The 70,799-nt window shown below is 48.1% G+C and overlaps 2 protein-coding genes and 1 long non-coding RNA gene across 5 annotated transcripts; 1 reads left to right on the forward strand and 2 right to left on the reverse strand.

Moving 5' to 3' along the window:
* Positions 1–10,917: 10,917 nt before the first annotated feature.
* Positions 10,918–34,935, reverse strand: Zscan20 (zinc finger and SCAN domain containing 20). Of its 3 annotated transcripts, none has more exons than XM_059254996.1 (8): positions 34,734–34,935; positions 28,476–28,978; positions 18,069–18,234; positions 17,576–17,652; positions 17,255–17,327; positions 14,289–14,969; positions 12,842–13,270; positions 10,918–12,168 (listed from the first exon to the last, which is right to left on the reverse strand). In XM_059254996.1, the coding sequence occupies exons 2-8, from the start codon at positions 28,872–28,874 to the stop codon at positions 11,093–11,095; spliced, it is 2,901 nt and encodes a 966-aa protein (XP_059110979.1). In that variant the 5' UTR covers positions 28,875–28,978; positions 34,734–34,935; the 3' UTR covers positions 10,918–11,092. The 3 variants fall into 3 exon arrangements, with proteins under 3 accessions (XP_059110979.1, XP_059110978.1, XP_059110977.1); XM_059254995.1 differs by having other exon boundaries at positions 12,842–13,267; positions 17,243–17,327; positions 34,734–34,934; XM_059254994.1 differs by having other exon boundaries at positions 17,243–17,327; positions 34,734–34,932.
* Positions 34,936–35,088: 153 nt separating this feature from the next.
* On the forward strand, positions 35,089–37,881 carry LOC131904071 (uncharacterized). The gene is made up of 3 exons (XR_009377669.1): positions 35,089–35,379; positions 36,167–36,231; positions 37,673–37,881. It is a non-coding gene; the product is annotated as an uncharacterized LOC131904071 (long non-coding RNA).
* Positions 37,882–39,805: 1,924 nt separating this feature from the next.
* On the reverse strand, positions 39,806–42,801 carry LOC131905176 (toll-like receptor 12). Its single transcript, XM_059256134.1, has one exon. The coding sequence runs from the start codon at positions 42,745–42,747 to the stop codon at positions 40,015–40,017; it is 2,733 nt and encodes a 910-aa protein (XP_059112117.1). The 5' UTR covers positions 42,748–42,801; the 3' UTR covers positions 39,806–40,014.
* Positions 42,802–70,799: the final 27,998 nt, after the last annotated feature.

A 70,799-nucleotide genomic window follows, 5' to 3' on the forward strand; every position in this document is an offset into this window, starting at 1 on the left:
TAACTATATGGAGACAAGGAAGATGAAGCTGTGTAGAAAACAGATATGTATGTTGGGCAGAAATATATAGAGAAGAGAATGAATAAATGAATGAATGAATGAATGAATGAATGAGGGAATGAGGGAATGAGAGAATAAATGAATATGAGAAATGTAGATGAGAAATGCAAGTTATGAATGAAGAAATGTAGCAGGGTAGAGAGAAGAAATGTGCAGAGACGAGAGATATGGAGCTATATAAAAGAGATGTAACTGTATATAGAAATATACGGCTGTACAGGAGAGATGGAGGTATGTAAAGGGAGACATATAGCTGTATGAATAGAATTTAGCTATGTGGAGACAGAGGTTGTCAGAGAGGGATTTTTAGGATGAAGTAAAAGAGAAAGTTACCACACGAAAGCATGTGTGTTTCCTTATTTTTCCCCTCAGATAGAAAAGTCTAGCCCTCAGATAGGTAAGAATTTTTCCTTAGCCCTCGCCACATTCATGGATTTTTTTCTACCCTGGTGCTGACTGGAGGCTGGCCCTCCAGTTAGCAACAATTGTATGAAGAGAAAATGAGGTGAACGCAAGCACTCATCACTCCCCGCCTCCTGACTGCATATGCCACAGGCTCCCGTTTCTGTGACATCCCTGACATGAGATGGCTGTACCTTCAAACTGTGAGCCAAAAGAAACCCTCGGGGTTGGCTTCAGCTGTCAACTTGACGTGCCTGGGAAGAGGGAACCTCAACTGAGGAAATGCCTCCATTGGAATGACTTGTGGGCACGTCTGTGGGGACATTTTCTTTGCTGCTAATTAACGTAGAAAGGCCCGGGCTACTGCGGATGGTGCTGCTCCTGGACAGGGGGGCCTGGGCTGGATAAGAAAGGCAACTGAGTCAGTGGGAGAGAGCTAGGGAGCAGCATTCCTTCATGGTGGCCTCTGCCTCAGTTCCTGCCCTGACTTCCCTCAGTGATGGACTGGGAAGTGTAAGTGTAAGCCAAATAAACCCTCTCCTCCCTTGTTGGTTTTGGCCTGTGTTTTATCACAGCAACAGAGAAACACGCTAATACAAACCCTCCCTCCCCTAACTTGTATGCTAGGGTATTTTATCACAGCAACAGGAAAAACATACCAGGTAAAATGAAGTGAGGATGGTTACTGAGGACGGAGACATCAAAAAGGCCAGGTTTGTGACAGACAATGGTCATCTGAGGAAGTAGCTCCAGGCAGAAACAGCAGTCCAGGACATTAGGAGGTCAATAAAATCAGCCACGTAAGGATGGGCTGGGAGATGGCTATACCGGGCACCAAGCACTTTTCTCTCACAGAACTCATCTGCAGGTGCATCTCTATGAACATCTAGGAGATGAACAGGAGGGGACTTATCGGGGACTATGGGGGTCCAGCCCCTCCACAGTCCCCTCCCAGGGTCCGGGAAGAATCTACAACCAGCTGATAATTAATCTTTGATGAGAAGAAATGAATCTATGTACACGAAACTCCTTAGTCCATATACTTTATTATTCTGTGTCAGTTACAAGCTTATATTCTGCTCTCATATTTAGCTCATTTTTAACCTGATTTCTCTCTACACTTGTCTGCGGTCCCCTCTAGTTTCTATCTTAATTCCTTCATCTAGTTCTGCCCTTTCTAGGTTCTCATCCATCTTGTTCCTTCCCATATCATCTTTTCTCTTATCTCCTTCTCTCTCCTCATCTCATTCTTCCTCAACTTGTTCTTCCCCAGCTAGTACTTCCCCATCTGGCTCTTCCTCATCTTCCATCTCGTTCCTCTAGTACTCTCTCCTCTAGCCCTTCAATCTAGTTCTTCCCCATCTCAGTTTGTTCCTCTCAAGTTCTTACCCGTCTAGTTCTTCCATTCTCTTTTCTCTTCTCTCACTCCCCGCGCCCTGGAAGTCCTGGTACATAAAGCCAGGCTTCCAGGGTCAAACAGAGGGGTGATAAGAATCACACAGGGAGCCAATAACTGTTAATTATCATTTGCAACCCCAAAGGGAAGTGACCAATGGGGAAATGAATTAACTAAAGGCTGAATTCAGGTAATATCTAAGAAGAGGGCTCTTATGTGCTCAACTATAATCTTAAACGAGATTGGAAGAAAATGTTAAGAATCTATACGTTGCTAGGTCAATGGGAGAAAATAAAACTGTCTTCTTTTTTCCTGTGGCTCCTATCTGACCAAGCTATCTGCCATTTTTCTGCAGGGTGGGGGAAAGTGTGCTCAGTCGCTAGGCAACCTGTGTACAGCTAGATGCCTCAGGTGATAGTTGAAGGGAGATCTGGAACTGGAGGTAAGGTTTGGGAAAGGAGGAAGTAAGGCTTAATTGGCACATCCGCCAGGCCTTCTCAAACAGGTAGCCTGGATGGTTAAGTCTGTTCTTAGAGAATACAGAGGTATCTCTGATAAAGTACTCTCCTCCATCTGGGGATGGACCTGGTCGGATGCTGCTAATGATGATAATTACAGGGAGGCTTGAACTGGGGTTCTGGCTGAGCATAGCTGTCAGCACAGAAAGTTATCTAAATATTCCTAGAAGTGGTTAGGTAAGGAGTTAGCGGTCTATAAAGTTAGTAAGGCTGTAAGAAAGGAGGGTCTGAGCTGAATTGTGTAAAGCTATTACTAACGTCCACCTGACCTAGGTGGTGTCTCCTTGTGGAATTTACCTTAAATCAGGAGACTTGCCTGTGGGCTGTTATTACTGCTAGTCCTTGAAAGTGGCCAAGGGAGATATCTGATTCCAGAGAAAGCCTTTCCTGAGGCTGTTCTCCAAATACCTGGAATGTGTATGCCCAGAGAGTGATCAGCCCACACTGTTAGCCCTTCTTAGGGAAAAGTCAATTGGGAAAGCTATGAAGGCACACATGATTTTCATAACAGAATACAGCTGATATGTAACAAGCCAAGTAACACCAAAAACTCCTTGGGATTTGGCTTCCTCTGGAGGAATTCCAATTCCTCCAGGTAGTGACTTTGCCATAACCAGCTGATTTCTTATGATATATTCCTGTGGCCTGCAGCAGGGACTGTGGAGCAGGCCCTGCAGAAGCACACCAGCACTGGGCAAGGGAAAGAGGACTCGTGAATACCAGGGTTGGTCCAAAGACTAATGAAAACAGCTATCACTAGCAAAACCTCTGTATCCTATCAGGAGTGTGTTATGATGACTACTCCAAACAAGAGTCAGACCATTAGTTCAGGTTTTCTTAAGGTAGTAAAGAGAGGGGAAATTGTGAAAAATGTAAAAGAAGGTACTGTCTATTCTATCAAAGGGCTAAATAAGACAAAATTCCATTTTCAGAAAATATGAAGAAGCCACTTGGCAGAAATTCAAATTCCTCCACAGCCAGTCCTTGAAGTCACACTCAAGTTGCATTTCTCCCTGTGGGCTCTAGATCAGCAAATGGTGTGAGACTGTGAAGCTGAGCTCCACTCACTCAGAGGGTGTCCCGGAAACCCTTTGAGATAGGCATAGACCCCAGCAAGACCTGGCTGGATATGTTCAATTGATCCCGCAAGGCTACACACCCTTCCTAAAAAAAGCCCAAGTTTTGGCCCTGCCAAACAAAATACTTTGGCTTGTGTGGCCATCTTCTTGAGATCCCTGATTCTTATCTTTTTGAAGATCTAGTATTATTTTTTAATCTTGTGTCTGTGTGTGGTTTTGTGCACCGAGTACAGGGGCCTGGAGCATCCAGAGGCATCAGATCCCCTGGAGCTGGAGTTATTGACAGTTGTGAGCTGCCTGGTGTGGTGCTCAGGTCATGTGGAATAGTAAGTAGTATGACCCTTAACCAGAATCATCTCTCCAGCTGCCAGGTCTAGTTCTTACCATTGAAAACAGTTTAATCACCCAGAATCCCACCAATAGCAGCATGGACGACAGCCTCCCAAGAGCTCTCCCTTTAGTGGAGAAGGGGTGCGTAGGAGGAGTGCATGGTCAGTTTCAGGTGAAGGTCTAATGACCCTCCGCAAAGGCCCTCCTATCAGGGAAGGCCAACAGGCCAGAACTGGTTGGGGTCTCCTGTGGGTAACTGTGCTGATTTTGTCATCTTGACACAAGCTGAGTCACCTAAGAGGAAGCCTCAACTGAAGAACTGCCTCCATCAGATTGTCCCGTGAGCATGTCTGTGGGGCACTACCATCCCTAGGCAGGTGGACCTGGGTCATATAAAAAAAGTAAGCTGTGGGAACCATGAAGAGTAAGCTAGGAAGCACATCTGAAAACCTGCAGAGAATAGGAGATGGAGCTGCCCCCTCCCCACCCCAAAAAGGGCCTGAAGATCTGGGCTCCGTCTCCCTGAAGGCAGCACTGTGCCCTGACTGTCTGTCCCCTTCTATCTTTACCATTTTTGTGTGTCAAAGACGACATTAGATGAATCTGTCAGGTTGGAGACTCCAGCTCCCCCCTGCACGATCTGGAAAGCCCCACCCCTGCTTCCAAACCTCGCCTGCTCAGAGAGTCTCCAAACAAAGGAAAGGTACCAAAAAGCCCAGTTCCACATTCTTGGCAGCTACATGGCTTCCTCCCCTGAAGTTGCCGGCTTAAGCACTCAGCTTTGACCATACTTGGGCACAAACCCAGCTTGTGGTGGACACATCATCACCCCTGGCCTACAACCTATAAAATTTCCCTGCTTTAGTTGGAGGGGGAAGGGGTGCAACTTCTCTAGCCTTGATCTTTGGGTCCAGAGAATCCACCCAAGACTTTCTCTCAAGAAACCTGTTGTTACACTTCTTCAATTTGGCTTATCTGGCTTACTGCATCAGCAAAGAAAGTTATGGGGGCGGGAGGGGGGGGACAGAAATACCTATTAGAATCCAAATCTAGCTTCTCCCCCCTCCTCCTTTGGTCATTGTTTAATTTACTCACCAGGCCATCCCCCTAAAATTAGTTTTCCTAGCATAGGAAAGAAAGAGAATAGTCAAATATGAGAAAGCAAAACAAAGCCAGAATAATAAAATAAAATAAAGCCAGGTAACTTAACACAAACCGAAGGGCCTGTTTGTTTTAGAGTTAAGGTCTTCAGTCCCAGAGTCTCTTGCAGGCTAAGATTCAACCAATTCTAATTTCAGTAACCACAACAGAACCAAAAATCAATCACAAATGTCTACTTTTCTAAAGAAACTAGCCTATCAGAAATCCCTGCAGATTGCACCTGCTCTGTGTCCCCAGAAAGCACAGACAGGTTTGGCAGGGCTCCTGCCTGTCTGATCTCACTTCTTTCATCTACTTCTTGGAAACTTCGGGAACGGGGCTTCTCAAATGTGGTCAGCCGCCATCCACCCACAGAGATGCCCTCTCCTGCTCTGGTCCCATGGGTTTGTAGAAAGCTTCTCACCACTGCCTCCAGGGGGCGCCATTGAGGCACCACCTGCAGGTCTCACCTGCCTCTTGAGACTGCAGAAACTTCCTATGGTCTGTTAGTTCCCCAAGGCCCTGAGGCCAAACCCAGGTTCTGTATGGGAAGAGAAGCCCCCTTCTTTCCTGAGTCACCAAATGCCACTAAAGTAGGGCTTCCTGAGCCCTGGGAACTCTTGAGACTTTTGTGGCAGCAATGGCTGTCAGTGGCAGCCACAGTCCCTCTTCCACTGGGGCTCAGGTGAGTGCCTGATGCTGCCCTCAGAGACGTGGTGCTTTGTTTTTCAAACCTCCCCTCCTGTGACCCTCACCTTCTAGGTGGCATGATGATGGGGTAGCTTCCCGCAACACAAACGTAAAAAAAAAAAAAAAAAAAAATGTGACTTGGAGTAAGCATTGCAGGGCGGCAAATGTGCGAGAATCTACATGAAGAGAATTGCTAAGGACGTCCTAAGGAGACAGCCAATGGTCACGTGAATCCCCAGGCCACATGTTCAGTCAGTGCCTTTGGAAAATAAATGAGTGAAAAGGATTCTGCTCCCCACTGACCTGAGGCTCCTGTCTTAACTAAGTGACTGTTAAAATGAAGGCACCATTAGCACTGAGAGGGGGAACATGGCCGCTCCCTGAGAACTGGGCAGTCTAACACCCTCTGCTTCCTCCTCCACACAGACAAGAACAGGGACTCGGTGGGAGGTGGGGCAGAGGCCAAGCAGGAACTCTACACTGGCTGAGAATTAGTGACTGGGGGGTGGGGGTGGGAGGAGGGGGGAGGGGTGGAGGGGGTGGGGGTGGGTTAGTGCGAAGGACACACTAGTGGTCGTGCAGATGTTGGGAGTGGCAAGAGAGCCAGCAAAGAGGCCAAAGCCAAATCGCCACTCCTTCCCAGTCGCAGGCCCAGCTCTCCTTCAAATCCTGCCCTACCCTACCCTGTAGGCTGCATGGACCCCTTGGAGCAGACTGAGGCAGGGCATAAGAATGGTGTTTGCTCCAAACTGGAGGTAAGGGGCATCCAAAGCAGAGAAGAGATCAAACCGAGGTAGAAACGACATTTTATGTAATTCATTTTAACTTTGGGAACTGCCTAACCCAGCAGCTGGGGAACCCAACCCAATCTGAAACACTTGGGGAGAAATCATTCATGTCCGAGGAACTGAGTCTAAAGCCAGGCTGGGTGTGTGAAGCTGCTGTGTGTGGGCTGCTGCATGTGCATGTATATGATGAGTGCATAGTCGAAAGGCTTGAAGATGGTGCAGGTGGACAGGGCTTTGCAGGCCCAGGAGTCACATGAGCAGGGCTGGATGGCAGACAGCTGACTCCTAAGAGGCCTGGAAAGGAGACCGCCAAATCTTCAGCACCCACACAGTAGAAGCGGAAGGGAAACCGGGAGTCGTCTGGGATAGCAGACTTTGACAGCACCCTGGAGCACCGAGGACACCTGCCATAACCCATTTCCACTCCAACCACCACTGCAGCCATTGCTTCAAAAACTCTGGCTCCTGGGCCAGGGAAATGACTCCGCAGGCAAAGGCACTTGCCACCAAGCCCGATGACCCAAGTTTGATCCTTAAAATCCATATGGTGGAGGGAGAGAACAGACTCTTGTGGATGTTTCTGTCTCTCGCTCCCTTACACACACACACCCAATCCCAATAAAGGTAAATTGTGTTTAGACTTGCTCCCTGACTGCAGAGTCAGTATATACCAGCTCGCTCTCTCTCTGCAGCCTCTAACAGAGCTAGCCCCACTGGGGCAGGACCCTCATCTGCTTCCCTTTGCTTTGGAAAGGAGTCAGAAAAGGCAGTCGTGACTGAGTTCAGTGCTGGAATAGACCTCAGGGAAAATGCTTCAGGCTTCAAAGCAGCCCCACACACATTTCCCTTCCCTTCCCTTTGGGTCTGTGCTGAGTCTGTGGAAGGGGGTGGTGGTTTAGAACCCACAACCCTACCTTCAGCAGCCAAATATAACAGTCCTCCTGGTGTAACAAGCACCGCTGTGGTTTTCCAGTCAGGGCTGAGGAACCACCCACCACCGTGCAGAGTGAATCTGCTGCCCGAGAAGAGGATGGTAAAACCCAGACACCAGTTTACTCAAGCAGAAAAGTCATCTGGAGGATGCCTGGGGATACAGGAGAGGTGATGGGTCAGGTCCAGAACAGACATTATCTGAGTGGTTTACCAAAGACAGAGGATGGGGCCACTTGGGCCCAGGGTTCTCCTGGCCCCTGCTACCCTTGCTGAACCAAGACTTGTGAAGAGGGACAAAGGAGAATAAAAGAAACAAAGGCAGCAGAAGCCAGTACTGAAAATGAGACACTAGCACAGTCCCAACAGCAAAGGGAACAATGGCACCAGACGAAGACTGGGCAGCCATGTCACTTCCACGGGGAGCTCAGTCCTCCAAGTGAGGCTTCCAGCAAGCTCGAGACTACGCTAAAAAGCCAGAGGTCAGCAGCAAGGGAGGCAGTGTCCAGAAGATGACAAGGTGGGGGTGGCCCACACTGCCTTTGAGGGGTGCTTTCCTTTACATTTTGGTGCTTCTTGAGTTCTGTCTTAAGCACAATGCTTCTTTGACGTTGAGCATAACCCCTTCTTGGTGAGCTTGCCTACTGTGCCCCCAAACACAACCCTCTCGGCCTAACCTCTCCCCCAACTTCAGACTCAAACATACACATGAACTGTTACTCAAAGGTCCATTAGGGATCCCAAGTCTAAAATGTCACAAACTAAGCTTGTATTTTCTGCTCACCTGTGTCTGTCTATATCTCTTCCCCTTGTCCCAATTTGGATTGATGCACGCACGCTCCATCCAGTCACCAAAGACACTTCGCTTTCTGCCGCTGTCCTTGAGTCTGCCTCTGAACCCCTGGGAAGGCGTCTCTTCACCTTCACAGGGCCACTGCAGCAGTTCCAACCCCTTACTTCCTGAACTGGCATACTGCCATACAACCCAACCAGCGACCTGACAGAAACACAGGCAAGCTCCCGTCGGTTGTTGGGTTTTGACAGTGCACATATGAACACGTCACTCTGAATCTGCCATCTAAGCTCCACGTTTATGTGACTGTGGTGGTTTGAATGACAAATGTTCCCATAGGCTGTTTGACTACTCGGCCCTCAGATGGAGGTGTTATTGGGGAGGTTATGGAACTTTCAGGAGACAGAGCCTTGCTGGAGGAAGTATGTCACTGGGGGTGGACTTTGATCACTGTATAGCCTCACTCAATTCCAGTTTGTTCTCTCTGCTCTGTGTTTGAGGTTGAATGCTATAAGCAAAGCTTAGTGGGCCATTATAGTAACAGCTGGACAATAGTAGTGCTGGAAATAATGTAGACTGTGGGGGACCAGCTCAAGAGGGTTCAGAAGAAAACAAGGTCTCTATTAGCAACTGGGCTATGAGATCATTTGTAGGGTATTTTGACAAAGAATCTGGCTTCCTTCTGCCCATGCTCTCAGAACTTGCCTGAGGCTAAATTTAAAAGTAACGAGCTGGTTTCTTTAGGAGTGTTTTAAGATAGCATACCATTGTGCCAGGCATAGTTAATGCCAGTAACTCTTATGCAGATCTACAACGGAAAAGAGCAATGAGACAGAAAGAAACACAAAATGTGCAGTTTGGAGAGAAAAAAGCACTAGGCAATTTAATGTTATAGCTAAGGCATGTACTGAAAGAGGGGCTGGAATTGATAAAGAAATTAGCACCATGAAGGGCCCACCCAGCTAAGCTTCCAACCTGTGAAAGGAAAACGCCTGAGGGGTGGCTGCACCTAGCATGGCCTTGCCCCAGCACCTGTACACTCCTGGATGCCACCACCCCACCATCCCAATCTCTCACCCTATGCTACAAACCTTCCGGGCCTCTACCTCCACCCAGAGCCCATGCTATTGCATACCCTGGTAACTTTCTCTAGAATATTCTCTCCTTCGGGACTCTTCCTATCAAACCCAAACTATCTACATATCTTTTTACTGCAGTTATTGACATTTGTTGGTTTTTAGCCAGGGCTCACCCCATGACCTCTGCTCCTCAGAGATAAGCCAGGAAAGGTAAGCTGAAAACTGATAGAAGGTAGCCTCAGGTGGACTGGTTCCTATGACGGGGGTTCTGGAACAAAGAAAAAGGCTAGGGAGTGACCTCCTTAGTGGGAATGGCAAGACCTTCCATCCATTTTTTCACATGCAAATAAAAAGCTCCATTCTTCAAAGTCCTTCACAGCTATTATCCGATCAACACTTCCCACGGCCATAAAATAACTGGGATACGAATGGGATATGAAAGTCATCTTCCTTTAAAAATCCACGAAAGACAAAGTCCTTGGTCAACACCTTCAAACCCTTCTAAGGAAAACTTCTGGAGACCAAAGTGCTACAAACAAGAAAACCATTGTGCATGAGCCTCTCTGACTTGTCCTGTCTGGGTGAGTGGCTGGTCTGAGTGACCACGCTCGGCAGCTTGGGACAAGAGGGCTCAAGAGGAAATGGTGCCATGAACCTAGAATACGGAACCATTTCCAAGCCCTCTCTGTAGAGGACAATGCGTCAGCACCTTCCACCTCAATCTTGGCATCGGGGTTTGAAATGAAGAAAATGAGCCAGAGACCAAAGCGCAGGAGTGACTGAGCACTGGAGGGAAGGCCAGCTCAGTAAGGCTTATTAACCTGTGATGGGCCACGGTTAATGAGAAGCAAGACTGACCTGAAAAAAGAACTCTCAGACCCACTTCTTCGCCAAAGCACTCTCCCACTCAAGACACAAGTCTCAGCCTACCTCCCTCTCTCACCCACGTGATCTAAAGACGGGGACTCCCACCCATCATTTGGTAACAACTCAGCCTTTACACAAAGTGCTTCACCAATTCTGAACCTCCCAAATGCTTTCAACTGCAGGAACTCTCAGCCTCTGTATTCATTAGTGATTATACTTTGCGATTCTAGTACTAGTTACGTATCTCCACGTAAGAGGGCTCAGGAAAGCACACAGCCTCTCAGACTCTGGGGACGCCTGAGTCTTGATGAATTCTGCCTCTCCCATTTTCAGACCAATGCAGGACACCCAACTTTCCCAGTCCTCTGGGAAATAGGACTCCTTTGAGGGCTAAATGAGATGATACGTAGGTGGCTTGGTACACGGGCTGCTCAGGAGCAAATGTGCAATGCCCAGCTATTTCTGCTGTTGATAATGATTCTGCAGTGACGTCACTGCTGCCCCATTTGCTGCCGACCTTGCAGTGGAGTACCCTAGGCACTGCTTCTCGGGGGACACCTCCTCTCACCGTGAAGTTTCAAGTTTCGCAGTGAGGATTGATCCCAACTGCAAACCACCAAGAACAAGAACCACTCTCCCTGTGTAGAGCAGTAAGAAGCTGTAAAAAGCAGAGCGAGACCTGGAATCAATACGGAGGGCCAGATTCAACTCTAATCCCGCATCGGCCATCTGCCTCACACACTCCGCTCTCGAGACAGCAGGTGTAAGGAGAGCCTAACCTAACGATTCTGTAGGGGTATTTATGTGTGTGTGTGTGGGGGGACAAATTACACTTGAGAAGTGCCTCCAAATCTTAATCCTTGCAGGTATAATTCACATCCAAATTACCCGAATTTACAAGATACCATCTCTAAGTATACACCAAGCTTAGACGTTGGAAGGTTTCTTTCTAGCATGTTTTAGAAACGATAATGAGATATAAATACACATTATTGCTCTTCTGTTGGGAGGAGGCGCTGCCTACAAGGCTTTCCTTCCCGCGTGGGTTTTGCGGTGGGCACTGAAGTGGGAGCTGTTGTTGAAGTCTTTGCCACACTCCGTGCACTTGTACGGCTTCTCCCCGGTGTGGATTCTCTGGTGGATGATAAGACTGGAGCTCTGGTTAAAGCACTTGCCACACTCTCTACACTTGTACGGCTTCTCTCCCGTGTGGATTCTCTGGTGAGTGATGAGGTTGGAGCGGTCCCGGAAGAACTTGCCACACTCCAGGCATCTGTAGGGCTTCTCTCCCGTGTGGATCCTCTGGTGGGTGGTGAGCTTGGAGCGCTCACTGAAGCCCTTTCCACAGTCTGCACACTTATACGGCTTCTCGCCGGTGTGCGTCCGCTGGTGGTTGGCCAGGGTGGAGCCCTTGCTGAAGCTCTTCCCACACTGGGCACATTCGTATGGCTTCTCACCTGTGTGGATTCTTTGGTGACTGATGAGGGCAGAGCTCTTAGAGAAACACCTTCCACATTCAAGACACGGATACAGCTTCTCCCCTGAGCTAGAGTGACGGGGTCCGGGGGAGTCCGTGCTCATGGTTACATTCTGAGGTTGTGTAGATATCTCCCACGTAGAATTTCTCCAGCAAGCACTAAAAGATGGACTTTGGCCAAAGTTCTCCCCAGGCTCATTACACTGGCCAGGAGTTCCTCCCAAGTGGACCCTCTGATGTTTCAGTAGGTTTGAGCTCTGCTTGAAGCTTTTCCAACACTTCCCACATGTATAGGGCTTCTCCCCTGGGTGGATTTGTTGGTGGGCCTCGAAGTGGAAGTTCCTACTGAAGCTCCTCACATATGTGTCACATTTGTAGGGTTTCTTTGTGAGGTACAGGCCTTGATGGTCAATGAGTTTCTCTAAGTCCTCCTCAGAGGAGCACTCTTCCCACGGGAGGGCACTCCTCCACGCCCCTTCCTCTTCCATCTCATTCTCCTCCCCCCAGTCATGAGACCGACAAACAGCGTCTGTGGTATAGTTTGATAATGCTCTAGGCAAATCCCCAAAAACATCCTGCTCTGATATCTGGTCTTCATCCTCATGCTTCAACTCAAAACCTGAAAGAATAGACAGAAATGGGAGGTTTTTGTCCATTCATTGGTTAGCAATAATGTACCTGTATCATGTATTTTGTAAATTTGGCGAGCACAGATTTGTAACTTATGTCCCACAGCTTATAAATGTGAGTATCAGGAAAGTTACCAAGTTTTTGTGTGCTTCTAACCCTGAAAAGCTGAGGAGCACTCTGGAATACAGTAATCCCACCCCAGCAGCCAGGCCCACCTCCCCAGTCATTCCTTTGAAGTCCGTATTCAATAATAAACAGCTCACATCATCCTCCAGTACACTGACGAGATCACGTGTCATATCAGGCTGAACCAGCTCCATGCCTAATTAATATGCCCAATTAAAATAAACCAACTCATCCTAACATGGGGTTTTCCCTTTTTCCCTTTATAAACTGCCCTTTGCCTATGGGCCACTTCTGTCTCCTCTCTATCCAGAGGCAAATATCTCCCCACACCGACCCCTGGCCTTGTTCCCTTCCCCTTGTCCCTCATTTCTATCTCCTGTCTCTGTCTCTTATTCCCTGCCCTTTGTCCCTCTGGGGAATAAATCTCCTCTGTGCTGAGAACTTGGTCTTGGGGTATACTGTACTGACTCTAGCTCTTTCAGAGCCCCTCTGTACAGGCTGCAGATTCTGCTGACACCCAGTGACTCCGGGCTCACCTGTATCTGGAGTTTGGGGATCTGGAGTCAGAAGTTTAATGGTATCTTCATCTTCCATCTCACCCCAGACCTCCTGGTCATCAGCCTCAGCACTGCTCTGCCCAGACGCGGGAAGACCTCTGGCTTCTCCTACCATCTCCATGGCCCTGATCACGGTCCGAGCCCTCATCAGTGAGTCCAGCTCCTCATAGAAGGGACAGATTCCCGGGGAATGGCTGCTCTTGGCTTTCCGGTAGCTTCGAAGAAGGTTTTTGAATCTGTAGCGACACTGCTCCAGCGTCCGCAGGAAGCCCCGTGCCCGCAGCCGCTCTGCGATGGCCCGGTACACCTGGCGGTTCTGGTGGCAGGTCCGGAGCTTTTCAGAGAATGGGGACTCACTGAGAATTGCCAGGAAGGTCTTGGTCTCCTCAAAGCCCCAGTGCACACCTGCTGTCAGAGTGAAGAGTTCAGAGGTATGAGACTTAAGGAGCTCTACCTGGTCGTTAGGACTAGGGTCACCTGTCTTCTAAATAGCTAGAACGCAGGTCTCAGAAACTGTCCAAGACCTGGGAACACAAACTTGCTTCTCAGGGATATGCTAGGAAGGTCAGCCAAGGCATCCTCTCTCACCCTTTCAAGGGAGAAATAAGTGGCCATGTTTCAGCAATCGCATCAAGTGAGCCACCCCCTTGCTTCAGCCGATGAGTCACTGAGATTCATGAGATTCTCCCTGTATTCATTCAAAATGCATCCCATTGCCTTTGTGAATTCTCCTTTCAACAATGAATGGACTCTGAGAATCCCCAAGGACCAGGGACATAAATGGACCTTGAATAACCAGGTGACAGACTATAGCTGAGGACACTCTTTTCTCTCTGGTCAAAAAGTGAAAGGGTGTAGTCCAGGCTCCACTCCAGGCCAGGTAAGTGATGTAACCCAAGGAGGCAGCATGGGAGCTGGGGGGACCCTATAAACATGAGGCAGGGGCCCAGGCTCTGCTCCTACCTTGGGGCTCCAGATGCTTCAGTTCACGGATGTCAGTGACTCTCCCTTTGCAAGATTAGGTGCTTGCCACACAATGACTCCCAAGTCTACCCTGTGAGCGTCTCCTCTACGTTTTACTAGTTCACTTACTCTTTCTTAACCCAAACTTGCTATCTGTGAATTATCAGCTGTTCTCACACACACCAAGAGAAACACACCTACGGAAAAGACGACTCAGGTGCCACCTAGGAGAGTCACCAGTGACACACTGTGGGAAGCAACTGGGGTCTCTCCACGTCTAGCAAGGCTTTAGAATTTCTACTCTAACCAGGAGATGTGGCCACTAGAGAAGACAGTGTGGGCCTGAGGATGCTCCAGGGACTGGGCACCTCACTCTGGTGTCCCTGACGACTTAGAGTCTGAGCTCTAACCTCGGAAGCAGTAACCTGGCTGATATTCATCCAGTTAAAGGCCACATTCTTACCAATGCGGTTCTGGAGCAGAGCTGGGCCGCCTGCAATCCCGGGACCCCGACTAGACTCCGCGGTGGCCAGGCCAGAACCCCCGCAGTCTTCTGGTGCCTCCCTGGGCTCCCAGCTCGCTTCCTCTTGGTCGTCCATCTCAGCATCACTGGGGAGTGATGCCACAGCCTCTCCTGGCCCACCTGTGCTTCTTCTGACGGCTGTCCGAGCCCTCACCAGAGCCTCCAGCTCCTCGTAGAAGGGGCAGGTTCCTGGTGGGTGGCTGTTCTTGGCTTTCCGGTAATTCCGTAGAAGGTTTTTGACCCTGTAGCGACACTGCTCCAGCGTCCGCAGGAAGCCCCGTGCCCGCAGCCGCTCTGCGATGGCCCCGTACACCTGGCGGTTCTGGTGGCAGGTCCGGAGCTTTTCAGAGAATGGGGACTCACTTAAGATTGCCAGGAAGGTCTTGGTCTCCTCATAGCTCCAGTGCACACCCGACACCTTCACATCCTCCCCATCACATTGGCATTGTCCTTCCTGGGCCCTGGAGTCCTCCTGAGCTGGTGTCTGGGCTGGTTGGTTTGGCTCACTGTCCAGGCTAGAATCTGACGTGTTCCCATTCCCAGAATTTATAAGGCTCAGACCCGAAATCCCTGGTCCTCGCTTGTGCTGGGACGTGACACCTGGCTTAGAAACTGGAACTCCTACACAAAAGGGAGAACAGACGTGACTGAGCAGAAACGACCTGTGGGACTGTGTTTCTCTAAACTGTCCCCGAAACTCTCACTCTTCTCCTGAAAGGCCAATGAGAAATCCCATGCTCATCTACCTGGAGAGAGGTGCCTACCAGCACCTCACCGAAAATGAAAGGGACCTGCAGGCTCCTCGTTTGCTGTGCCGTCGTTATGAAATACACCATACAACAGGGTGGCTAGTATGGATCCACAAATGACAAACAGGACCTCAAGCAACCCTGTTGGAGGGAAGGAGCATGTGGGGGGAGGGGTGGTGTGTGTGTGTGTGTGTGTGTGTGTGTGTGTGTGTGTGTCCCCGTGTGGGTTTCTCTCTTGCTGGGAAACTTCTGACTTCCTTTGCCACTGTTGTTTAAAAGACAAAACAACACTACACATGAAGCAAATCTTGATGAGGGGGAAGTGGGGAGAGAGAGAGAGAAGGGGGAGGGGGAGGGGGAGGGATGACTGTAGAGTCCTTAGGGCATTGCTGAGCTAATCTGTGCTGTGCTTGGAACACTTTGTCCTCTGGGCTCATAACAACGTGAAGAGATGAATGTCCCAATTTTTCAGACTGTAGCTAGTCTCAAGGATGGCCTCCCCAAGAGCACCTGGTCCTAACAAAGCACAAAGCCTTCTGTACAGTAAGTGTTTGAGGAGAGCCAGATAAAGAGTTTGGAGGAAAAGTCCTTTCAGAGTACCCTAATTCAGCATTTCTCGAGGTCGGTTCTTTTAAGCACTATTGAGGTCCTACTGTCCAGTGATGTGGTGATATACTGTGTACCCTAATAAAATTTGCTTGAAGATCAGAGAGACAAAGGAACAAGCCACTGCCATGTCTCACCTCCCCAGTTCCACGAATCCTCTGACTGAACATCTGTGAGTTCTCAGCCCAAAGCTCTCCAGTCGAAAAGGGCTCCAGTTCCTGTCTCCTCACGTCTTATATACCTTTCTCTGGCCAGCCATTACTTCCTGTCTCAACCTCTCTAGTGCTGGGACTAAAGATGTGTGTGCTTCCCAAACAAAGGCATGAGATCTCAAGTGCTGAGATTAAAGGTGTATTATTCCCAAGAACTGGGATTAAAGGTGTGTGCATCACTGCCTGGTTCTGTTTCTCTCCTAGATGGAGTCAATCTCATGCAATCCAGGGTGGCTTTGAACTCACAGAGATCCAGGTGGATCTCTGCCTCCTGAGTGCTAGGATTAAAGCTGTGTGCCACCACTGCCTGGCATCTATGTTTAATCTAGTGGCTTGTTCTGTTCTCTGATCAGGAAAATTTTATTAGGGTACACAATATATCATCACATTTCTTTTTTGTCTAAAATAATAAATGAAGATTGTAACTAATATAAGAAAAACTATATATAATAAGTATATACAATACATACAGAATTACATTAATGGCCAGGCAGTGGTGGTGCACGCCTTTAATCCCAGCACTTAGGAGGCAGAGCCAGGCGGATCTCTGTGAGTTCGAGGCCAGCCTGGTCTACAGAGCGAGATCCAGGACAGGCTTCAAAGCTACAGAGAAACTCTGTCTCGTTGGGGGGGGGGGGGGGGGGGGAGAGTTACATTAACAATGTCTAGTCCATTAACATTTGACAAATTCAGAGAAAATACTCCATTATTTACCCTATTTTGGTGAGTCTAAAATGTTGTGCCTCATTCACTTTCTATCCTGACTTGAATTACCAACCCAAAACTATCTTTGGCTGTCTTTTGAACTTACACACTTTACACTCTTTAGGGAGGTGAGCAGCCCACAAGCTTCTAGTCTATCCCGCTCAGAGGAAGGGCCCGTTAGTGTTGTCTTCCCACGTGGGTGGCCTTCAGGAAAAGGTGGACCGGCCGGCCGCCCACATGAGCTTGGAGCATTCTGAAGCCTCCACAGCTCATCTTCTCCTAGCTTCATACATTAATCTCCAGAGCTCAGCGCGTAGGAGTCTGCCCCCAAAAGGCAGCTCTCAATGGGCGCTGGAGAGGCAGAGTTTTGAGACAGAGGTCTCGGTCCGGGTCCAGGCCCAAGGTCACGAGCCCCAGCAGGGCCAGCTCCAGGAAGCAGCACGCAGCCCATACCCCAACCCAGCAGACTATGTGAGGGTGGTTACAGGAACCTGTCTTCTTCCTCCCCTGACAGTGCAGAGAATGCAGAGCTCTGGCTCCGAGGAAGAGGAAAACCCCTCCTGGGAATGAGTGCACCAGAAATGGGCTATCTGGGCCCTGGCGGGGCGCACACTCTCCTTACCCAGGCACGCACCGTTCCCACAGTCATCTCCTGCGGGGTCCTGGCAGGGCTCCTCCTTGGCTTGTCTACTGGGACTCAGGGCTTCCTGTGACACACGCAGAAAGGACCTTAAATATCACTGACACTTTAAAAGGAGCTGGGAACCTGACCAGGCCTAAGAAAGATCAGGACACTTGAGCGATGCCATGTGTGGGGCCACCGTCACAGGCAGTGAGTGCCAGTAGGCCCAGTGGACAAAGGCTAACACCCCGTGCCCTCTACCCCTCTGCTGGGGGAGCTCCTGGGGGGAGGGGCGTGGCAAGGGGATGACAGGAAAAGAAAACAGCAGTTTACCTGGGACTGGGCTGCCGCCTCCCAATCTCCAGTGCTCCCCATCTCTGGAACAGTTGGGGCTTGGGGTGTGAGGATAGCTGAAGAAGAGAGTAACCCTGTGAGACATAAGCTTCAGTTCTCTAAACCACTTCCTGCCAAAAGGGCACACTGGGGTCAAGCCAAGGGTGTCCCATGCCTGGTGCGCAATCCTCCCTTGACGTTCCCTTTAGATCTAGGACTCCCTAAGCTATCTTCAGTGGTGTGCCATGTGTGAGGTGCCTGTCCCCGTCCTGTGAGCAGCCCACACCCCATGCCACACCTGCACCTTCTGTGTAACTCCAGCTAGTGAGGTGTCTCCAGGCATCCTCCTTCACAGAGCCTTTTAACTTGACTGCTAAGTAACAGCATCCATCAGACTTTTGTCCTAGGGGGTACCTTGAATTCTGCACATCCTTTCTCCCACCTCCCAGGCCTGTCCCTCATTCTCTTGTGTCCCCATATCCGTCGTACTTACCATTCTCTTTCACAGGCTGAGGTGGCATCTTGGAAAGGTCGGGATGCATATTCAACTGTTTCTGGGGCTGTGTCTCAGGGCAGTGAGCCACTGGCTGCCGCCCGAAGCTCTGAAACTCTTGAACTGCTTCGAAGGACCCGGACTCTTCAGCACACAGCTCCAGTCCCTACATACGAAGTCAGAAAACTCCAATCATCAGTTCAATAAGGTTCCTTCAGTGAGACAGGAATGCTATTTGGTGTATGAATGTGTTCCAGGGGTTAACAGACTCTTAAGATTCAGAGAGGGTTTCAAACACAATGAGAAAGCCAACAGACTGACTTTAGTAAAGAATCAGCATTTATACTACCAAATGAGTTCTGTCTCGTTGGATTCTGGGAGGCTGTACAAGTATTTCAAGCAGGTGATCACTATTCAAAGTGTTCTTGATTCACAGGGACAAATTACATAAAATTACATTTGGGGACATTAAAATGTAATTTATAAGCCTTTCATAAGCCTGATTGCCTCTTTAGTAGTTACAATCTACAGAAAAACTGCTATGTCTAGACTCAATGGCAATCCTTACTCTCCACCCAGCCCCTCCAACCATCATCACACTACAGCAAAGATTCTAACCCTCCGGATCAGCACTGTCATGTGGTGATATATTGTGTACCCTAGTAAAACTTGCCTGAAGATCAGAGAACAGAACAAGCCACCAGATTAAATATAGATATCAGGCAGTGGTGACACACAGCTTTAATCCTAGCATTCAGGAGGCAAAGATCCAGCCAGATCTCTGTGAGTTCAAAGCCACCCTGGACTACATGAGATTGATTCAGTCTAGGAGAGAAACAGAGCCAGGCAGTGGTGGCACACACCTTTAATCCTAGTACTTGGGAGTCACACGCCTTTAATCCCAGCACTTGAGATCTCATACCTTTGCTACCAGTATTTGGGAAGTGCACATGCCATTAATCCTAGCACTAGGAATGAAGTGATATGGCTGGGCGGAGAAAGGTATATAAGGTGTGAGGAGACAGAAACTAGAGCTCTTTCAGCTGAGGACTCAGAGACATTCAGTCAGAGGATTCGTGAAGTTGGAGAGCTGAGAAGTAGCTGTGGCTTCTTCCTTTGTCTCTCTGATCTTTCAGCATTTACCCCAGTATCTGGCTCCAGGTTTTTTATTATAAGACCATTTAGAGTTCGAGCAACACTGTCAACACAGAAAACAGGCAGATTTAAGTGACAGAGAAGACGCATGGACACCCCTGAGGGCAGATCTCGTGTTTTCAGTTCAGTAAGTAAGGAGCTCAGATGTCACCACTCCATCTCAGCAAGAAACAAACTGAACAAACGAACACATCAAAGCTCTTAGATCCAGCAGGGAAGTGAGGCCACACCACACATGCCCGTCCTCAGAGCTGGAGAAGTAAGAGGAGCTTCACCTGAGCAGAAACCTCTGCAGGGTCCAGTGCTGGGCAGGAAAGCCTTGTGCCACAGCCGACAAGCTGCTGAAGGCACAATGCAGGCCACCTCAGAGTCAAGCGCGGGGGACCCAGGCACAGAGACAGGGGCATGTGTGCTTTCATGAGTTTAACTTCGAAGATTTTTACCCTTCCTCACAGAGTAACACAGAAAAGTCCCTTCATGCTTCTGCGGGGGCAGAGGGAGGCGGGGACAGAGCCAATGTGAAACATACCAGGGTACTCTGAACAGTGCCTGCCTCAGGAGAAACCACTTTACCAGAGCATAACCTGCTCTACAAAAAGGAGCTGCCCGGCTCCAGTTCCTCACTGTTCTGCATGGGCAATGGGAAGCACACGCCTGAAGCCCTTTCTAGCAGCCCGGCCCATCCAACAGAGGAGGACACCTGAGAAATACTGATGAATGTCAGAATCCAGGGCACTGGCTAATCACAGAGCCATAGACTGCCCCTAGATATACTTGGCCACTACGTTATGGAAGACTTATTTACATAGTTCCTTCCACCCAAGACATCATATACCACCTTTTAACCAAAAATTATAAAGTATACTAAAAGGCAAGCAATAGTTGGAATAGAATAAGCATGAAAACTAGTGTCAGGTGGTAGAAAGCCAGGATTATCAAAGTATGAAACTTAAAAAATAGTAATCCAAGTGAAGAATTAATCACCTTAAATGTCAATTGTCTGAACACACTAACTAGCTGGCATGGTGACATTCATCTGCAATCCCAGCAGTTGAGAAGCTGAGGCAGGAGGATTGTAAGTTTGGGGCCAGGCTGGGTTACACAGGAAGACCCTGTCTCAAAGATAAATAAATAAACAAACAAACCAAAAGGCCAAGATTATACAAAATAAGACCCAACTATATGCTGTACACAAGAAATCCACTTTAAATATAGAAACACTTTATAGATAAAAAGTAAAGGAGGGAGGAGAAGACACCAATTTAACCCCAAGCAAAAGAAAGTGGGCTGGGGAGATGCCTCAGTGGTTAAAGTTCTTGACATACAAGCAGGGACCAGAGTCCAGGTCCCCAGAACCCATGTAAATGCAGGGTAATCATGGTGGCCTATCTGTAATTCCAGCTTCAGAGGGCAGAGACTAGCGATCCCAAGAGCAAACTGGCTAGCAAAATAAAACTGACTAGCTTTATCAGTGGTCTCTGGGTCTGATTGAAAGAATCTGCCTCAACAAATAAGGTAGAAGACTGATTAAAGGTGATTCCTGGCATCAACCTCAAGCCTCCAAATGTACACACACATATATGCACACCCGCACAAACATGTATGCACACCACACATATGCACATGAAAATGGAAAGGCAGGGAGAGACAGTGAGAGAAGCTGTATTAATTTCAGAAGAGCAGACTTCAGAGTAAGAGAAGTCACCAGGGATCAAGAGTGGCTTTATAAATGGTACAGGGTCAATACTCTACAAAGGCACAATAATCCTCCATCCATGTAAGGATACGCACACCTTAATCCTCCATCCTTCTAGTAACACAGCCCAAAGCTGACAGGACCGTAGGAGAAAAGGGCGTCTGAGTTGGAGACGTCAGCAGTGCTCCTGAACAGACAAAACCAAAGACAGTTGAACTGAAGAGGCTATGTGCTGTGGGATGGTCTGTATGTCAAATTGCTCTGATTGGTCAATAAATAAAACACTGATTGGCCAGTGGCTAGGCAGGAAGTATAGGCGGGACTAACAGAGAGGAGAAAAGAAAGAACAGGAAGGCTGAAGGAGAGACTGCCAGCCACCACCCTGACAAGCAGCATGTGAAGATGCCGGTAAGCCACAAGCCACGTGGCAAGGTATAGATTTATGGAAATGGATTAATTTAAGCTATAAGAACAGTTAGCAAGAAGCCTGCCACGGCCATACAGTTTGTAAGCAATATAAGTCTCTGCATTTACTTGGTTGGGTTTGAGCAGCTGTGGGACTGGCGGGTGTCAGAGATTTGTTCTGACTGTGGTCCAGGAAGGAAAACTCCAGCTACAGCTATGTGTGGTGTTAGATTCATTAGTGGGGCAAAACAGGAGAGGTGAAACTGAATTCTGTAAGGCAGAGCTTCTAACAACAGGATATAAGATCCATCTTCAAGCTCCCAGGCACCATCCACTGCCAAGGTGGACCGCATTCCAGGACACAGAACACACTATGCAAATCTGAAAGGACAGAATCATGACATGTGTGCTCTCAGATCACATGGAAGTAAAACCAGAAATCGTAACAGAAAACAGCTGGAAAATCACAGCATACTTCGGGCTCAAACAATATACAAGTAAACATTTGAGTCGAAGAAGACATTTCAACAGAAATCTAAAAACCCTTTGAGTTACATGAAAATACAACTTAAAAAAACAAAACAAAAGCCCACGGGACGCAGTGAGAGCGGAGGAGCTTTGAGGTGAATTCTCAGCACTGAATCAAGAACCCGGGGCAGGAGCGATGGCTCAGTGGCTGAGAACACCTGCTGCTCTTCCAGAGGACCAGGTCCAGCTCCCAGCACCAAGTTCACATGTGAAACAGCTGTGTCGTGTCCAGCAAAGACTCCTTCCCTGCAGACGGCTACTCCCTGTACTGCTCACAAATTTCCTGTCTCCTGTTCTGTGGTGACCCCCGAGCTGTGGGGGAGAGTGTATGGTATAGATGTCCCAGTTGAGAGCTGAGTACTCCAGTCTTTTAACCCTTCTCTTTCCATTATCCTTGGCCTCTCCAAACCACCTATATCCTCGCTCTTCCCTTGAGATCCTCCATGCCCTAGTTATCTCCACCTGTCAACCTGACACAGCCCAGAGCTATGAGGGAGTCCAGCTGGGGGGAATGCCTTGACTAGATGAACCCATGCAGACAGGGCATTTCCCTTGCTAACTGGTGTGGAAGGGCCTAGCCCACTCTGGGCAGTGCCATCACGAGGTAGGTCAGCCTGGGCTGTCGAAAGCAGGCTGAGCAAGCCAGAGAAGACCAGCGGGTAAGCAGCTTTCCTCTGTGGGTTCTGCTTCGGTTCCTGCTTGAGTTCCTGCTCTGACTTCCCTCGATGATGGATTGTGAGCTGAAGTGTAAGGCAATCAAACCCTTTCCTCCCCAAGTTGCTTTGGTCATGGTGTTCTGTCACAGTACCAGAAGGTTACTAATACCCCATGGCCCCTTACTAGTTTCCCGAGTTCTATGGGCACTCCAACTTAAACATGCACCTAAAGCATCCACATACAGGAGGGAACACGTGTCATTTGTCTTTCTGGGTCTGGGTTACAATGCCCAAAATTATTTCTGGCTCCATCCATTACCTGTGAATTCCATAATTCATTTTCCTTCACAGCTAAATAATATCCCACTGTATATATGCACATTTTCATTATCCACTATTGTCAGAAGGATATCTAGGCTATTTCCATTACCTGGTTACTGTGAACAATGCAGAATGAACATGGGTGAGAAAGTATCTCTGTGGCCGAATATTGTCCTTTGGGAGCATGCTGAGGAGTGGTGGAGCTGGATCACATGGTAGATCTATTTCTAGCATTGGGGGAAACCTCCACACTGATCTGCATAGTGGCTGTGCCAGTTTGCACTTCCACTAATAGTAAGTGTTCCCCTTCCCCCATACCCACGCCACCATTTGCTGTCAGCTGTTTCCTGTTGTTTTAATCTTAGCTATTCTGCCTGGGCTAAGATGAAATCTCAAAGTACTTCTAATTTTCATTTATTTGATAGCTAAAGAAAGATTCTGAACATTTAAACAAATATTTCCCAGCCATTTGTATTTCTGCTTCTGAGAATTCTCTGTATAGTTAGTTCCATGCTCCAAATTTTAATTTTTTTTTTTTTCTGGTTTGTTTGTTGCTTAGGTTTTGTGTTTTTATCTTGTTTTTGTTTATTTTTTGAGGTTGGCTGTTTGGTTTGGTTTGTCTATTCTAGATACTAGCCCTCTGTCAGATGTATAGATGGAAAAGTTTTCCCCCCAATTCTGAAGGCTGTCTCTTTACTCAAATAATGATGCCCTTTTGCTGTACAAAGCTATTTAGTTTCATGAGGCCCTATTTGTCAAATGTTAATCTTAATACCTGTGCCCCGCTTAGAAAATCCTTTCTCGAGTCGGTAAACTGAAGCATAGTCCCTGCTTTCTCCTCTGTCCCATTCAAGCTATCAGGTCATATGTTGAGATCTTCGATCCTTTTGGAGTTGCGTTTTGTGCAGAAAGATGGGGATCTAGTTCATTCTTCTACATGCAAGCTATCCAGTTTGAGCAGCATCATTTGTTAAAGATGCTGCTGTGGTGTTCCGAATATGAATCCCCCACAAGCTCAAATGTCTGCCTGCGTGTTTGCTTCCCAGATGGCAGACTGTTGAGGATGGATTAGGAGGTGTGGTCTTGGAGAAGGTATATCACCAGGGGTGGGCTTTAAGGTTTCAAGCCCACACCAGGCCCAGTCTCTGTCACTGTCTCTCTCTCTCTCTCTCCCTGTCTCCCTCTATCTTGCTAATCGGGATGTAAGCTTTTAGCTACTGCTCTTGCACCATGCCTGCCCACCACCACACTTCGCGCCATGATCACAGACTAGCCCTCTGAAACTGTAGTTTCCTTTTAAGTTGCCTTGGTCATGGTATCCCTTCACATCAACAGAAGAGTGACTAAGACAGTTGTCTTTTCTCTGAGTATACTTTTTTGCTTCTTTGTCAAAATCAGGTGGCTGTAGGAGTGTGGGCTTATCTAGGCCCTCGTTTCTATCTCGTTTATCAAATGTGTTTGTTTCAATGCCAGAACCATGCTGGTTTTATTACTGTTGCTCTGAAGTATAACTTGAAATCAGAGATGGTGAGCCTTCAGCAGGGTTTGTATTGTTCAGGATGGTTTGGGCTACCCTGGGTCATATGAACCTTAAGATTTTTTTTCAATTTCTATGAAGAACTGTGTTGGGATTTTGATGGGGATTATATTCAATCTGTAGACTGCTTTCAGTACTATGACCATTTTCACAATATTAATCCACAATCCATGAGCATGGAAGATGTTTCCATCTTCTGGTATTTCTTCAGTGTCTTAAAGCTTTCACTGTATGAGTCTTTCAGTTTCTTGGTTAGGTTTATTCCAAGGTTTTGGTGGATTTGGCGGGGGGGGGGGGGGGGGGGTGGTATTGTGAATAATCACGTGTCCCTGATTTCTTTCTCAGTGTTTGTTGTTGGCATATAGGAAGCTACTGATGTTTTTGTGTTAATTCTACATCCTGATACTTTTTTGAATGTGTTTATCAGCTATGAATAAGGATTTTTACATTTTCCTTTCCTATTTGCTTCTCCCTTTATCTCTCTCCTTTCTTATTGCTCTAGCTAAGAATACAAGCACTATATTGAACAGGAGAGGAGAGAGGGAACATTCTTGTCTTGTTCCTAATTTTAGGGGAAATATTCCATTTAGTTTGATGTTGGCTGTGGGCTTTTGTCATACCCTGTATTATGTTGAGATATGTCCCCTGTATTCCCAGATACTCTAGAATTCTTACTATGAAGGGATGTTGGAGTTTTTCAAAGGCCTTTTCTTCATGCAATGAGATGATCATGTGGTTTCTGTACTTGAATCAATTTATGCACAAGATAACATTTATTAATTACTGTTGAACCACCCCTGTATCTCTGGGATGAAGCTGACTTGATTGTGGTAGATGATATTTTTGATGTGTTCTTGAATTTTGTTTGTAAGTATTTTATTGAGAATTTTTATGTCTATATTCATTAAGGAGAGTGGCCTATAATTCTTTTTTTGCTGGATCTTTGTCTAGTATTGATTCTAAGTTTATATGGAGAGGAGAAAGACCCAGAATAACACACACTCCTCACCAAAGACTTACAGATGCCAAGCAAGCCCATGAAAAGGTGTTTATACTCTTAAGAAACTGCAAACTGGGGGATGGGAAGAAGGTTCAGTCAGTCAAGTGCTTGTCACAGCAGTATAAGGAACTGGGTTCAGATCCCAGCACCTGCATTAAAAACAGTGCACACCTGTCATCCCAGCACTAGGGAGGTGGAGGCAAGAGTATCCCTGGAGCTCACTGGCCAGCCACTCTGGCCAATCAGTGAATTACAGGCTCAGTAAGTGACCCTGTCTCAAAACTAACGTGGAGAAACTATTGAGGAAGATTCCTGACATCAACCCCTGGCCTCTACATACATGTGCATACAAACTCACTCATGTGTGCACCCATCCACATGTATAAGAAATGACAAGTTAAAATGTGATATCATTTCACAACTATCAGACTGCCTGGCATCCAAACACGAAACCAAAGATAGGCAACGACAGAGACCCATGCTCACTGTTCGCAAAATGCAGAATAGTACGGCCACTTTCCAAAACAGTTTGGCAATTTCTTATAAGACTATAAACATCCCTTTGCCATAAGATCCTATAATGTACTTCAGTTTTACCCAATGGCATGAAAACTTACATGCACATAAAAAACCTACATGTGACATTTACAGTGCCTTCATGCCTAACTTCCAAAATGTAGACACAACCAAGATGTCCTTCAGTCTTGACTGGAGGAATTGGTACAGCCAGACAAAAGAACAGAACTCCACACTAAAAAGAAAAGCAATAGTTAGCCATGAAAAGACACTGAGGAGCACTAAGCATGCATTACTGAGCAAAAGAAGCCAATGCAAAAGGCCACAGATCATGTAACTCCACCTCTGTGGCATTCAGGGAGAAGCCACACCAGGTGATGGTAGAAAGATCAGTGGCTGAAAGGGGTTGGAAGGAAAAGGAGTTAGTAAGCAGAACAGGATTGTTGAGGCAGTGACACTATTACATGACACCATAATAGTGGAAACATGCCATTATGTGCCTGCCAAAACCCATACAATGCATCCCACCAACAGCGAGACTCAGTGTGAAGTACATGATCTGGGTAATGATGATGTCAGCACAGGCTCGCTGGGGTAATAAATGTTCTTACTCTGCTGGGGGATGATGTCTACCAGGGAGTCAGGGCATCTCTGAGGACACTGTACTCTCTACTCAGTTCTGAACCGAAAACTATCTTAAAAACAATGGTATGCCTTATCAGAATACCCGTGGAAGAGTTGAGTTCCACATGAGTGACACCAGATGAAAAAACAGTGGCACTCAAAGACCCCTTTCAGGGAATCAGCTTAGGGCCACTTAGCCCTGAATGAAGGCACTGACCGTTCTGAGGTGGTGGCTCACCCTGAGGAACAGAAATTTCATCCTCCTATGGAGAGTTAGATGTGGCCTCCAGAGAGGGTAACGCGTCAGAGCTCACAGCGTGAAGGCCACAAGCTGTGGCACATGTACCGAAGAAAGCTCTTCCCTGTGCACCCATTGCCGTGAAGTTTGTGAGCACCCAGGGGCAGGCAGAGAAGCTGGAGAATAAAAGTAAGACATAGGGAGGGGGACCCAGGGAAGATGCTGCTGCTCTCCCTTCTCTAGTTTAGAAGCAGACCAACCTTTGGTCAGCTCACAGTGGTGTCTAGTCTCACCTCTCACTTTACAGATGAAGGATCAAAGACCTTGATTTAAGGCAATCCTCATCTCTAGGTCTCACGTGTGCATCTTCCAGCTCCAAAGTCCTAACCTTCCATTGTTTCCTCTCCACAGCTTACGGCAAACAGCTAACATCTTGAAAGAAATGTCACAGGGGCGGAGCGTACTTTCAAAAGGCATGTGCTCATGCTCTGTTCTCTGACTTGAAATGGTAGCTTTCCGCCAGTCAGTAAAGGAACCCCAGAGCAAAGCCACCAAGCTTAGCCCTCCCTTGCCCCACTCTCACATGTTTGGAGCTTTATGGTCTGAATGGACAGAAAGCCTGTCATTTACAACATACGTCTTCTCAAACACAAAGTCCTCACAACCAAATGTGGTCAAGTCTGAGGCCACCCACGGGGATTTCTGACTGTAACAAGTGGAGAGCTGCGAAGGTTCTGGAAGGCTGCCTCAGTCTGAAGCCAGCTACGGAGTTCACTATACAGGGCAGCTGCAAGTAGGACCCACATTCTGTGTCATAGGAAAATGACATATCACAGGCCCTCAGAGTGGCTTACAAACGGTTGAAACTGTGAATGCTGAATCCATAACCCACCTCCCTTTCTGGCTCGACCACTTCACTATATAAATTGGATATGTTACTTACCTCACTGTTAACTCACTTAAAAAACAGCAAAAGAGGAAGCAACCTTCTCAGACCGTGGGGCTGACTGGATGAGAATATACAGAAGAGACTCAGAACAGGGCCTGCTGTGCAGTGGGTGCTCACAGAATGTCAGTGAACACCTCACCCGAGCCTCACACTCGGAGGCATTTCAATTCCATGTTTGCAGATGAAACATCAGCTCTGCAGTGGAAAGAGCTGACCCTGAAGCCCAAGGATCGGAGTTTAGGCTCTGGTTCACTGCTCAAGTGACCTCTGGGAACCATCTGATTTTTGGAGCCCTAATCTACAAAATGGGGACAGGAATACGATTGCTGTCTATGTGCTGCTGTAAGCATCCAAAGAGACCCAAGTATGTATAATGACTGTGTTAAACATAATACAGACTAGGCACACTGTATGGTATTGGGAGACAGTTTCGATGGTAGTTAGGCATACACACTCTAGTTAGACTTTTCTAAGAGCAGATCTTGGCTCTACAACCCAGTAGCTAGTGATTTTGAACCAATTATCTATTTTTTTTTCTTTGCCTCCATATCCTCACTAGTAAAATTAGCCTAACGGTATCGACCGCCTTATTAAACTGTGGCAGGATTAAATGAGTTAATACAAGCCAAGCAGTTAGAATCCGACCTGCTACACAGCAGGGCTCAGTACACAGCAGTCGCTCAATGATCACTACTACCGCAGTTTGGGGGCAGTTATGAACGCAGTCTCAGCCGCCCCACCTTGCCTAAGCAGCTTCTTGGAGAGCAGACGATGAGCCTCACCTGCTGTCCGGCAGCCCAGGCCTCTCGGTGCCAATCCTCCACCAGGGCCACAGCCTCCTCCCCGCTCTCGGGGTGTCGTGCCTGCACCCAGGTCTGCACCTCCCTGGGTAAGATGGACAGGAACTGCTCTAGAACCAGCAATTCCAGGATCTGCTCTTTGAGGCGGATCTCGGGCCTCAGCCAACGACAGCAGAGAACCCAGAGCTGGCTGAAAGCCTCATGGGGCCCAGCTGCGTCCTGGTATTGGAACTGCCTGAAACACCGGCGGGAAACCTCTGGGCCAGGGACACGGCCGTGGACCTCCTTCTGGGGTTTGGAGACTGGTCCCCAGGAGTCCTCTTCTAGTTCCACAATCAGGAGGTCTCCAGGCTCTGGTGGAGGCGAGGCCACAGCCATCATCGGGCCTGCAGGCTTCACTTTGGCGGGGCTGTCCTCATCCAGGGACTTCCTGCATTGGCAATGTGTCCTTCCAGGGACTCCTGGGGAAGGACTGCTCCCCAAGACTGTGAAGGCAGAAAGACAAAGGGCCGAGTGAGCAAGAGGACCCACGAGCACCACTTTCCTCACTTCTACCAAACCTGCCACAGCCTGTAAAAGGACAGACACTCCACTGCAAAGGACAGGAAGTGAGACCCTGAGCAGGTGTCCAAGCCAACACCTAGCTCACTTTACAGACAGACAGCACCATGTTACACCCTTCGGGACACGCCTAAATGTGAAGGCAAGAACTCTGGGCCTCTGGGCTCCAGTCCTGGTGTGGCCTTCCTCCCTTCTACACCATGTCTGAAAGCTAGCCTTCTCTCAAGTTGGTTCTGAGGGCCACCTCCTCCATGAGACCTGCCTTCTGAGACTTCCTGAGACTCAGTGTTCCTCTGTGGATGGTCATCTTGCAAAATCCCTCACACTCTCTGGTCGTCGCACATATCTGACATTATTTATCATCTCCAAACTGAAGTTTCTCAAAACTCCAGCAAGGTGGTCTGCGGGCCTCATGACTCCAACATTTCCACTTGACTATCCCCCAAATGCCTCGTGTGCAATGGGTCAGAACTGAACACATCATTAGATATGATACCTATAATCCTAGCAATCAGGAGGCTGAGGCAGGAAGATCCTAAGTTCAAAACCAAACTGAGCTACAATAGCAAAACTCCAAGTCAAAAACCAAAACTAAATAAATAAATAATAAAATCCTGAGTTTGTCATCTTTTATGGCAAGCCCCTCTGTCTTCCGGAGCTCTCCATGCAGTGCAAGGCATCACTTTCCATCATCCTTTCTGCCAGATGCCACACCTGGTTCACCACGAAGACCTGGCACTTACATCCTCAGTGCCACTACATCCTCGGTACCACCAATACCACCATAGAACCATCTCAGCCCATCCTGCACTTGCCCTCCAGTGCATGACCAGGCCATCTCCCTCCCCAGCTCTCACCCTCAAGTCCAGTCCACTCTGTGGAACACCTGACTGCCTGGCCTGCGGGTCCTCCCCACTGCTCCCTGAGCCCCCCACAGAGCCACCACCAGCCCTTCCTCACCTACCTACTTCTCTCCTGAACCTGCACGTTTCCCATGGGGCCTTCCCGTCCCCTCAACAGGACTTGTCCTCAGTCACCAGCTCCCACGGCACCTTGGGCGCTTCCTCACAACCATGATCACCCTATTGTAAATACCATACCAGCCAGACCCCAGCTTCCCATGGCTCTAGCACAGTGCTCAGCACACAGAGGAAGCGCAAGGAACAGGAAGTTACAGATGGTGAACTCGTGAGGCCAGGATCACACTAGACAAAGGGCAATTGGTTTCCTGCCCATGTCAAAAGGGTTCTTTTCTCTCCGACTTCCACCTTTCCGTGACACCATCTTCTTTTTTTTTTTTTTTTTTTGGTTTTTCGAGACAGGGTTTCTCTGTGTAGCTTTGCGCCTTTCCTGGAACTCACTTGGTAGCCCAGGCTGGCCTCGAACTCACAGAGATCCTCTTGGCTCTGCCTCCCGAGTGCTGGGATTAAAGGCGTGCGCCACCACCGCCCGGCAAGTGACACCGTCTTCTATAAGACATGCATGTTGGCATCTAAGGTGAGGACAGCTCCCTGATGACACTCATCCTGGGTTCCCTCAGAAAACAAGCTCTTAATGGCAAGTCTGATGACATGAAACACACCCAACCCACGAAGGCCATTGTCTGCATCTAAGCTGGACTGGCACAGCAGAACCCAGAGGTTCTGGACAATGGCATCTGGTATTCTGGGTCATCTGACTGGGCTGTATGGAAACAAGGCAAAGGTGACCAAAAAAAAAAAAAATGGTCATAAAGACATCCACGAACTTAGGAAGATGCTTGGAGAAAAATGCATGGCCACTGGGCTACTCCTGGCTCATCCCTCTGCTACCAAACCACCTGTCACTTTCTTCAGGAAGAGTTCCTTGGTGTGCCCTTGTCATGCCCTACCGACATCCCCGATCCTGTTCCCAAGGCAGCTGACACACACTTCTGACAGAAATGTTCACCCATGCTTTGTTGTCGTCACCTGTTCCTACAATGGCCAATGCCACTACACTGTGTCACTAAGGCCAGAACAATGCCACATATGTGATAAAGAGCAGAGCCATTAAGGAACTTTGATGCCTTGTATTAAATATATGAATCTGTTATATCAAAAGTCCAGAAGGTCCATGAGTTAAAGAATTGACATTTCGTAACTTTTTGTATAAACACATTTTGCTGATACACTAATCCAAACACCTATCTGTCACTATCACACACAAGGACTAACCCATCAAGCATTCACAGAGTACCCATTAGGTGCTCTGCATTGTCCTGGGAGCTACAGACCCAACAATAACAGTAAATCAGCAGGCAAAGACTCCTATGCTCCTGCATAAAGGGGACATCCATCAGGCAATGAGCAGCCACCCACCAGTCCCAAAGCCAGAGCCTAGAATATTTTTTTTTGGTGGGGAGAAAGATCCTAAAAACCTCTAAGGTTCATTTCAAACAGATGTCAGAAACCCCTGGGGGGATCATATATCAACTTTCTCCATATAGACCACAGACTCCTGTGGGGGAAGGGAGGTCAACACAGTCAGCCAAGAGCTGGGTAGGAGCAGACTCTAGGCCTGAGGCTATGAGGTGCCTTTTATCTTTTATCAACACTAAGTACATGCTAAGCATTCTCCATCCATATATGCAAGGAATCCTCCAGGCAAGCAAGTAGAAGGCCATTAGTGCTGAGCTGAACGTCACTGACCTGTAACTCCCGAGACACACAAAGACCAGAGAGAGAGAGAGAAGGGACACTATTTAAGTTTCAGAGTCGATTCCATCCGTGTCTGTTCCAGAGTGGGCACATGGCGCTGACCCTCTGTCTCTGCCACTCTCTGCCTGCTTTTAGTTTCCTGAGCCTGTCTTGTCACTGAATGGAAGTGGGGTGTCTTTCCGACAGCTTTATACCAGACCAAAGTTGACTCTTCTGTCTCCTGCTCACACTAGAAAACTTGGCCGTGTTAGTGCGCTTTTGACAGTGTGCTGACGGAAAGAAATGGCTCCTTACCGAAGCCCGCCCAAGCTGTGATGCAGAGAGGAAAGCCGAGCTTCTGAGAAAGAGGGCGGTGGAGGAAGAGAGAAAACTACCAAACGGCAGTTAGGACCGAGGCCCAGGTCAGTCTTCTCCCATCATTTTCCTCAATCACATCCCACAGCCTCATACCGGCTAGAATTATGCTATGGGAGACAGAAAAGACATCCGGGGAACAGTGAGAAGATGGACTCTAGACCTGCTTCTGCTCCTTCCACGCTGTGTGACCCTGGACAGGTCAGACAGCCTCCTGTGGCCTCCCATCGGAGCTCTCGCCCTCAGGCTAACTTGTACACAAGGCCAGAATAAGCAGGCAGTGAAGCGAAATGGAACAGCTGAGTAAATACATGGAACGGGTAGGGACTGTGACCAGCCATGACGCCCTGCGGGGAGGTAGGCTCAGGATGTCCCCAGTCCTTCGGCCTTTTCCAAGAGAAACTAGACCTCTCAGAACTGTTTCAGACACCATGAGGATTAAAGAAAGCACGGTAGTTTCTTCACCCCAAAGGGGCTGCCATTATGTCTCCTCTTAGCTAAATAAACCCCCACAAAACCCAGAAGGACTCAGGAGGAGCGCAGGCTCCCCGAAAGAGTGAGAGGTGCTTAATCAAAATCAGGGCCACCAGAATTCAAAGTAAGAGATTCTCAGATTTAATTTTTTTTTGTTTTGTTTTGTTTTGTTTTTCCGAGACAGGGTTTCTCTGTGTAGCTTTTGCGCCTTTCCTGGAACTCACTTTGTAGACCAGGCTGGCCTCGAACTCACAGAGATCCGCCTGGCTCTGCCTCCCGAGTGCTGGGATTAAAGGCGTGTGCCACCACCGCCTGGCAGATTTAATTTTTTTTAATTGTTTTTAATTGGGACTACTTAACCATGGGAAAACTGAGCAAGGACTTGGCTCCTGGGGCACTGACTCTGAGTGTGGACATAAGTTCTCTCCTCCACTGGCTCCCGCAACCATAGGAGGGGGAGAGAAGATTCTCCCTGGGACCTGAAAAAAAGACCAGATTGGTTGGGGACCTCCAAACAGTAAGAAACTGCGAGTTCCCAAAGCTTATCAGTTTCACTTGGCTGAGAGTTTCAAGCTATGGCTTAAAGCAGGTGGGAGTCACACGTAAGGACTCAAACTGGAAACAGCAGAGAGACCTCACTTTGCACACCAACTTCAGTCACTGGAGATAACTACCTAGAGTAGTCTGCTGAGAAACCCGTTCTGCGTGAAGAGATGAATTAGCAATGGCTACATGTATCCCTATGTGTTAGCTACATGTATCCCTATGTGTTAGCTACATATATCCCTGTGTGTTGGCCAAGGCTGGCCTTAAACCCCCATCAGCCACTGCTTCTGCCTCAGCTTACAGCCGACATCAACGGCAGGAGGACTGAAGCTCATAGGCCTGGAAGTCCATAGCCATCTTCAAGCCTGGGATAACAAAGCTCACCCTGACGGATCGCTAGCCCACACTCGCCAAGCATTTACTCATTCGCTTGATCTACATTAGGTGTTTACTGTTCTGAGCTGGACAGAGGGAAATGGAGATGAGCCCGACACTTCCTGTCCTGATGGTGCTGTCTACTGGGACAGACCAAAAAAAAAAAAAAGTCACAGACAATTATATTAATAAAAGTGGTAAATACAGTATGATTTGGGAGCTGGGAAGTTGGAGGTGACAGTCTGCTTAAAGGAATTCAACAGGAATTACCTGTTGAGTAGGTTCTTGAGGAGTTCTCTTCAGAGAATGGGGGATGGGGACTGCAGAGAGATAGGACATAGAATAGTGGAGACCCAAATGGCCCACCAGGAAATGGGAAAAACTTTGGCAGCCGCAGAGTGTGGGGTGTGAAAAGTGGACTGCAAAGGGAGTTATGAGGATACTATAATCGCAGATTTTACTCCACATGTGCTGCACACCAGTGGTGGATTCCAAGCTTGAGAACCGAAGGTACAATCAGACTTCAGTGCTAAACAGATAGCACTGGCTGCAATGTTTGTCGGAGCTGGAGAAACGAAAATGTGGACACTTCTGCAGAGACCCTCAGAAGACAGAGGTAATTTTAAGAGACACTAAAGAAAGCGCAAGACGCGAAACGGCATGGATGGGGAAGAATGCAGGAAGAATCCGCTGGTAAAACAAGTAGCCCAGTGTGGGTGGGTCAGTAGATGAAGATGCCTTTCGCTGCCATCAGGAATGAGGAAAGAAGTACAGGTTTGGGGCTAAAGACAAAAGCGAGTCCCATTACAGACGGCATGAACTTGGGTGTGGAGAATGGAGCACTAGTTTAAGCTCAGACTTCCAGATCAGGGCCTCTTCACTTCTTTGCCAGGGCCCTCGGAATCCTCTCTCCCTGTGCTCTCCAGACCCTAAGGTGACTTCCCTACACGGCAAAAACCCATCCCTTCCACCTCACCTGCAGACCTTTGTAAGACCCGCCTCACTGCCGGCCCCTCCAACTCACTCTTCGTCCCGACCCCTCGGTGACCCTGCCCATCTCCAGACGCTGCATCCTCTGCCCGCCCTCTACACGCGCGCACACACATACACACACACACATACACGCACGCACGCACTCACGCACGCTACTTTCCCCTCTCACCTTCCCAGGCCCCCCAGGGTACCACCACCTCCTAAGCCTCCAGCCCAGCGCCTGAGTCTCAGCTGCACCCCATCCGCCACCCGGACTCACCCACGGAGACACCCACTTCACAACAGGGCGGAAGTGCTCCCAAGCTCCTGCAGGGGACGCTGGGACCAGGAGTCCTGATGCCGCCAGCCCAGGAACCGGGTCTCCGAGACTACAACTCCCAGAAAGCATCGCCGGAGCACCGGTGGACAACTCCCCCTGTCGGCCGCCTCTCAGATGACGTCAGCCGATGAGTGCGTCATCTTCTCATAGGCTCTGGCACCGGAACAAATCTAGCAGGGTCAACGCCTGGGGGCGTAGCCCGGGACGACCCTGATTCTTTCCATTGGTTGTACGGTGACGGCACCGCCTGGTGGGCGGAGCCTAGATTAGAAGAGGTGGGGCTCTCAGAAGGATCGCTAATTTAGAAAGTAGAGAAAAATAATAGTAAAAAAGGAAAGAGGGTGACTACTGTTAGGTTTCAAACCTGGGACAAATGGCTGAGGTGCCCGTAGGGACTGAAGGATGCAGGGAGAACCTGGCGGTCAAGTTCGCTTTGATATACTAAGTAGGCACCTCACCCATTGGTCCCAGGTTTGAAACCTAACAACTACAGTGACCATTGGATATAGTTGAAACTGTGGTTTCCAGGTCACAACTTAGTTGAGTGGTTTGGACGAGTTCTGTGCCTCACCTCTTCACTTGTAAAGTAAGAACAGTAATAGCACCCATGTCACAGGTTTATGTGAGGGAGGCGCTAGTAAAACAATAAACCTGGAACTGTTAGCTCAGAGCCAGGATCCATAATGGATAACAGATATTGGCCATTATTATGTAAATTGTGTACAGAGCTTGAATCCTCGTGGGTGTTGGAAACATGTTAATCCTTGTTGCTGAATAATCTTAGTATAATTTGTGGTTGCTCTGTACCACTGTCCTGGCTAGTTTTACGCCAACTTGACACAAGCTAGTCATCAGAGAGGATGGGAGCCTCAGTTGAGAAAATGCCTCCATAAGATGGGCTGTGGGAAGCCTGTGGGACATTTCCTTAACTAATGCTTGATGGAGGAGGGCTCAACCAATTGTGGGTGGGGTCACCCCTGGGCTGGTGGTTCTGAGTTCTATAAGAAAGCAGGCTGAGCGAGCCAGTAAGCAGTTTTCCTCCATAGCTTCTCCATCAGCTCCTGCCTCCAGGTTCCTGCCCTGTTTGAATTCCTGTCCTAGCTTCCTTCAATGACAGGCTATAATGTGGAAGTGTAAGCCAAATGAACCCTTTCCTCCCCAAGTTGCTTTGGGCATGGTGTTTTGTCATAGCAAAAGTAACCCTAACTAAGATAACCACTGTAAATACAGATATGAGCAATCTAATCTAATAGGAAGCTGGAAATGTGGGTTTTGTAGACAGGCATAGATCCGAATCCCAACCCGGCTACTTCCTAGCTATGTACCCTTGAAAAAAGCACTGCGTCACATTTGTCTTTGATTTTATTTTTCAGCTGTAAAATTCAGGTGACAGAGCAGAACCTACATCTCATGGTATTTCGAAGATTAAAGATAACATGTAGGTAAAGCATGGACTCTGGAGTCAAGCCACTTACCTTTCAATGCAGGGTGCATGCCTTGACACTCATTAGCAGCAAAACCTTGGGCACAGTGCTAACGCCTCTCGTGTACATGTGTGTTTGTGTGGGTAGGTGCATTGTACATACAGGTGCACATGCTTGTGGAGGCCTGAGGTCAATGTGAGTGTCCTTCACAGAGCATTCTCCACCCTGTTAATTAGAGGTGGGGTCTCTCACTGAACCTAGAGCTCAGAGATTCAGCTGGGTTAGCTAACCCATGAGCTCTGAGAATCTGTCTGTCTTTGCCTCCCATCCATTCCCCAGTACTAGTGTTACTTAGGGCACTGACACTCCTGGTTTTTATATGGATGCTGGGGACCTGACCTCAGACCCTTATTGATCATGTGGCTAGCACTTTATCAAGTGAACTGTCTCCCCTACAAGTTGAACATTTCAGTTTCATTGTCTGGAGGGTGGGAATGATAATAGTGAAATCTTCCTTTGAAGACTGTTGAGAAAAAAAGTAGGCAAAGAATGTGAAGAGCTTGTCATATTCCTGGCACTCAAAAAGTTGAATGACTACTGGCTGTTATTTTTATTGAGAACTATGAAACTTGAGCAAATTGACAGTAGCTAGCATTTGGAAAGGGATCAGTACATTAGCTAGAGTTACATTTAAGGGAAATTCTACATCTTAGTTGTAATAACCCATTTCAAATTCCTTAGCTAGAAACTATATTCTGACTTACTTCTTAATAGATCACATGATTTATTTACTTAGTGCATGTAATGCATTGGTATTAATAGGTTACTATCACCTACTATTGGTTACTATTGAATACCCTATTCAATTGTCTCTGCAGCTCTATGAGGTTGGTATTGTTACTCCAAGTTACGAAAGTGGTGGGGGCCTAGAGATATAAATTAGCCTGCTTAATATCACAAAGACAATAAGTACCGAGGCTGGAATTTGAAGCTCTAAAATTCCAGACATTTCCTTGCTCTCTGCCTGACCTTTCATGAGGAAGACACCGTAGGTAGAAGGAGGTGAGGACTTGAAGTAAACTCTGACACAGTAAGGAGGGCTGAGTGGGCTGAGACATCAGAGAGAGTGTTGGTGTCTGAAGGTGGAAAGACAGCTTTGCGGGGCCAGGTGAGACCTTCCCATCAGCAAAGCCTGTCCTGAAGAGCAGAAGCAGAGGTGTACAGAAAGAGAAAAACACCAATAGGCCACAAGAGGGCACCCCTCACCCTAAATCCAGCCTGGAATTGTATGGTGTCTCAAAGCCTTTGTCTAATTAAAACCTGTCATTCTATTACAAAAGTGGGAAAACTTAAAAAAAAAAAAAAATCCCTAAGAGGCCAAATCCCAGCCAGAACTAGCCTTGGGTTGTGTCCGGTTTGGCTGCAATCTGCATTTGCCTATCTGAATCTTTTCAGCTGGGTTAGAAGTAGGATCCAAGGATGAAGATGGCAATCTTCATCTTTGGCTACAGGACCTGATCTCCAAACCTTCTGGATCAAGAATTCCTGGGAGTAAATCACTCTTCTGAAGCACATGCTTCCAACATATGCATATCTGTTATAAATGATACACTTGTATTGTACAGTAATATAAAACATTGTTTTAATTTTTGGTTTTTAAAAGATTCTTTTTGTTTGTTTGTTTGTTTTAGTTCTGTAGACCAGGCTGCCCTCGAACTACTCACAGAGATCCACCTGCCTCTGCTTCCCGAGTACTGGGATTATTATTATTATTAATTATATGTATGTGTTTGGGTGGGTATGTATACATGAGTGGCAGTACCCTCAAAGGCCAGCAGAGAACGTCAGATCCCCTGGAGCTGGAGTTAGAAGTTGCTGTGAGCACCTGCCCCAAAGTGGGTGCTAGACTGTAAACTCAGGTCCTTTTCAAGAATAGTATGGATTATTAATCACTGAGTATGGATTATTAATCCAGTCCTGCAATATGAAACTTCTATTGAACACATGTGTAATGAATTGGTGTTTTTCTTGTTCCTTCAGTCATATTAATGCATTTAATCATCACAAAATACTGAGCGGGGTGTGTGTGTGATGCTATCCCATTTCACAGAAGAGGAAACTAAGGTGCAAAAAGTAAGTGACACGCTGGGCGGTGGTGGCGCACACCTTTAATCCCAGCACTCGGAGGCAGAGGCAGGCAGATCTCTGTGAGTTCGAGGCCAGCCTGGGCTACCAAGTGAGCCCCAGGAAAGGCGCAAAGCTACACAGAGAAACCCTGTCTCGAAAAACCAAAAAAAAAAAAAAAAAAAGTAAGTGACACACCAAAGCCACGTAGTTAAAAAGCGGGCAATCTAGCTTCAGAAAAGGTGAGATTTTTAAAAAGAGAAATATAGCTGGGTCAGATAATACACACACACATAATACACATAATCCTGGCACTGGAGATTTGGAGGCCAAAAGATTGGGAGTTCATCCTCAGTCACTCAGATTCAAGGCCAGGCTGGGCTGGGGTGGGGTATTGGTCAAAGTGAAAGAGGAATATTAATATAATATTTTCTTCCAAAACCCTGCCCCAGGCTGGGAGCTCAGCACAGGCCTCTGGAGAAAGTAATGGTTGAGCTGAATTTTAAAGGCTGTTTAGCAGGTCCCCAGGGAAAGTGTTGTCAGTAAAGAAGCAGTATGTGCAAAGGCCCAGAGGCAAGGCTTCATGATGCCCTGGGCGCTACACGTGGCTGGCTCTGTATGCTAGAGCATCCAGAGTGATAGTGCTGTTCTGAGGCTCCAGAGGATGATCTACATGAGCATATCTTCACGTTTTCACTGAGGGAGAAATGACCTGTCTGCTCCTGGATGGCCCTCAGCTGTCAACCCTTCTATCCTAGTTAGCTTTAACTGTCAACTTGACACAGCCAAAAGTCATCTGAGAAGAAAGCCTCAATTGAGAAATTGCCTAGAACAGATTGGCCTGGGGCATGACTGTGGGGGGACTGTCCTGATTGTCAATTGGAGAACCACGTCCTCTATGGGCGGTACCAAACCTAGGCAGTGGTCCTGAACCCTATAAGAAAGCTAGCTTAGCATAAGCCAGCCAGCCAGCAACACCCTCCATGGTTCTTGTGTACTTCTCGGCTGTGAAGTGAGTTCCCTGGTTGGAGGTAAGGCTGTGTGAAATAACAAGCAGGCCTGCCTTGACTTCCCTTAACAACAGAGTGTGACCTGGATTTGTAAGCCAAAAAAAAACAAAAACAAAAACAAAAACCCTCTCCTCCCTTAAGTTGATTTCGATTTTGATCCAGCATCACAGCATCATCACAGCATCATCACAGCATCAGAAGTACAACATCTTCTGTGACTCTGGACACAAAAGGACCGGTTGGCCTCTTGATGGTCTGGTTGAACTTGACCTGGTCCCAAGACCTGTAACTTAGGAAGGCCTTATCTTCTTCCCAACATGCCCCACCTTTATTTCCCCTTTGACCCTCTGCCTCTTGCATTTCTGCTAAATAAAAAAATAAAAAAAAAATCAACCAAGCCATCATTTCTCAGATTTAGCCAGTTTACTGGGGACTTGGAGATCTTGGGAATGTCACATACCCCATGGGCCCCTGCCATCTCTCAGCTTTCCTCCTCCTTCACCCTCCAGCCCCCGCCCTAAACCTGTGTTTCCAGCATGTGGGTTCCCGTACCAGCAAAAGCTGACTCCAGGCTCTCAGCCCCACTGTGCCCCCCTCCCCACTGACTCCCTGCCGGGCTGGTTTGCTTCTCCTACCCCTGCCCTAAGATTCACATGTGCCACCCTACTCCAACCCCGGCTGCCCTAGCCTGCTCCTCAGCCAAGCCCAGAAGCCATCCTTCCTTTCTTCTTCCTTGGGCCACAGGCAGTAGTCTCCTCGCCGAAGCAACCGGGCCAGTCTGTGGTAGCCGGGGAGCTGGTGTCGGGAAATGGGTTCCAGGAAGGCTAGCAGCAACACCGGAGGGAAGGGGGCAGCCAGGAAGAGAGAGGTGGCCAGGCGGAGCTCCAGGTGGCAGCGAGGGCTACACAGGGCCTGGCCACTCAGCACACAGAGAATGACGCGGCTGTTCACCATGCTGTCCACCACATTATCAACTACATCCTTACCAGGCTCAAAGTCTCGATCAGGGAGACAGAGGCGGAGGCCCAGGCCCGCTGGAAGGAAGCCCTCCAGAGCAGGCAGAAGTTCCTCTATTACCCAGCCCTGGTCTTGCCTGCAGTGAGACACGAAGACGTCAAAAAGGAACCTCTTTCCTTCATCCCCCTGACCCCGCCGACCCTGGAGCCAAACCCTGAACAAGGCCTGCAGGAAGGGGATCCATAAGTTCCTGGCTTCTTGGAGGAGTGGCAAGGCAATCAGCAGAAACACCAAAGAAGAGCTAGCTAAGAAGAGTTTTAGCTCCAAAGTCTGGGGGCAGTGGTCCCACAGAAAGGAGAAAAGGGGGTGCTTGGCAGGGACCCCCTCTTCTGTTAGACATAACTGGCGATCTAGTATTTGGATGTATGTTTTAGTGGACTGCTTAACCCACGGCTCCATCCACGCATTGGCACACTGGCAGGCCAAGTTGGACTGCAGAATGTATATATACTGGGGCATCTGAGGGCTGTACTCCCTCAGACTGTCATGCAGAACCAAGTCTTCCTCGGTGTATAGCACTAAGACCCGGAGACTGCCCAGGCGCTGGAAAGCTGCAGCCGACAGTGTCTTGAGCCCTGTGCTGGACAGCTGCAGTGCCCGGAGCTGTGGAAGCTGGCCCACCAGTTCCTCCAGCTGTACTGAGCGGGGCTGGGCTATGGATTGAAGGGACTCCAGCTTCAGCTCCTGGAGGCTGGGCAGCCCAGTGATAAGGCAGGGTCTGGAGTTGCTTCCAGCACCCCAGATCTTCAAGGACTGAAGTTTGGGGAGCTGCCAGAGAAAAATGTTGGAGGTGTCCTGGGAGCAGAAGGCCTCCAAGCTATTCTGGAGCAGGGAGAGCTGCTGAAGACTGGGGAAGACCTCAGAGGCATTCTGGACCTCCAGCTTCAGCCCCCTGCCTTTTATAGTCAAGGTCTCCAGGAAAGGAAAGACGTTTGGGGAAAGCCTCCAGGGCTTCATGCCTGATGATGCATGAAGCTCTAAGCTGGTCAGATACATAGGCAGGGACAATACTGACGGAGCGGGGAGAGAGGGAAGCTTCAGTCTCAAGGTATGCAGACTCTGTGCTCCCCAGAAGCCAGGGTCTGGGCTCAGAGATATTTGGGTGTCTAGCAGGCTAAGGGTGGTCAAGGCGGGCAGAGCAACTAGCCAGTTCTTACCCAGGTTAAGCAGGGGATTTCTATCCAAGTTCAAGGTCTCGAGCTGCTGTAGATCCCGGAACAGCTGCCCCTCCAGGGAAAGCAGCTGGTTGTCCTGAAGCAGCAGCTCTCGCAAGTGCGGTAAACAGGAGAAGGTGGCTGGAGGCAGGATGCGCAGCCCGTTGCCTGCCAGACTCAGAGTCCTCAGTCCTGACACGTCTCCGGTCTCATTCATGCACAGCGTTGCGCTCTGCAGTTGGTTTCCAGCCAGGTTCAGTGTCTCAAGCCTAGGCATGGCATCCAGGAACCCTGGTGGCAGCTTAGTCAGGCCAGTGCCTTGGAGACCCAAGCTCTTCAGACTATTGCAGGAAGCCAGGGCCTCCTGAGATATATATCCTATCTTGTTTCCTCCCACGTTCAGCTCCTGCAGCTTAAAGTGGGCAACAGCCTCAGCAGGTAGTTCAGCCATGGCAGTCGACTGTGCATACAAGACATCGAGTTTCTGAAGTCCCAGGTCCTTCACTCTCGCTGCCTCAAGGTGTGTTTGATCCAGGTTCAGAATCTCCAGCTGGAGACCCTGGAGGGACCCAGGACTAGCCATCTTCAGCCGCCGGTTGAATGTCAGATCCAACATATGCAGGGTCCATGGATCCCTGGAAGAAGGGCCTTGCACCAGGTCTGGAAACATGCCAGCTAGCTCCCCCACATCCTGGAGGCAACTGAACTTAACAGCCAGCCATTGCAGACTGCGAGGCAGCTGGACACCTGCCTTCTTGTCTAGGCAGGGCCCCGAGATATGGAGGCTCTGGAGGGAAATCAGGTCACCAAAGGCATCAGGAGGCAGAAAGAGGGATGTCTTCCCAAAAGGATGGTCTAGAAAAGAGAGTTTCTGCAACTGTCCCAAGCCTCGGAGAGCTCCTGGCAGGAGTTCGGTGAGATGCAGATTCAGTGCCAGAATCTTGAGCCCGGGAAAAGCAGAGAAAGCATCCGGAGGCAGAGAAGACACAGAACCGCTGAGGCAGAGCCCTTCCACAGTCCAGGGCACAGCCGCCAAGGTCTGTGTCAGGTTGGTCACTGAGATGCATGCAGCAAGGAAGGACAGCTGGGAGACTGAGCAGAGTGAGAAGTAGCGAGAGACCAGGGGCAGTTGGGCGCCTTCAGTCAGCAGGCACTTGGAAGTGGTCCACCCTGTTACCAGAGGCAGGGAAAGGAGCAGGCCAGGCAGGAGTGGGTGCCAGCCCATCTCAACGCCCGCAGAATCAAAGCAGGGGAGGAACTCAGACTCCCGCCCCGTCACAAGTGAACGTTGCCAATACTCAGCATGGGCAGGATACTCATCCACTTCGGAGAACCTGTAAGGTCTGAGAGCATAGATGAAGGGCCCAGGACCTTCTGCTGTGGACACTGGGACGCTGGGAGAAGTGAGGAACCAGACTCAGAGACACAGTGCTGAGGCTGCAGGGTCAGGGAAAGGAAGTCCTGGGGTGATGAGTTGGGACCTAGTCTCACTTCTCTGTTAGGAGAAAACAGGTGGAGTTTCTTTTCTTCTTCTTGTTTCCTTTTTATATATGGTCTCATGTAGTCCAGGCTATTGAGTCCTTTGAACTTCTGAACTTCTTACCTCCACCTTCCCATTGCTGAGATTACAGGTGTGCACCACTATACCCAGTTTACGCAGTGCTGGGGTTAGAACCCAGGCTTCAGTGGTGTGTGCTAGACAAGCACTCTACCAACTGAGAGACATCACATCCCCTACAAGTAGTTTGTAAGTGCAAGATTTGGGTCCCGGCAGGCTTTCACACTGTCGTCCTGAGTAAGGCGTCTCACTTCCGAGCCTGTTCTCACCTCCGTCCGGTAAGTGGAGGGCTAAGCCCTGCTTTGTAGGATTTCTGCAAATGTAGTTTCAGAGCAGCACCAGCTCTTCTCCTCATCACTTTCATTATGACTTCTTTTTTACTGACGCCCTGGAGCTCTTGGATAAACACTGTTGCTAGTTTGTTAACTCTTTGGCTCTTTTGGGGGGCCCGCCACCCGACTCCCAAATAAATTACACACAGAGACTTATTATTACTTACAAATGTCCAGCATTAGCTTGGCTTATTTCTAGCCAGCTTTCCTTAACTTAAATTATCCCATCTACCTTTTGCCTTCGTGCTTTTTCCTTTTCTTACTTCTGTATATCTTACTTTCACTCTGACTCAGTGGCCGGCTGTGTGGCTGAGTGGCTGGCCCCTGGTGTCCTCCTCTCCTTGTTCTCTTACTCCTTGACCTTTTCTCCTTCTATTCATCCTCTCTGGCTGTCAGCCCCCGCCTATCCTTTCTCCTGCCTTGCTATTAGCTGTTCAGTTCTTTATTAGATCAATCAGATGTTTTAGACAGGCACAGTAACACAGCTTTACAGAGTTAAACAAATGCAGCATAAAAGAATGCAACACATCTTTGCTCATTAAACAAATGTTCCACAGCATAAATGAGTGTAACACATCTTAAAATAGTATTCCACAACAAAACACAAAAGGGGGTGTTTTATAAGCAAAATAATACATCAACATGATGCTGTCAAGGACATCTTGTAGGCTCCACGTGGAAAAATCTCAAAAGGCATCAGTTTCACCTGAGAGGACAGGGAGTGGGGAGGGGCTCCACCTCTGCTCTCTGAGACGGGCAAGGAAGGAAAGTCCACCAGCCTTGACCTTGACATGCACTGCCAGAACAGGGCTGGGAGCCACGGGAGAACAGAAAGAGAAAGACAGGAGCTCTGTGGTTACTTCAAACCATGAAGGAAGGCATTCAGCCTAAGTCAACATCTGCTCGTGATTTGAAAAACTAACAAACTCAGAGAGGAGAGAATCCGCTCGACTTCAAATGGTGTAGCTCTCTCAGGTCTACCAAAGAGTACCGTTCTCAGTGCCTTGGGCTTAGAGCCGGACTGAGACAACTGCATTTCTGCTCAGGATTAGAACGGAGGCCGGAGAATGGCGGGACAGAGATGAAAACGATAAATAAAAGAAGAAAGGCAAAGGTCACCAAGTGCAGGATGTTGGGATGCCTGCCTGGGAAACCCAAGAGTTTCTAAAGCCAAACTCATAAACCGAAGGCTGCTTAGCAAAGAGGTTCAGTATTAGGCCCAGTTTCTTAAAATTCTTCTAATATGCCCGTGTGTTAGCCAGCACAGCTATGAAGAACAGACAACACATTCAAATTAATATGTCTCTAAGTCCCAGCACTTGGGAGGCAGAGGCAGGCAGATCTCTGTGAGTTCGAGACCAGCCTGAGCTACAGAGTGAGATCCAGGACAGGTGCAAAGCTACACAGAGAAACCCTGTCTCAAAAAAACAAAACAAAAAAAGTAAAGAAAGAAAAAGATGTCTCATAGTGTCTCATAGCAGGGCGGTGGTGGTGCACACCTTTAGTCCCAGCACTCGGGAGGCAGAGCCAGGTGGATCTCCATGATTTCATTTCAAGGCCAGCCTGGTCTACAAGAGCGAGATCCAGGACAGGCACCAAAACTACACAGAGAAACCCTGTCTCAAAAAAAAAAATAATAATACACAAAAAGACTGACCACAAGGGGTTAGGAGGCAGGCTTAGGGGATAACAATGGATGATCAGGGGCCCAGGCATAAATTGCAATGGTAAAAGCTGTCATCTTTCCTAGAAAGGAAGGGCCCATGAGTGACAGAACCCTGGGGAAGTTTTGAAGGGCTAGCTGCCTCCAGAAGAGCAATGTCACCTGAGGAGACACAGAAGAACAGGTGTCTAAATATCTGAATCTCTCTCAACTTCACGGCTCTGATCTTGTCCTTGGATGCTCCATAGGCCCCCAAACCAGAGGGAGGAACCCCGTATGTAACTCCATTCTGGTAACTTCCCTGAGCACCAAGCAAGATGGAGGACAGTAGAGATGCTGACAACAGACTTTGCCCAGGAGACTGAGGCAGGAGGATCACTAACATGAGACCACCCTGTACTACATAGTGAGTTCCAGGTTAGCCTGAGCTAAATACAAAGACCCTAACTGAAATGGTCAGGGAGAGAGGAAGGAGGGAAGGAAGGAGAAAAGGACACCAGCTGAAACTGAGTAAGTGAGGCCACAAAGTTAGAAAAGGAACAATCCAAAAACAAAAACAAAACCCTCCCACGTCTTCCATTTATGTAGTAACCCACACAAAACTAGACCCCCAGCATGAACACCTATCAAACTGGACTGAACACATGGAACAAACGCTTTCAGATATGAAGACTCTGTCTTTGCACATCTGTGTTGCCACAACAAAGGATACCACAAACCTAGAGAAAATGTGCTTTAAAAATAAAGGGGAAGCCGGGCGGTGGTGGCACACGCCTTTAGTCCCAGCACTCGGGAGGCAGAGCCAGGCAAATCTCTGTGAGTTCAAGGCCATCCTGGTCTACAGAGCGAGATCCAGGACAAGCACCAAAACTACACAGAGAAACCCTGTCTCGGAAAAAAAAAAAAAAAAAAAAAAAAGGTGAAGAGCCAGTCAGATGGTTCAGTGGGTGAAGGTGCTTGCTGTCGATCTGATGACCTGAGTTCGAGCCCCAGGACCCACCTGGCAGCAAAAGAGAATTGGCTTCATAAAGTTGTCCTCTGATTGGCACGTGCACCCACCCCTTCCTCCACATACAAAATAAACAAATGAAAATTCAGAGTGAAATAATGTTAAAGCTGGGCCTAGTGGCTCAGTCTTAACTGAGCTGCTTGGGGGGCTGAAGCAGGGAGACTGAAATATCAGCCTCCCTCTGGGCTACAGAAATGAGTTCAAGGCCAGCCTGGGAAGCTTAGTGAGACCTTGTCCCAAAACAAACAACAAGAAAGAAGTCTGAGGACACAGTGCAGTGGAAGAGGGGCTGGACACAGGGAGCCGTAAGTTCAGTCAATCCCCAGCACTGAAGAGAGGGGGGGTGGATTAAGAAGACAGAAAAATCTATAGGTGGGGCTTTAGGAATGGGTCAGCTAAGAGTACTGGCTGCTCTTCCCGAGGATCAAGGTTTGATTCCCACCACAACTATCTGTAACTCCAGTCCCAGCAATCTGACACCCTCTTCTGCATTCCACCAGCACCAGGCACACACATGGTGCACAGACATGCAGGCAGGCAAAACACCTATACACATAAAATAAGTTTTTTTAAAAATTGAAAATAACTGTATAGATAAATCTGGCAGAATATAGTTCTTAAACAGTTCTAATTATATCTAGTCACCTGTTTCAAGAAAACCCTGCTTAATCCTACTTATCTCCATCTAGGATAGCTCAAGATACATCATAAGTCAATAATTCTCAACCTGTGCGTTAAGATCCTTTTGGGGGTCAAATGACCTTTTCACAGGGGTCTCATATCGGATATCCTGCACATCAGATATTTACATTACAATTCATAACAATAGTAAAATTTTATGGTTGGGGTCACCACAACATGAGGAAATGTATTAAAGGGTCACAGCATTAGGAAGGTTGAGAACCACTGCATCGTAAGTCCAACTGTGGAAACAGAATATTGTCAAGGTCCTGAAAGAAACATAAATTTCTTAAATAGGCTACAAAAACGGCAGATATAAATTAACTTTTTTCATAATTTGACCTCACCAAAATCAAAAAGTTGTACATTCAAGGGTGAGAGACCAAGAAACTGAAAGAGAAGCTACCCTACAGAAGGAGGTACTTGCAATGTATGTGTGTGTGTGTGAGTGTGTGTGTGTGTGTGTGTGTCTAAGGACTCACACCTGCAGAATATTATAACTTCAAATAACCCATGCATCAAAGAGGGAACCATACTGAAAAATCAGAATCAACTGAATAATAATGAAAACACTACATAGCGAAATCTATTGGCTAAAGCTAGAGTGGTATCCCCAGGGAAACACCCACCCTTAAATGTGTTTGAAAAGCGACACCAAGGCTGCAGCCACGCCACCCAGACAGGCCCAGTCTCATCTGGAAACCAGCATCAAAAGTTGAGAAGTCATGATCGAGGCAACAACCTCAGAAGTTAGAAAGGGAACAATTACAAAGAAAGAAGATTCCCACTTCCCCCTTGTGCAGTAACACACCCTCACTATGAACACCTGTCAAACTGTACTGGAGACATCAAACAGCTCTTCCAGATAATGGACCCTGTCTCAAAGGGGTCTGTGTTGCTACAGCAGAATACCACAGACCGGGGACTTTAAAATGAACAGGAATTTGGGACCAGCAGGATGTGGGAGGAAGGAAGAAAAGCAATGAGAGGATGTCAGCAAAGTGCGGTGACATATATGTGTGCATATATAATAAACTCACTATTCTGTACGCTAACAAAACAGTAAAAACACTATTCTTCAAGATTACGGTGGTTACTAATCTTGGTTATCGACTTGAAAAGCCTGAGAAGAGGGAACCTCAGTGGAGATTGCTTCCATCGCATTGGCCTGTGGGCGTGTTGGTGAGGCATTTTCTTGGTTGATGATTGACATAGGAGGGCCCAGGCCACTGTGGTCGATACCGTCCCTAGGCAGATGGTCCTGGGTTGTATAAAAAAGGTAGTCAAACACTAGCCAGGGATCAAGCCAGCAAGCAGCCTTCCTCCATGGTTCCTGCCTCTGCTCCTGCTTGAGTTCCTGCCCTGACTTCTCTCAACGAGGGATTGTGACCTGGAAGTGTAAGATGAAGTAAACACTTTTCTCACCGAGTTCTTTTGGTCATGGTGTTTATTACAGAAATGGAGAGGCAAACTGGAACAAGTACAGTGTCCAACAAAAAAAAGAAAGAAAACAGTATCTAGTAATTATCTAGAATGGTTATTTAAAATAGTTTTCTGTATTGAAAGAACAAGAGCAATTTCTTTCATACAGTCCAGAGGCTGGGAAGCTCCAGACAAGACATCAGCAGACTTGGCTGTCTGGTGAGGGCTGCTTTCTCCTTTCAAAATGGTACCTGCCTCTGCATTCTGCCCCAGAGCGGGCACATGACAGCAGGTGGAAGGCAAGCTGGCTGGACCATAAAAACCTTCATTGATAAAAGTCTTAATCCTATTCACAAAGGTGGAGCCTTTAGGGTTCTAATCACCTTTAAAACCCTACCTAATAACACATTGTCAACATCTGAATTCTGAAGGGGATGTGTGGAAACCATGGTGATGGTAGTCGAGGATGATCATGCCCCAGAGAAGGGAACAAGAGAGGTAAACTCTATAGTTACCAGGACTGTTGGCAAATACCTGTTGCCATCTACTGAACGCCAGCACAGACAGCAAGAGAGAAGCCAGGTTGACCACACCTGTCTTACTGAACCAAGAAATGAATCACCAGCCTGGACAACCGCTACCCGTGCGTTTATAGGAGCCATTTTAATATAGGCTTAAGTATGAGGGGTAAGGAGAAAAGACGCACCAGAAAGAAAGACAGCCAAGTGTGCATTGCTTCCCGAGAGAGAGTGGGAAAAGTAAGACACTCACAGGGTGGGTGAGGGCTCCTCAAGAGAGAATTACAGAGTGTAAAACATACCCGAGAGTAACCAGAGATCCTCAAGGAAGGGCTGCAATTAATTGTCTTAGCATTGGCCATATTTACCACTTTTTGTAACTATCAAAGTTCTATTTCTACAGGCTACCAAGGTACCTTATTCTTTCTCTTCTCCCTCTGTCCCTATTGATGACAGAAATAAGTGAAGTGGCTCCAGCAATGTCTTGGATGTCAGAGAAGGTCAAAACCAGGAGTCACTAAGTTTCTACAAAGGGTTTAGTCTGTGTCCACTCTCTGTAAGTGAGTTTCTGGTGAGATTCCTAGAAGACTCCAGCAGGGCAGGGAGGAAGGCCTTGAGCACTTGGAAATGTTGCTTCTATTCTTGCTTTCCTGCTGGCAAAGGTTTCCACTGGATCCTAGTATGAGGGGCTCCTCTCCTTCCTCAAGTCCCCCAAATGTCACGTTTCTCCATCCTGCCTCAGGTCCACTGTGGAAATACAGGACAGGGTGGGAGGGAGGGAGACACATCACACATAGAAACATGCTCAGTTTTCCAGCCTCTCCTCCATTTTAAACCAGGAACTGATGGCATCATATTGCTTTGTTCTGTAGATCACTATTTCAGCCAAGATTCAGTCAACCAAGCAAGCAAACAGAACCTTCTGGCTGCTCAAAATCATCTACCAAAATAAGGATCTTGATCTTTACATTAATAAGTTCAGTCCAATCCAAAATTACATGATCACATCCTTGCTCTGGCGCTCTCAGAGTCTGTTTCCCTAAGTGTCTACATTTTGCCAATAAATCACTGTATTTATTTTTATCTCCTGTTGCCTCTCTTCCTGGGTTTGACTTTGTAGTAACTGCTTTCTGAGTACTGAATGATGTATCTCTAATTCTCTATCTCTAGTCTCCGAAAATGTTTTCTCCTGTCCCTTCCCTCCCTCCACCTCATCTTCTCAGATCCTTCCTCCTCCTCTTCTCCCTCCTCCTCCTCCTCTCCCTTCTCCTCTCACTCCTCCTCCTCTTCCTCTACCTCAGATCCCTCCCTCTACTCCACATCCCAAGCAGACTGGTGCCTGCAGGTTGTATCTTCTAGCTTCCAAGTAAGAGATCGAAAGAGAGGGAAGCCACTGGAGTGTGTCTTCCCCTCCTGTTCTGCTTTGGTGGAACAGAAATTCCTATAGCTATATCTGAAACTCTTCACGGCTCTAAATCCCACAGGACAGATCTGTCTTAGAGCCAGCTTCCCCTAGCTCTGAACTTTGAACTGCAGCCATGCTAGCACTTCCGTTGGTCCTTGTCTCTGATTACAATAGAAGAATCTTCAATCACAGACACTGAAGGTGGACACTTGAACTCATGAGTTTAAATATGAATTTGTACAGGGTGATTAGAAGTATCTGTGCTGCCTCCTGTTCCTCAGGTCTCCATGTCGTTCACACTGCTATATAGCATTTTATATATATGTATGTGTGTATGTATATATATATATATATGTGTGTGTGTGTGTGTGTGTGTGTGTGTGTGTGTGTGTGTGTGTGTGTATGTATATAAGACCCCTGGACCTCAGAGCCTTGCTTGCAATGGGCACTTCACTCTGAGTGACCAGAAATTCTAATGAGATGTTTTCACCAAAATATTCTTAATCTGCTACAGCAGCACACAGCCGAAAGCTGGGTTTTCACTGTCTTTGGTCCCATCAGGTCCTGAGAGTCAGTTCTCAGACTCACCCCCATTTCCTGGGCTGTTGTCAACAACAACCATTCCGTGTACAGTCTCACCTCTGCATAGCTCTGCTTGCGTGCTTCAGACTCTGGCTCTAGCTGATTAAAGCAGAAAAGAAACTTGGGATGAAATGGATTCTGGTTAACTTGTGGGATCTTTGGGGACAACGAGAACCAGATTCAGTGGCCACACACCAGAACCAGTCCCCTGGGGATACCACTTCTGCTGCTGCTGCTGCAGTGGTTAGTGACTTTCCCAGTCTCCCCGACATTAGACATGGTGGGGGGTGGTGTAGCTGCTGCCAGAAGAGAAGCCAGACAGAGCTGCCCTTTGCCCCTCAAACCAACTACCAAAGTCAGAGTCTGCTGTTGAGAGTCTTGCCTTACAGTTCAGAGTGCGAAGCACCTCTGGTTGCCAAATACTAGTCCATGGTACTCACTACCGCTCAAGAGGGGTGAAGAAGGCAGGACCCTGTCACTTTCCTCTATTCTAGAAATGATCAAACCCGACCTCCCCACCTCCCTAGAGGGTGGGGGAGTCCTCCCCTCTAAAAGGAAGCAGAAAGAAAACTGGGATGCTGGTGTGTCAAAGAGATGGATAGTTGATATCTACTAGCCTGTGTGAACTATACTGAATTCAGGGTCCTTGCCTGGAGTACATGGTTAGAGAGAATGTTCTTCCACACACTGGATGTTTCCTTCCATGTATAAAGGAACCACCTTCAGTATGACCCTCCTGGCTTGCCTTCTCCTTCCTTTTTCAGAGAGGAAGTGGCACTGACGTTACTGATGAGTTTGAGGGAACAGTGGGTGTGCCCCCTCTGCCTTCCTCTTTCCTTTCCTTTTGGGGGTATGCACCTTAACCTGCTACTCTGTGTTCTGGCTTTGTTCAGAATGAATTGCAAATGGAAAAACCAACAAATCCCCTTCACTTTCTTCAGCCAACGGATAAAACTAATTCGGGGCTTCACTAGCGGGAAGCTTATGTGTCTGTGGCTCAAGTCATCGGGTCCAGTGTCAGCATCTGATGCGTAGCCCATCCCATGTGGATGGGAGAGGAGCTGCCTCAACCCTCTAACTTTACTAGCATCCCACAGCTAACTGGACCACAGCCTAGTGGGAGAGAGAGGTGTAAGAGATTATTATAATAGAGGTCCATGTCTGAGTGCCCCTCCCTACGATAGAATGCAGAGCATTGACATAAAGAATTCAAAACTGAGGCTAGAGAGATGGCTCGGTGGCCAAGAGCACATGCTGTTCTTGCAGAGGTCCTGTGTGTTCAGTTCCCAGCAATGGTGGCTCACGGCCATCAGAAACTGCAGTTCCACGGGATCCAACATCCTCTTCTGACCACCGAGGGCACCAGGCACACATGTGGTGCATGTAGGTACTTGCTGGCCAAACACTCATGCACATAAAATAAAATAAAATAAATCTAAAAAAAATTTAAAGAACTCAAAACTATAATTGTAGCCCTTTACCTTTCTGGTGATAGTTTAAAATAAAAACAAACTGAGATCAGAATCTAGTCAATGGATAGGTTGGACGGGGACAGTCCATTGGTGACAATAAGTAGTCTTTTGCCTCTGACTGTAGAAAATTAGACTCTTAGAGCCCAGGAGCCTCCTCCCTCACCTCTCCTGCCTACTTATTAGAAGTGAAAAGACTGGACTTTGCAGCCACGTAGAAAGGAAGAAAATACCAAAATGAGATTGGCTAAGTTACCCTCTGATGTGGGAGATGGAAGATGAATTTTGTTTATCCTATTTCCCAAGTGCAGGGAGGAATGGGGCAGGGGAAGACCGCGTTTGATGGGAAATTCTCTGCGACTCCTGATGATGACTCTTTCTTTCCCCCAGAGATCTCTTCCAAGATCTTAGGGACTAAGCCTGCAGTGTGGCACACGCCTTTAATCCCAGCACAGAGGCAGGCGGATCTCTGTTAGTTTGAGGTCAGCGTGGTCTACTGAGTGGGTTCCAGGACAGTAAGGTTCTGTCTCGGGAGAAAGAAAGAAAGAAAGAAAGAAAGAAAGAAAGAAAGAAAGAAAGAAAGAAAGAAAAAGAAAGAAAGAAATCCCAGAGACATATAGACTGGCTGTTATCAGACATCCTGATAAGCCTTTTGAATAACACAGCCAGAAGTGTTTATATTCCAGAATCCCCCCTTTTAACTAGCCAGAGTTCCTATCATTCATAAACATAACTAGCATTTGTTGAGAATACATTGTGTGCCCTCTCTCCCTCCCTAGTCCACCCACCCACAGGGTTGGGGATCAAAATGAGAACTTTGTGCCAGGCAAGCACTACGCCACTGAGCTACAGTTCTGTTCTCCTAAGCCTCAAGATCCAGTTTCTGTAAGCTCCTCCCCCTCCCAGCCTTCACTTGAAGACCTGCTGCCTAAGGAAGTTCAGTGATCTCCACAGTTCCCAAGACAGTTTCTTTCTCTGCAGAAGGTCAGAAAGCCTTGGTTATCACTTCCCCATTCTCGCTCCCAGGGGATGGGAATTGGATGATGGATCCCTTCTTGTTTCTGACTTCGTGCTCCGGTGTCTTCACTAGCAAATTCTTAAACATCCCAGAGAAAGAGGCATTCTTGCTTCCTGATAGTTTAGACATCACCAGGATAGACAGAGGAGTCCAGACAAGTGTCATCAAGCAGGGAGAGGTATTTCCACTGATCTGCGGAACTCACGAAATGCCCTCCAGAGACTAGGACTCCAGAGCAGAGATCTCCGCAGAGAAGTGCGAGGCAGGAGCATCTGCGGGCATTGTGAGGAAGCAAAAGAGCCCCAGCAGCTAAGCATTTCTGAATAGGGTTTTTTGTTTTTGTTTGTTTTGTCTAGAAACAAATAAATTATGATTGCCCTAGCAGTATTCACTGGGGGGAAGTGGAAATATTTCATAGAAGTTTAAATCAGCAGGGTGGGGGGGTGGGGGGGTGGGGGGGTACTTGGGGTAGGGGGGAACCAGATATGGAACCATGGGCTAGACAGTAGAGTAATTGACTTGGTAGGAAAAGGTCTCTAGAGACACTTGTGCCTTCCTTCAGCTTTAGATTGTTGACACAAGGGACCTCACACACACACCCCGCACCCCCACCCCAAGGGAACTGAAATTTCCATTGGGATCTCAAGCTGGGAGAGTGAAAAGGCTGAAGTTCAGCCCATTTTCAGGTTCCTCGTGGCTTTACCCAGCAGGTCCTCATAGAGAGGATGATTAGGACCATGGGCCTGAGTGCAGGTGTCTGAGATGGTCTGCACTTGGCTGTGCTGGGGGGAAGTCTTCTGCTCCGCCCCTTGGCATCTCTATAAATACCCTGGGGCAGAGACAGTCAGGGCTCATTGGAATAGGTTCCAGGCCCTCTCGAGGCTGTCCTTTATTTTCTATCTGTTTATCTCCACAATCTAAATCCTTCTATCTAATATTTCCTGCTGCCTACACTCAAGAAAACTCTGGGGAGGCCACACTTTGACCAGGTCTGCTTAGTTATGCCTATCTCTTGCCCTCTCTTTAAACCTAAGCCTCATGTCAGGACCTTAAAGCTAAACTTGTGGGGGTATTGGACCTCTTTATTTGTTCCTTTTCTCAGTGTGGCCACATTTCAGGCTGAAGAGATGACTCAGCAGTTAAGAACAGGTATGGCACTTGCAGAAGACCTGAGTTTGATTCTCAGCACCCATATCAGGAGACTCACTCCTGCCTGTAACTCCAGCCCCGGGGTTTATGATGCCCTCTTCTGGCCTCTGTGAGCACATACACTTGTGTGCACAAACACACACATACACACCCAATTAAAAATAAAATAAGCCTGGTGGTGGTGGCACATGCTTTTAATCCCAGCACTTGGGAGGCAGAGCCAGGTGGATCTCTGTGAGTTGGAGGCCAGCCTGGTCTACAGAGCGAGATCCAGGACAGGCACCAAAACAAGGCAGAGAAACCCTGTCTCGAAAAACAAAAAATTAATTAATTAAATGTGATATACTGAATAAATCTCACTTTTCTACATTTCACTAGTGTTTTATTTCATTGACCTATTAAGGACAAGCAGACCAGACTTTGACCCTAACAACTCCAGTAGCACCAATAGCTGCTCCTAGTCTCTTTCCCTCTGCACTTCATATTCCAGCTCCAACTTTGCTTTCCTGACCAGCCACCTCTGCTTCTCTGCCTCATGGTTGCCAGTGGTCACCACTCCCCAGAGAACAGCAGGCTGAACTCAACCCCAAGGTTGGATATGGAGGGTGTAAAATCCCTGCCCCTCACCATTCTGGTCCCACTTAGAGCTCATCCACCTATCCCCACCCAGAACACCTGCTTGAGATTCGCTTCTTCTAGAAGCAGGTTCTGATGCCCTTCTCCCAGCCCACGCCACTCCAGGGATCCACTGTAAGATGCTCGGATGAAGAAAGAGGACCACTGCCATCCTCCTTTCTTAGAACCTTCTGGAAAATCCCTCTCTACCTGTTCTCTGTCTATATGGTGAGCTTACTGGGATGTTCTTCCTGGGGGTATTGGGGTTCTACATAGTTTTAGGGGGAGAAGCAAACACCAGTCTTTCATCGTGCCAAAGGCCAGCAGAGTTCTCTGGAGTTACTTGGTCCAGGTTCCTCAGAGTCCCCTTTCCTCTGGTCTTGCAGGTTTCATTATACAGCTGGTCTCCTTTGGGGGTGTCTACAAAGTCTGTAGGCATTTGCTCCAAGCCCTCATCCAGATCGCACCTATTCTGTGCGACACAGTGGGCACAGAGGCAAAGGAGGAGGGAAGAATCCTCAGGAAGCTTGTGACAGGTGGGGCAAACATGGGAGTGGAAGAAAGGTGTGACCCAGAGCCCTGGTGTTCCTGTGAGCTGACCACACTTCCTGTAATGTATTAGCAGCAGCCCTTCCAGTCCCCCTCCTGCAAGATCCCGGGAAACCAGGCCTCTCTCCATTGCCTTTCACAGGGCCTTCTGAGGTTCCTACAGGCCCATCAGCTCTCTGATATTGCTTTCTCACTTCTGTCTTCTCCACTGGACCCTGGTCGAAGTGGGTCTGCCCTCGAGACCCCCCTCTCCTCAGACTGTTCCTTGTTGACTGTTCCCACCATGAGCAAATTCCCAGCAAGCCCCAATGTGCTAGCTAAATTTGTCAGTGTGATACAATTGTAGACATGTTTTGAAAGAGGGAATCTCGCCGGGCGGTGGTGGCACATGCCTTTAATCCCAGCACTCGGGAGGCAGAGTCAGGCGGATCTTTGTGAGTTCAAGGCCAGCCTGGTCTACAAAGCAAGTTCCAGGAAAGGCGCAAAGCTACACAGAGAAACCCTGTCTCGAAAAACAAAAACAAAAACAAAGAAAAAAAAGAGGGAATCTTATTTAATAAAATGTCTCCATAATATTAGCCTTTAAGCAAGTCTGTGAGACATTTTCTTAATTAATGATTGATGTGAGTGGTGTCACCCTGCACAGATGGTCCTGAGTTGTATGAGAAAGCATGCTGAGCAAGCCAGTAAGCAGCACTCCTCCATGGTTTTTGCTTCAGTTCCTGCCTCCAGGTTCCTGCCTTGAGCTCCCACCCAGACTTCTCTTCACGATGGACTATAAGGTGTAAAATGGAATGAACCCTTTTCTCCTTGAGTTGGTTTTGGTCAGTGTTTCCTTACAGCAATATAAAGCAAACTAAACCCCCACCCCCAATTCCCTTCCCCTGCATTTTCTCCCTAGGCCATCTTGTACATTCCCCGGGCTCTTAGATAGCATCTGTTTACCAATGACTTCCTGCCCTCCCACTGAGCACCAGGTTCTTATGCAACTACCTATTAGCCATCTTAACTTTAGGGGTGGGGTACTAAACAAGCCATTTGGACACTTAATTAGCTAAAATTAAACTTCTAGTTTCCAGCCAGCTTCATTCTACTCCCTCTAAATGCCTCCACCTTGTCCTATTTATGGTGGTAATGGGGATCCAGACCCACAGCCTTGACGTTAGGTGAACGTGCTACCGTGTACCCCTGCCCTGCATGTCTCCTCCTAAGGAAATTTGAGTGCATAGTACAACCCTGTCTACAAAGTTCTTCAATCCTCAAACTGAAAGTCACTCCTGATTGCTCTTTCACTCATCCCCAGAAGCCAGCCCTGGTGAGGCCACGTCGGAACTCTACCCTCTCCTCCCCATCCCCATCATCAGACTTCTAGATGATGTGGCCATCACCTTCTGTATGGACCACAGCTGTGTTCTCCTATCCCTCTCTGATCTCCTTCCTTCCTCCTACCACCCACTTTCCATACAGGATGGAGAGTAAGCTTTTAAAGATACGCACGGCATCACCCCCATTCTGCTTGCAGTCAGAATGTGTCCACAGTTCCCCTGCACACTGAGAATAAAAGTGCATTGCTTGCTGTGGCCCGAGCTAGCCCTGCCTACTCCTACATCACCCTCCTCTCCCTCTCTCAAGCCACACTTGACCTCCTCTGGGTTCCTGTGTCTGATGAGCTCTGCCTATCTCTGTGGGGATGGGGAGCGAGAGTGCTTCAGCTTTCAGGGGCACTGGTTGTTTTGTAGACGTGTCTTCCTGTGTGCACAGGCTGGTGTGTGTACCGGTTGTAACTGACTGAGTCAACGCTGCAAAATTCATGACTTTGTAGATGGTCCACCACTTTTGAGGCTGTTTGCTGGAGACAAAACATTTCTCCAGGGTCATCGGGAGGTTCTGTTCTTCCGTCCTATTTTCTTAGCAGATAACAGGACTTTGAACCTAAAACCAAACCAAACCCTTTAAAGTCTTGCCAACAATGAAAAGACCATAACTTGGTCATCATACTGATGTGAAAACAAAAGAGAATTTAATGCCCAATCATTGTGCAAAATGAAAAAGGAGCATGTTGAAGTAAGAGAAGCTAGCTGTTAAAGAAACAGTGCACACCACCAGCAGACACTTTCAGCTTTCAGACTCACAAGGAGAGGCAGGGGGCACAGCTCAGCAGTTAAGTCCAAGAAGAGGGTATGGAACTCTCTGGAGCTGGAGTTATAGGTGGCTGGGAGCTGATCAGTGTGTTGGGAACCGAACTCAGGTTCTCTGCAAGAGCAGTACATATTCTTAGCCACTGAGCATCTCTCCCATCCCCTCCCTACTTTCTATCTCTTGCAGTCCATGTCGTTCTGGCAAGTTACACAGCTTCTTAGAAATGTAGAGACAATCAGGCGAACTTCTGAGGGCCGTAGTTTTAATTTGTGTCCACCTTATTTTTTTTTCATTCTGCCTGATAAAACCTGGCTTTTATCCTTCCCCTTTACAGATGGACAGACCCCAGTGAGCTGCTAATGAGTACAATGTAGCCCATTGTGCATTAAGACTTCAAAGTCTACTAGCCAGATACCTACCTGGCTCTCACTCTGAGGACACCTACCCGTGACATCCAGTCATTACTCTATGAAAAAGCCCAGGCTACAATGAAAGGCCACCTCTAGGGTCTGACGCAGCCCCAGCTAAGGTCCCAGCCTTCACTGCCAGACTTGCAAGTGCCAGGGCCTTCAGATGATCATACCTGTTCCCACAATACCAAATGGGGCTGAAATGAACTGTTCTTGCCAAGCTCTTCCCAAACTGCAGGTCGGGGAACAGCATGAAATTTATCTGGGGTTGTCCTGCTACGCAGTCACAGAGAGCTGGAGCACTGGGAACTGGTAGATAGTCAAACCCTGGAAAGCCATATATAGACATGATTCAGTAGTCAGCAGACACACCCAGAACCTCATCCAGTGATTCGGCTGAAAGCCTTCCTAGAGCAAGATCTTTAGGAAGCTCATGCCTGTGACCACAGAGCTGGGGAGACGGAGGCAGAAATTTTGCAAATTCAAGGCTAGCCATCTTTAAAAAGAAAAAAAATGATGGGGGGAGATTCAGAGATGGGTGTCATTTTTTGAGCATGCCTTGCAGAAACCATTATCAGGTCCAGGCCTCCTTCAATCCCAGTGTTTTAAGTCTGTAAACTTGCTGCCACCCACAGATATTCAACAGTGCCCAGCAGAGTCTCTGCTCTTCCTTTTCTTCCTTCACAGCTTTTGTTCCTAAATTCCAAGGCACCTCCTTCCCAACACACAGGAGCGTGTGTATCCCACTCTGTTTCAAACAGGATTCAAGAGCTTCCTGTGGGAAGAACGCACTTTCTTAGAAGCTTGAGGTCGGAGGCCCTGTGAAACAGATAGGGCACGGTGACTTTGAGCAATGACGTCTGAGAAGATGGGAGAGAGGCAAGGGATGCTACTGCCAGCTGCTTAGGTAACCTTGCTGCGGGGGGGAGGGGGAAATTAGGGCCATCTGTGAGTCTGTGGCTATGACTCTGAGTCATCCTGTTCGCTTCAGCCCCCCTGCAAAATGTTTCCACCAAGTTTTATAGGTCCCTGGGCTCTGTCTTCTATCTCACTAATGCTAAGGTAACAAATCTGTTCCCACAGCAGCCCCGCCATTTTGCTGACCCCGGGGGCCTTCGACATCCTCCAGCAGAGTTTGTCCTTCCTGCCAGTTTCACACAGCTGTTCCAGCCAGGCACAGCTGTCGTCGTCTGTGGAGGCCTGCAGCCACTCGGTCAGTCATGCAATGGATGTCCCTCTTCTCCAGCACAGGACTCGGCCTGCACAGCTGCCTCTTGCAGCTCCAGCCATGCACAGCCTGTCCCACAGCCCAAATCCTGAAGCTCCCTGACCGCCTGCATGATGTGCAGGAGGAGGAGGAGGCAGCGCATGGGGCTGCCACCGGGTGAGGTCAGGGCGTCTCGGGGCTGGTTCCTCCAGGAGGCTGTGAGGGGAGGATTTGCTCCAGTCCTCTCTCCTTGGCTTGTCTGTATCTTTCTGGGCCCTGCTTCTCTTCACCATGTCCTGTGTTTAGATTTCTCCTGTTTGTAAGAAGACCAGTCGTCTTGGGAGAATGACTTTATTTTAATCCAGTGACCTCTGAAAGACTATCTGTAAAGGTCACATTCTGAGGTACTGGAGTTAAAACACTAGCATACCTGTTTCGGGGGAGGGCACAGCTCTGCCTTTAATGGGTTCCTTCTGTTTGTCGCAGGAACCACGACAGATCTGATTCACATGCATGTAACCATTGTATTATCTGGACACATTCTGCCCACCTCCAGTCCAAGTAACCACAGGGCTCAGAACCCTCCCGGTTGTTTTCCTTCTCTCTCCTGCACTCAGCATCATCCGGGTTCCTGTACCGTCTGGACCAGTCGGGGCTGCTCATGCCATCTTCCATACTCGGCCTCAGGCACTGCACCTCTGTGCCACGTGGGCAGGTGTCACCCTACGCTTGGTGTTCCCAGCCCACCTCTTCCTGAGACTGCTGTCTGTCACCCTCCTCGGGTCAACACCCGTGCCCTGACTCTGGGTCCTGCCTTGTGATTCCCATGGGGGGAGCCACAGCGACACGCTTACGCCCCGAGATGTCATCTAGAAAGGTGGCTTTTCCCTCCACATCCACAGAGACATAGAGGTACTGGCCCCGGAGCCAACACCTGCTGTCATTCCTCAGTCTTGGTCTTCTTTCCTGCCTCCTTCAGTCAGTCAGCTGCCGTTTGCAGAGTCCCTGACATGTTTAAAGGACTATGATAATAACTGTTCCTGAGTGTCCTCACTGTTTCAAAGTACAGAGTTAGGGTCTTAGACAGCACAGTGTACTACCGTAGCTCACGTATTGGTGGACCAGATGTGTCCAAACACTCTCCAGGTGGGGGAAGAGTTCTGAGAAGTTGTGGACTTGTCAGGAGATGGAGCCTCACCAGAGCCACCGCAGACACAAGCTGTTCCTGCCTCCATGACTCCTTGCCATGATGGACAGTGCCCACAAACTATGAGCCCCACATCTTCCCTTAAGTCACTTCAGGGCAGGTGTTTGGTCACAGGGATGAGAAACATCACTAACACACCCCCACGGAACCACTATTACCATCCACTCTTCTCCAGGCACCAAGCAGCTGGCCTCCGGGCACCTTGTCAGTGAACTCTTGTCCACGGAGCTTCCGGCTGGTGTCAGCCAATAGAAGCACCAAGTAAAGACCAGTGAGGGAAGATGTGGAGCGGGGTAGGATACGCGTTCCTTGACTTATCCTTGCCAAGCTGCTGTAGGCTGCTGCTTGCTTCAGCTGAAGATTTCAGCTCTTGTTGGTGGCCTTTTCCAGGCCTATTCCCCTGAAGTGAGGAGGCAATTACTCTTTTCTCTCTGACCTTCAGCCTGGAGGATGGCAGTGGCCTTGCCCTCCCAGCCCCAGCCTCAGCGATGCATGTTGTTTCCCTAAACTCTACCCGCTGTTTTTTCAAAAAGACCCTTCCTTAAATGTTTCTCAGACTACCTAATGCAAGTGAGTGTGTTGATTATGTTCTGACAGGATGCAGCAGAGTATTTACCTCCCCCTACCCCCACTCCCCCACACCCCCACTCCCCCACCCCCCCACTCCCCCACCCCCCCACCCCCCACCCCACCCCCAACCCCGCGGCCAAAGCAATCCAGACTTCCCTAAAATTCATGGCATATTGGACTATAGCCCTAGTTAACGTTAACTGTCAACTTGACGCAACCTAGAATCGCCTGAAAGAGGAGTTTCCGTTGAGTAATTACCTTTGTCTGGTTGGTCTGTACGCATGCATGTCTGTGAGGGACTGTTTTGACTGTAACTGATGTGGGTGGGCCCAGCTCACCATGGGAGGCACCATTCCCTGGGCTGAGTAAGGAGACTAGCTGAACATGAGAAAGTGAGCCTAAGGCAGCAAGCGCTCTTCCTCCAAGGTCTCTGCCATGCAGCCTTGGCTACGAGTGAGTCCCCTGCTCAGTCCTGCCTTCAGGTTCCTGCCTAATTCCCCTGCCCTGACTTCTCTCACTGATGGGCTGAGACCTAGAAGTATAATATGAAGTAAGCCCTTTCCCAGCTTACATCGCCTTTGACAGAGTGTTTTATCACAGCAGCAGAAGTTGAACCTCACAGGCTACCTCTCTATCCTCCCATGCCTTCTAGCAGAGCCTGGCACAGAGACACAGAAGGTCAACTACTTTACTCCTCCATCTGGGTAAGACTGCCCCGATGGTTCTGAACCTAATTTGGAACAAATCCTCAAATCCTTACTCTGGCTTCCAAAGCAGCCTTGCAGGACCTGGTCCCAGACTGCCTCCCTCTACTCTGTGCTACTCTCTTCACAGTCATCCACATCACTTCAGTCCCCCAGACACGCTGCTATAATGAGAAAGCCATGGAGTCTGCTTAAAGAGGAAAGGAATGTATTAGGAAGGAAAACTCACAACGAAACGAGAACCAAATTGTCCCAGGGTCCTGAAAGGTCGAAGTACAGTCCCATGCTGTTCTTCCGCCCGAGTCAGGCCCAGCATCCAACCCATGAAGGAGAGAAGAGTAGGTCTGTGCGTTTCAGGTCTTAAGGGTAACCCTGAGTCCATGCCCCAGGGGCGGGAACTTCAAGGTCATAGGTGGGTAGGACAATTACCTGCTATATCTCTAGGGGCTGTGCTTCAAGGTCATAGACAGAACAAATATCCACTGCACACTGCCTCTCTCATACTGGCAGACCCTTACAAGCACCGCCCCACCCCCCACCCCATCTGTAACACTTGACTGTGGTGAGAAAAAAGAGGTAAGAATGTAGATGGCAGAGATGGTACTAACTCTACCAGTTACTGTACATTTCCATCTACTTTATGTACTTTATGTACTCTGAATCTTCATCACAGCATCACTGGGGTAGGTTCTGTTTACCCACGTTGCAGATGAGAAAAATGAGGCTTCTGGAGTTCGGTGCCTCGCTTCCGGTTACATGGGCAGGAAGTGCAAAAGTCAGAATTTGAATCCAAACCAAGTGGACTCAAATAAAACAAAACAAAACGTGTCTAGGTCTGCTATCTCCTTGCTATTATTGTTTTAGAACTCAGCCTGGAGAGGCAGTCAGAACTGAATTTGGATTTAGGACTTCACTAATTCCTAGGCGGGTGGTCTTAGGCAAGTCACTCAACCTCGCTGAGCCCCAACTTCCTGCGGCTTGCACTGGCTGGTCTTAGGCAAGTCGCTCAACCTTGCTGAGCCCCAGCTTCCTGCGGCTTGCACTGGCTGGCGGCACACACAAAAGCAGCTCTTCCTGCCTTGTTATCCTTCCTTCTAACCTCTCCATGTAGCATTTTTGCCTCTGGCCTGTCCAAGTGAGGCTCTGCATAGTGTCACAGACACGGTCTGAGAACTGCTTCTGGGGCCAGGCCTGCAGCAGCCTGTGGAAGTCACTGGGACAAGCAGAGAAATGGCCTGTAATTGATCTCACTTAGAGCTGGGCAGGTCCTGTCTTCCTTGGCAAGGGCCTCAGGAAGCAGGGTGCTGCCTGATTTATGTCCCCGCTGCACCAGGGATGACCCGGTGCCCTTTCTACGTGTTCTGGCGTCAGATAAGGCCATAAAACAGAATTGGTACTGCATGTTTTCTCCTTCACCACTGACTTGTTCCCTGGTGCTCCCAGTTGAGGTCAATCCCCTGTAGTATCTTCCATGGGAAATGGTGTGTGTGGCCACCCTGTGTGGTCAGGCCGCTGGGAGTTCTGGACCCTGATCTTGGCCCAGCAGCTGGGGACAATGACTGGGAGGAAAATCACAATCTTCTTTTGTGGTTTCTGTGACCCTCTACTTACAAATGTTCCCTAACTCACATCCAGAACCTGTATCTCCTTCCAGCCTCAGTCCAAGCTGGCCCCAGGATGCTCAGCTCCCAGGTCAAATACATCCTCCTCAGCCCTCTGTGCTCCATTCCTGTGTCTCTCTTGCTGGTGAGCATCACACTGAGGCTATGGAGGCTGTGTTCCCTGGTGTGATACAGCATCTTGGTCCAGCTCCCATATAGTGCTGGCCACTTTGTCTTATAGTTGGGGCCCTTGCGGCAAGTTGAACAGACTGAACTCCTGGGGGAAAAGGCTGGGTCTGAGTCATCTCTCTAGCTACAGCACACAGGATGTGCCATCCACTTTTGACTAAAGGGTTGAACAGATGAGCAAATGAACAGAGATGGACAATTTAATAGGACTGTCTCTGGAGAGGGGGAACATTACGTACACTGAACATCTCGGATAACCGAGACTGGCTTCAAATTCACTATACAGACAGGGATGACCTTGAACTTTTAATCCTCCTGCCTCTCGCTCTCAAGTGCCGGGATTATAGGTGTGCACCACCATGCCCTGTTTTATGTAGTGCTAGGGATCAAACCCAGGGCTTCATGCAGGCTAGGTGGGCACTCTACAAACTGATCCATAGTCCCAGCCCTAGAGACAGTTTTGAATTCTTCAGTGTCTAAGGTCCCATTGGAAGCAGTGGAATTCAGTATTAATTTCTTGAAGTTTACTTCAGCTTGAATGTGTCCTACCCCTATCTCCAAATTCGTGAGTTGAAAACTTAAACCTCAAATTCATGTTATTGGTATCGGAAGGCAGAGCCTAGAGAAAGTAGGACTTGATAAAATTGTGAGAGTCGGGCCCTCATGATAGCATCAGTCTTTATAGAGAGAAAGGAAGAGAGACTAATCCAAGCCAGCAGGCTTGCTCTGTCTTGTCATGGGAAACCCTCTGCTGTGCTAAGAGACATCAAGAAGGCCTCACCAGAGGGAAGAGACTGGCTCTTAGCCTCGGAAAAGGTAAGCTAAACAACCCTCTCTTGTTTATAAACTACCCTATAAGAGCAAGAGAAGATAAATTAAGACACGGATACCAGACTAAGACCCTGTTAAGTATCACACCATGAGTCCTGCCATCTAGAGCCAGCTGAGACCCAGAGAGATTAACCAAGTCTGCAAGTTTGAACAGGGCATTAACGACCAAGCCCCAGTACGGCCCCTAAGCCTGCTAAGCACTTCCCTCTCTTCCTACAAGCTGATCTTAAACTGGGTCCTGGATCCAGTCTCTTAATTCTTATCAGGAAATGTATACATAGTCTAGACTTGCAGAGTCACTAGGAATTCAAACTCAGAGGATAGTAAACTCTTCTATAATATAGACAGACTCATTTGGGACATTTTAAAAGGACAAGATGAATTTGTGACAAAGATACCCACAAATTGCCTTAGTTCCCAGATGGCTCCAGGTCTGAGTACTAGTGTTAATGACAAGCTGCCATAAGAAGAAAAAAAAAAACCCTCCAAAATACAAGTTTTAAATAAGATTGTGGTAGTTTGAATGTAGTTGGCCCCATAAGCTCATAGGGAGTGGCACTGTTAGGAGGTGTGGCCTTGTTGGAGGAAGTGTGTCACTGTGGAGGCAGGCTTTAAGATCTCATACATGTTCAAGCCTCATCCAGTGTCTCAGACCACTTCCTGTTGCCTGTGAGTCAAGATATAGGACTGTCAGCTACTTCTCCAGCCCCGTGTCTGCCTGCACGCCACCATGTATCACCATGATGATAATGGACTGAACTGTAAGCCACCCCAGTTAAATGTTTTCCTTTATAAGAGTTGCCGTGGTCATGGTGTCTCTTCACAGCAATAGAAATCCTTACTAAGACAGAAGATACACACTAGTCTGGACATGATAGTATATTCCTTTAATCCCAGCACTCAGGAGGCAGAGGCAGGCAGCTTTCTATGAGTTTGAGGCCAGCCTGGTCTACATAGCAAATTCCAGGACAGCCAGAATTACATAGTAAGACCCTGTCTTAAAAAAAAAAATCCACACTCTCTCTTAAGGAACAGCACAAGCGAAGCAGGTGGCACTTGGGGAGCTCTGTTCCCAGAGGTTGCTTGGATACAAAGATCTGGGTTTCCCTCGCACACTGTGGCTGCTAGCCCCAGGGTGTTTTCCTCATCTCCACTGTGTATGATACTCTTGTCAACTTCACTGGATTTGGAACCATCTAGAAAATGGGTACGTCTTTGAGGATGTTTCCATAGAGACTAAACTAAGGAGAAAGAATCACCCTGAACATAGATGGTACCATCCAGTGGTCTGATGTCCCTGACTCAATAAGAAAGAAAACAAAGGGAAGCACCTGAGTCCTGGTGCTCATTTCTCTCTGTGTCCTGACTGTGGACACGGTGTGACCAACCACTGACACGTTTGCCTTCATACCTACATGACGGACTGTATCCCCTCAAACCACAAACCGAAGTCAGCTCTTCCTTCTCTGGGCTGTTTTTTATCAGCTATTTTGTCCACATAATAAGGACAATTCACCAGGTTTGTAGTCTGGCCTGCAGGAAAGAGGGAGAGAGAAGGTAGAATTGATCAGGAGCTCTTTCAAAGCTGTGAGGAGGAAGTGGCCCCATCAAGGCTGCCCACAGCCCACCAATCAGATTTTACTCAAACGGCCATACCTAAGAGGCAGAAAATGTCACTTATAACCAGGTAGCCACCTGCCCTGAGAAACCTCAGAGTGGGTTCCTAAGGATGAAAACAAGGAGCTGATGACCCAGTGGTGTCCTGGAGCCAGCCCACACAGGCTCTTTCCCATCCAGTGCTGCACTCACTGACATCAGCCTTGAAGTTGGCCCTGATGGGAAACTTTATACCACTCAAATCACCAAACATTCCCAACCTGGACTGGGACCCTTCCACACTTTCCAAGCAGCAAGAGGCACTAAATACTTGTCAGCAGAGAGAGCAAAGCACACTGGGAAACACTTAGTAATATGTGCCATAGCCAGGCCATGTGTTCTTGGAATCTCTGCGGCCTTCACCTCTCCCTCCTCGGTGGTGGCTTCCTCACTTTCTGCCCTGCAAGCCGCCTTCACTGTCTCAAATTCACAAGGTTAGGTCCTCTGGTCTTTGCATCTCTTTTGCCTAATAGATTGCCTTCCCTGAGGGCGGGTATCCATTCTTGAACTACTCAGCTTGGGCCACAGATGGAGTAGCTGCATCGTGATCATGTGTGAAGTTGAGTTCAGAGGAGCTGAGTGCCAAACTGTGCAGCAGAGGGAAAGCTATTTCTCCCATCCCTGCCAAGGGTTTAGCTACTGGGACGCTCTTCTGGTGCATGTCTTAGTCGAAGACATACTTATACTGATTAAGGAGGCAGGGGGCCTCTGGCTATGTCTTATAGTGTGAGAGTATTTGTTTATGGTCTGGACAGGCCAGCAGTGATTTGCAGGAGATCTGAGGCCCATCCATAAGAATCTACATAAGGTGGCTGAATGAGATGGCAAGATAATCCAAAAGGGGAAAAAAGAATCCACATTTCATAGTCGTACAGATCTTGGCCCCAAGCCCAACTTGTTCCTTTTGAGCAAGATGACCTCAGCTGAGTTTATTTGACACCAGGTTTTTCCTATGTGCCAGGGGTCTGGGCCTAAAGATCTCTTCCCTAGAGTCCCCCAGAGGCCTCCCACCTAAAGCACATCTGTCCCAAGTTTCCCAAGTTCCCTCACCTCTCCCTCCCTCCTCTTTCCCTTGGTAGCACTATCAGAGTTTGAGAGAGCAGTGAGTATCCTTTAGTTGAAATGCTTAAGACTAAAAGTGTCACCAGGCAGTGGTGGCCCACGCCTTTAATCCCAGCACTCGGGAGGCAGAGGCAGGCAGATCTCCGTGAGTTTGAGGCCAGCCTGTTCTACAAAGCAAGATCCAGGACATCCAGGGCTACACGGAGAAACCCTTGTCTCAAAAACAAAACAAAACAAAAAACCCAAGTGTTTCTGGTTTAGCATTTTTCCAGTTGGGGGAATATCTTAGCTAGGGTTTCTATTCCTGTGAATAGACACCATGACCATGGCAACTCTTATAAAGGAAACCGTTTAATTGGGGCTGGCTTACATTTCAGATGTTTAGTCCATTACTATCATGGTGGGAAGCATGGCAGCATGCAGGCAGACATGGTGCTGGAGAAGGAGCTGAGAGTTCTTCATCCAATTGAGGCAGCAGGAAGAGAGAATGAGCCGCTGGGCCTGACTTGAGCTTCTGAAATCTCAAAGCCCACCCCACAGTGACACACTTCTTCCTACAAGGCCTCACTTACTCCAACAAGGCCACGCCTCTAATAATGCCACTATGAATCTATGGGGGCCATTTTCATTCAAATCAACACAGTGAATATTTGCATATACAGGTTTTCTTGAGAATGGGACCCAAGTCCAAAGATAAGAATCATTTCTGTTTTGTGTACAGTATATACAAATAAACTAAAGCTTATTTAGCCAATGTTTTTAGTGTAACTGGGCTTTTAAAAAACACATTTATTTGTATCTTATTTTATGTGTATGAGTGCTTTGTCTTAATGTATGTCTATGCACCACTTGCCAGCTCCCTGTGGAGGCCAGAACAGAGTGTTAGACCACCTGGAACTGGAGTTACAGAGTTGTGAGGCACCATGTAGGTGATGGGAATCACAGCTGGGTAGAACAGCCAGTGCTCTTAACCACTAAGTCATCTGTCCAGCCCCGAGAACTGATTTTGACTGTATTCATCTTCATGAGACCCAATGTGATTTGTTTTCAACCTCCGTCATCATATCTCCTCGAGGTAGTAAGCTTTCTTGTGGGACTTTCTTTGGATTGCCAGCCCCCAGACAACAACAGGGAGACTTATTATTAATTATGGAAGCTTGGCTTTAGCTTAGGCTTTTTCCAACAATAATTAACTCATATTTTTTATCTACATTCTGCCATGTGGCTGTTACCTCTCCTCAGTACACATCGGAGTCTACTGGCAAAATCGGTGTACCTAGATTCCTCCTCCTCTTCCTCTCTCTCCCTGGAAATCCCACCTGTCCTCTCCTGCCTACTTATTGGCCATTCAGCTCTTTATTAAACCAATCACAGCAATTCATCCTCACACAGTGTACAAATATCCCACAACAACTCGATGCTCCAGACCTTTTAGATCTTGGAGCATTTGGGGTTTGGGATTGAGGATACCCAGACTGTATGTATTTATTTGCTTCCTTTTTAATTGTCTTCATCTGTCTCTGTACTACTATGTACTCTCCTTATTGGTTTTCTTTAGCACAGATCCTCAACACTTAGCCCAGGACTAGTCCAAAGCTGCCATATAAAACCTTGTTAAATCAATGAGTGAAAGAAGGAATGACATTAATTAATTTCTCTAAACCTTATCTGTAAATAAGAAAACCCTTAAAATAAGCAGGGTCAGAAACAAATTGAAGAGCATGCCAGTGTCCAGCCTCAAGCTATTGAAGAGTATACTGGTTATTCCAGGTAGATTTTAACCCATTAGTCACTGGAGAAACAGAGATCTGAGGGATTCTGGGGGGAACCTGAGGACATCAGAGAAGGATGCAGCAGGTCACCTACAGAGGCTAGAAGCAGCCTTCAACGGAAGTGTACTTCAATGGCTTCACAATTTGAGCTAAATGTCAGCCCCATCTGTATCGGGGGACAGATCTATGTAGCTGACTGAGAGAGATGCTGGAAGAGTTAACATACATCAGCTCCATGGCATGGGAGAGAAGCAGATCTAAGGGAAGGGATGCTCTGGGAACATACTCCACATTGCTGCTTGTCACCCCCTCCCTAACCTCAAGAGGGACAGACCAATATTCACCATTGCGTTAGTGACTTTGGTCATTTCTGTGGCAAAACCTCATGGCAATAAGGGAGGGAGGGAGGGTTCACTTTAGCTTCCTGTCTGAAGGACACAGTCCATCATGGGAGTGGTAGAAAAGCGTGATGACAGATGCCAGAGGCTGTTGGTCACATGGCATCTGTAGTCAGGAATCAGAGAGTGAACAGGAAGTGAGGCTGGACTACAAAGCCTCAAGACCTGCCCCTCAGCCCTCCACTTCCTCCAGTGAGGTTCCCCCTCCTAACAGTTGCACAACTTTCCAAACAGTACATCACCAAGTGTTCAAAAGCATAAGCCTGTGGGGGTACAATCCACATTTAAACCACAGACCAATCCGAGTGTGCAGAGAATGATGTCAGTGTGTGAAGAATGGTGAACACTGGGGACAGACAGAGCAGCATCGAGCATGACGTCGATGCGAAACGCTCTCTTGGAGATTTCAACTAAAGAGCATTGTGTAGTAACAATCCCTCCCCGGAAACCCGGACCAGCCATACAACTATCTCAAGACCCCAGGCCTTTCCTCCTCTCCATATTCTTGAAGCTCTCCAGCTGCATTCTTTACTCTTTCTTCTTGTCCCTGCGACCAAATATCTGTCAGAAACAGCCTAAGGGAGGAAGTGTTTATTTTGGCTCATGGTTTTAGTGAGTTTAGTTGGTCCTTGGTTACTTGGTCCCATGTAACACGGACTATTCTTCCCCTCTCCATAGACAGGAGACAGTGGATAAGACACAAGCTCCAAGAACATCCTCCATCTGTGACCCTCTTCCTCCAACAACTGTTACCTTTCCCCATCTTCCAGTAATGTTATCATGTTATAACTCTATCAAGGGACTGACATATTTGTTGTGTGAGAGCCCTAACAATCTAGTGATCGCTCTCTGTGTCTCTCTGTCTCTCTCTGTCTCTCTGTCTCTCTCTGTCTCTGTCTCTGTCTCTCTCTCTCTCTCTCTCTCTCTCTCACACACACACACACACACACACACACAAGTGTGGTCACTAATCTTCTGTGCAATTCTTCATACAGCCAACTTTACAGTGGGTATTAGTCATCACAGCAACACAAAAGCTCATTTAAAATTGAGACAGGCTCTGGAGCTGGGTAAGAACTTTTTGGTCTCAAGATTCCAGACCAGCTATGGGCAGGCTTCTGGAATCCGGCGCCTGTGGTGTGACACCTTGCACAGCCTTGGTGCAGTGGGAAGGGGCTTGGACCTGCCTAGGCTCAGTGTGCTGGGCTTTGCTGACTCCCCATGGGAGACCTCGATTTGGGGGATGTGGGGATGTGGGGTGGCTTGGGAAAGAGAGCTGGGGGTGGGAGGAGGGAGGACAGGGGTCTGTGGATAGCATGTGGAGTGAGTAGAAAATTTCTTAATAAAGAAAAATGAAAAAAAAAAGATTCCAGACCAAGACTCTTGAATATGCTTCTTTCTTGAACAATTCTTGGGACCCTGAGGACCAGCTATGGGGCTGGGGAAGCCTACCTTCTAGGTACCAGGAGGATAAATAGTACCCTCTACATTCTCTTCCGTGGGATTTACACAAAGGGAGGGATTACTATGACAGTAAAATATCCACCCTAGGACTCAAGGC

This window comes from Peromyscus eremicus, chromosome 2 (assembly GCF_949786415.1).
Source record: "Peromyscus eremicus chromosome 2, PerEre_H2_v1, whole genome shotgun sequence".
Classification (NCBI taxonomy): domain Eukaryota; kingdom Metazoa; phylum Chordata; class Mammalia; order Rodentia; family Cricetidae; genus Peromyscus; species Peromyscus eremicus.

What these genes read in the sequence shown, in the direction of transcription:
- Zscan20 (XM_059254994.1), bottom strand. Translation starts at nt 28,874, where the DNA reads ATGATGGCTGTGGCCTCGCCTCCACCAGAGCCTGGAGACCTCCTGATT. An exon ending in AGGCGGCAGCCCAGTCCCAG is followed by an intron (nt 17,328 to 17,575) that starts GTAAACTGCTGT and finishes CGTGTGTCACAG; the next exon opens with GAAGCCCTGAGTCCCAGTAG. An exon ending in TCTGCTCCAGAACCGCATTG is followed by an intron (nt 13,271 to 14,288) that starts GTAAGAATGTGG and finishes TCACTCTGACAG; the next exon opens with CAGGTGTGCACTGGGGCTTT.
- LOC131905176 (XM_059256134.1), bottom strand. Translation starts at nt 42,747, where the DNA reads ATGGGCTGGCACCCACTCCTGCCTGGCCTGCTCCTTTCCCTGCCTCTG.